The 60,948-nt window shown below is 43.9% G+C and overlaps 4 protein-coding genes and 1 pseudogene across 4 annotated transcripts; all 5 read left to right on the forward strand.

Annotated features, from left to right (window-relative positions):
- Positions 1-2,002: 2,002 nt before the first annotated feature.
- Positions 2,003-4,357, forward strand: LOC135553301 (zona pellucida sperm-binding protein 3-like). The gene is made up of 7 exons (XM_064985467.1): positions 2,003-2,200; positions 2,277-2,392; positions 2,477-2,580; positions 3,256-3,433; positions 3,720-3,837; positions 3,950-4,035; positions 4,153-4,357. Exons 1-7 carry the CDS (start codon positions 2,030-2,032, stop codon positions 4,355-4,357), a joined length of 978 nt encoding a protein of 325 aa, XP_064841539.1. The 5' UTR covers positions 2,003-2,029.
- Positions 4,358-14,755: 10,398 nt separating this feature from the next.
- On the forward strand, positions 14,756-17,215 carry LOC135553302 (zona pellucida sperm-binding protein 3-like). The gene is made up of 7 exons (XM_064985468.1): positions 14,756-15,058; positions 15,135-15,250; positions 15,335-15,438; positions 16,115-16,292; positions 16,578-16,695; positions 16,808-16,893; positions 17,011-17,215. Exons 1-7 carry the CDS (start codon positions 14,756-14,758, stop codon positions 17,213-17,215), a joined length of 1,110 nt encoding a protein of 369 aa, XP_064841540.1.
- Positions 17,216-24,599: 7,384 nt separating this feature from the next.
- LOC135553303 (zona pellucida sperm-binding protein 3-like) lies at positions 24,600-27,049 on the forward strand. Its single transcript, XM_064985469.1, has 7 exons — positions 24,600-24,902; positions 24,979-25,094; positions 25,179-25,282; positions 25,958-26,135; positions 26,412-26,529; positions 26,642-26,727; positions 26,845-27,049. Exons 1-7 carry the CDS (start codon positions 24,600-24,602, stop codon positions 27,047-27,049), a joined length of 1,110 nt encoding a protein of 369 aa, XP_064841541.1.
- A 7,835-nt stretch (positions 27,050-34,884) lies between these two features.
- On the forward strand, positions 34,885-37,266 carry LOC135553304 (zona pellucida sperm-binding protein 3-like). Its single transcript, XM_064985470.1, has 7 exons — positions 34,885-35,187; positions 35,264-35,379; positions 35,464-35,567; positions 36,175-36,352; positions 36,629-36,746; positions 36,859-36,944; positions 37,062-37,266. Exons 1-7 carry the CDS (start codon positions 34,885-34,887, stop codon positions 37,264-37,266), a joined length of 1,110 nt encoding a protein of 369 aa, XP_064841542.1.
- A 2,638-nt stretch (positions 37,267-39,904) lies between these two features.
- LOC135553306 (serine incorporator 1-like) lies at positions 39,905-47,403 on the forward strand (annotated as a pseudogene).
- The last annotated feature ends 13,545 nt before the right edge of the window (positions 47,404-60,948 follow it).

A 60,948-nucleotide genomic window follows, 5' to 3' on the forward strand; every position in this document is an offset into this window, starting at 1 on the left:
ACCCTCCAGTCTTCCTCCTCAGGGACAGGCATGTATTCACCATCCAGACAGACCCAAAAGGCTTGTGCCACAGAGGGGACGATGCCTGCCACCGTGGACCATCCAACTCAGAAGCTGAATACTATGGTCCTGTAGGAGTCCCCTGTTGCCAAGAATCTAAAATATAATTCAAAATAATGATCAATATTGTGTATAACTTGAATTCCACCCACATATTATATCTACTCATATAGCTACCTCATTACTGTTTATTATGATTTACTAATTATATTGTACTACTCATCAACCATCATTAACAATGCCTTGAAACAGTACAATTCAGTCTATGACTATATCAATAAACTGTAGTCCAGGCCAACTCTACTCTTAGAAAGAATGGTACTATCTACTTAAAAGGGTTCTCTGGCTGTCCCCATAGGAGATCCCTTTTAGGTTCCAAGTATAACCCTATTGGTTATCCTATGGGGAAAGCAGAAGGACACTTCTGGAACCTTTCTCTCTAAGAGTGTATGTGAGTCCAATAAGAATGTAATGAATGACTGCAACTGTCTTGGACAACAATGGGTCCTGGAGAAGACTAGCCTACCTTCATCAGAGCAGAAGGCACCTTTCTTTTCATTTGGTAACATTGCATAATTAAAAAAGGATTAAAAACCAAATTTGGGAAAAGTTATAGTCCCAATGAACATTCTGGAAAAGTACATCTGATGTCAAATAGGGACTATTAACTAGAGCCCTTTAGCTAGCTAGGTTGCACATAAAAACAGTGTATCAAATATCAATCAATTATGGTATCAAAGGCTTTAAAAATGTACTAGAATATAGCTTACCGGAGACAAATCGCCAGGCGTTCAACTGGGCTAATGGACTCCCGGTAGTTGGTATCCATCCGGGTGATCCTGGCTCCAACCATCTGGAGCAGGTGATCCAACTGGCTTCGGTCCAGACGAAAGTAGCTTCGGAATTCCTGTCCAAACAGTCAAAGCTCTTGAATTAGAAGGTGGAACTCCCCTGCCTGCTTTCGGGACTTTAACCATATCTGGACCAACACAGACCTGCGCTTTCGGCGGGGCTGGTCCCGGCCCAATACCGCGATCAAGACCACCTTCCTCAACATTGGTCTCATTGTTGAAAGAGCCTACTCTGCTATCTTGACTATTTATAATTGCATTTCGCTCCAAAACTGCATTTTGGAGGAAAATTATACGATGGCTATCACAATTCATGTGTGGATGTCATCGAATAAATAATATACTTGGCAAATAAATTATGCAATCAAACGGTTTTTATGTAATCCCACATTTTTACTGAATATGTGTGCAAAAAATAAATCTACATTCATTGTGTCTCTGCAAGGCAAACGCAGCGTTTCATTGGAAATTAATGTAATTCTCGTGTACCAAAATGCAGGAATACTGTTGGTGTGATCCAAGCGTAATGGTCGCTTTTCCCTGCTCAGAAGTTGCATGCATGCATCCAATGGTTGCGTGACATGTCATCAACGGTGTCATCCACTGACAGATTTCTATAACATATGATGTGTTTGCTGATACGTGAAATACCTATCCAGGCTTTGTACGTTCTGGTATGCATCAGCTGGGCAGAGGAACGCGCTGAACATGCATGCAAATAGTTTGACTAATCAGATGCAAAGCCCAATTAGGGCCCAATCTAGCCCAGGTTTGCAGCCTGCAAGGTTGTTAAAAGCTACCTCAGTTTCATCAATTGTAGTATAGCAGAGGCACATTGCCCTCTAATTTACAGGTTCACATTAGTTGTTGGCATGGGACTCATAATGGCAAACACACTCTGGCTATTTCCAAAGCAGTTAGTTCTGTTTTTACTAGTGGAAAACTTAATATCTCCTACTTTTTCACTTACTTACAGCACTGGCACAATGCAACAACTTCCAAGCCGACTGCCACAGTTTGGGGATCGTCTACCTTTTAAACAGCTTCAACTTCCCCAACAAACAGTTTCCAGACCAGTTCGAGTGGAAACGGTCAATGTGAAGTGCCATTCAGACTACATGGAGATAGTTGTGAAGGCTGATCTGTTTAAACTCGGTATTCTTATTGACATGGATGACCTGCGACTTGGAGTTGAACAGGACCAAGAGACCTGCAGGGCTACAGCATCAGCAGCCGGAGATGAATACAGAATATTTGCAGCGCTATCAGACTGTGGAACCAAGCGTTTGGTAATTATGGTGAATGTTTCAGTAGCTGACTTCTTAAAACAACCTCCTGTTTAATTTCTACTTTGTGAATCCACAGATGAACAAAGACTCCATGATCTATACGAACCTCCTCAGATATACACCCAGAGCCACACCAGATGGGGTTATTCGAATGGATGGTGCTGTAATCCCAATTGCTTGTCATTATGAAAGGTGAGTTTAGGTTATACTGTTAAATGATCATGACTACTGGGTCCCTATTGGTTTGCTTGCCAGACTCTGTACTTTCTGTTTCAGGAAGTACAGTTCAGACAGTGCCCCTCTCCAGCCGACCTGGATCCCCTTCAGCGCCACAGTGTCTGCCGAAGACCACCTGCAGTTCTCCTTGAAGCTTATGACAAGTGGGTATATAAATTCTGGGCTGTGTTGAGCAGGGCACAACCTTGTTGAAAGTTCAGATGATTAGGAGACCACTGTGCTCTCCCAGAAGCTTGGATGGTGGAGCACAAATGATCCTTGGACATGCTAAATACAGAATCTCATCAGACATCACTTTAATTATTGACGTTTCTATCTGCAACGTTAAACAATTAGCCTACTAACTATGGACCTGTTTACAAACTCCTCAATGGACCTTTTAACCCATTCATAGATGCTAACTATTAGCGCCTATTGACTATAATATTCTGTCCAGGGTAGTTTAAAGCGCTATTTTATAGGATTAGGTTTCCCACACTGACATTTTCATGTTACTGTGCTTATTAATGTAAACCGTATAGCAATTAGCACAGGTACACCTCTGGCTATCTGTATCTCTGAACACCTGTTAACGGAGAACACATTTGTGGAGTCAGTTGTCGCTGAAATGCTGTCAGCTGCAACTGTTAAAAGGTGTTCAGTAATATCTTTTTCCATTGTGAAATGAGTAGGGTTTTACATTTCTAGACCAGTGACTTGATTCACATTTTGATGAATCCTCTTTTTAGAAGGAACTGACATGTAATGGCCTTGGACTATAAGGAATAATGTAAAGTTCCTTTAGTCAATTGGGATAACCTTCTGTCATTTCTGCCCAGGTGACTGGCTCTATGAGCGGGGTTCTGGAGTCTACTTCCTGGGCGATCCCATCAACATTGAGGCGTCTGTCAGGGTAGCTCACCACTCCAGGCTCAGGGTCTTTGTTAGCAGCTGCGTGGCCACACTGGACCCAGACAATAACTCTTTCCCCAGATACGTCTTCATTGAGCATGATGGGTAAGCAAGAGGGAACTGCCTAAACTAAATCTGCTACCTAGAATGAATATTCTCTGGCTGGCCCGTAGGGAATGATGGAGGCCTTTTGAAGTCAAAAGGCAGTCTTGTCAAGAGCAGTGCCATTGAGGGCTTCCACCATGATGGCACCATTTTAAAGTAGTCAACTGGGTGGGGACTTCTATGGGTTGTAGCCTCAATGCCCATGCTGTCAGACGCTGTAATGGCACAGATCTAAAGATGAGTCTGCTCTATGGGCTGTCCCTGTTTATATATATCTCCCCTACAGGTGCTTGGTGGATTCCCAGCTGCCTGGCTCCAACTCTGGGTTCATGCATAGAACCCAGGATGACAAGCTCCAGTTCCACATTGATGCCTTTAGGTTCTACCAGGAGAACAGGGCAGAGGTGAGGGCAGTACCAGATGTTGTGGAGCATTATGGGTACATAACTTATAGCTGTGATGTAGAAACCCAGTAGCCTACATCTTTGTTTTGCTCATCCTGTTGTGTTTCTACAGCTATACATCATATGCCACCTTATGGCAATCCCTGTCATGGACCATGCAGAGCCTAGCAACAAGGCATGCTCCTTCATTAATGGCAGGTGTGAGATCTGACTTATTTCCTTAGGTCACAGCCCAGTAAGAGTAGCTATCTACTGGAATAACCAATCGGATTTGTTCAAATGTCTTGGTCCATGAGTGTCCTCTACACATTTCAGATGGAGGTCTGCCGACTCAAATGATTTGCAATGTGGCCGTTGTCCAAGCCTGAATAGCCAGAAGGGGGTTGATCACGATCCAGCACGATATCCCCTCAGTCCAAGACAAGGCGGTAGCCAACCTTCGGGCTACCGCATCAAACCTCAAGCCACTGGCGACCATTGGCGGAGTGGGATGAAGTCCAAGAAAGGTGCAGTATCTTAATTCCTCTTTCCTTCTCAAAATGCACTGCAGAAGTGTCCAAGGGGAGGTGTTTTGTACCTTCAATATGGGATTTTACAAAAGACTAAGTAAAAATTGTCTGTACTGCAAATGTGAGAAGGTAACCTTGCCAGTGATTAATGAAAATGTGTTATTTTAGTATGGAACCAGGATGTTACTCTGGGCCCCATAATGGTTACAACCAAACAGAGGACACCTTTATCTCCAACGAGGGAAGGTATCGCTATATATGGCTTCCCTTCTCCAACTGAGGACAGGAGGCCCTTATCACCTGGCAGTCGTTGGAAGAGGGGTAATTTGACTGTCTGAAATTGCATGCCCTTAATCCTTGTAGTGCATCTAGGCAACAGCATTGACTAGGGTCTGGTTTCAATGACATTCTTTAAGGGGGGGGGGGGTCCTTCAAGCAGAACACTCTCCCAACAAATCATGAGGCAGACATGCCAGAACTTTATGCTTTGCAACGCAACTTTGCAGGTAATGCCTTTGCAGTTTTTAGTCAAGGCATTTGACGCAAACTACCCACTCTCAAAATGCAGTCATTAAAAATAACCTCTGCTCAGTCTTGCTAGCTACTATTTTCTATTTTAGTTAACTAGTAACTTAGTTCCTCTGCCTCCCAACAGGATTTCTTGACCATGAGGCGCTGGTCAAAGGTAGTGCACTACAGGGAATAGGGTGCCATTTCAGACACTTGTCTTTTCATATCCATACACTCTAGCAGTTCTGCCAACACTGGCTGTTAAATTAAATAATTTGCCCAAAATGTGGGTGGGCCCCGAGGGTCAGGCCCAACAAGCATGGGTTCGTTAGCTCTGAAATATATATACTGGGTTCATCAGGCAGGAACTGATGTTTGTTTACATGTGATAATTGCATGTAGGTTCTGTGCTAAATGGTCTGTTCTCAGAGCTGGAGCCCACCCCAGACCGTGAGTTGAATCCTACACCTGAGCCCATTGGAGACCTTGGAGAGGACAAGGATCTCTATACAATTGCAACTCATTGAAAGGGTATGTCTGGGATCATGGTACGCTGCATTATGGCAAGCAGGTCAGCTTTTATTGGGATGACTTGGCTCTGCAGTGATCACTCACTGGCACAGCCACAGTCACAGTCAATCTAACCTTAACCATGCCTAACCTTAACAAATGCACTTTAGTCATAATTTACTAACTTAATTTTGACTTTACAGCTGGCACACCTAGCTGGAATCGTTCAATTCTGCCTCCAGGACAAGACTCATCCCAATTAATCTTGACCAGCACACTGCAATTGCCAGTATCACTTGTACATGTCAGATGTGGTTTCATATAGCAGTTATGGCCCTTTCCTATCCACTAACTCTTTTCTGTTGATAGAATGCTGTGGTGGCCCCATTTTGTCTCACTCCTGACGACCCTACAACCAAGTGACCTCGGCACCACAACTGCTCCTGGTGAGGTGAACAATGCTGAAAAGGGGCACTCAAACAGTGAAGGGACTACCACTGTACCACAACACTAAGGAGACATGCTCTCATCAGAACTCCAAAAACAATGAACACAAGAGATGACTGTTAACCTTGAAGAATAAATTATTTGAAGATACCTTGACAATGAATTTCTGTGTTTACTCCAGCATGTAGTGCATAATTGGAAACTGAAACATTACTTTTAAGGGAATGTCCACTTAAGTGTTTCAGAACATGTTCTTTGGGGGTTACGGTGCAGATGGTATTCAGACCACAAATTACATTCCAGCCTTATCTAAAATGATTTCTCCCCTTAATCTACACAATAACCCATGACCAAGCAAATGTAATCACATTTACATAACTTCAGACCCTTTACTTAGTACTTTGTTGCACCTTTGAGTAACGTTAACAGATTGATAATAACAATTGTTTGTTTTGCGTTCAAGTACAAAAATGTGAGTTACTGGATTTCAAATTGATGAATGTTAACTTGCTGAACACTGACAGCTGTAGCCTACTAGTTACAGTATACACGACACTGCGTGTATTAATAGCACATATGAAGAGAATGTTAGGCTGACTTGGGAACCGATCTGTTAATGGAGCCAAATGTCTTACAGTGACGCAACTTTCATAAGTTGTTCAGGAAACCTTAACTAACTTCTGATTTCAGCAATTGTGGAAATTCTCTTGATTCTTTCAAGAGGTGAAATGAGATGTCAGTGGTGTCCACCCCTCTGGCTCCGCCCCTGTTCCCATTCTGCATACCCTTATGCCCCCAGGTTCACACTAACTGCATCTGCGGTAATATTTAGGATGCTGAAGACTATTTTCATAGGGCATAGGCTATACTAAATAATTTGAACATTAATGTGCAGAACTGCAGACAGTGTGGTTTCACAAATTATTTTCTCCGAACATAGCCGGTACTCGGTCCTGTGCCTCTGGTATGTTTATTTCCTAATTCCTACTTGAGTCGAGGTCGGGATTTGAAAGCAACTTGGTATCAAAGAAACCAATATTAATGGTTTGTTTACATTGCAGGTTCGAATAATTAACATGGCAAATTAGTGAATTAACGTGGCAGGTTAGGGAAAGGAATAGGTTTAGCTACAATGCTACAGTTGTCAAAAACTTGTCACCGACAAGACCCATAGACTTCAAATCAAATTTATATAGCCCTTCGTACATCAGCTGATATCTCAAAGTGCTGTACAGAAACCCAGCCTAAAACCTCAAACAGCAAGCAATGCAGGTGTAGAAGCAAAGTGGCTAGGAAAAACTCCCTAGGAAGAAACAGAGAGGAACCAGGCTATGCGGGGTGGCCAGTCCTCTTCTGGCTGTGCCGGGTGGAGGTTATAACAGAACATGACCGGCATGGTCAAATAAGGCAGAACAGTTGAAACTGGAGCAGCAGCACGGCCAGGTGGACTGGGGACAGCAAGGAGTCATCATGTCAGGTAGTCCTGAGGCATGGTCCTCGGGCTCAGGTCCTCCGAAAGAGAGAATTAGAGAGAGCACACTTAAATTCACACAGGACACCGAATAGGACAGGAGAAGTACTCCAGATATAACAAACTGACCCTAGCCCCCCGACACAAACTACTGCAGCATAAATACTGGAGGCTGAGACAGGAGGGGTCAGGTGACACTGGCCTCATCCGAGGACACCCCCGGACAGGGCCAAACAGGAAGGATGTAACCCCACCCACTTTGCCAAAGCACAGCCCCCACACCACTAGAGGGATATCTTCAACCACCAACTTACCATCCTGAGACAAGGCCGAGTGTAGCCCACAAAGATCTCCGCCACGGCACAACCCAAGGGGGGGGTGCCAACCCAGACAGGAAGATCACATCAGTGACTCAACCCACTCAAGTGACGCACCCCTCCTAGGGACGGTATGAAAGAGCGCCAGTAAGCCAGTGACTCAGCCCCTGTAATAGGGTTAGAGGCAGAGAATCCCAGTGGAAAGAGGGGAACCGGCCAGGCAGAGACAGCAAGGGCGGTTCGTTGCTCCAGAGCCTTTCCGTTCACCTTCCCACTCCTGGGCCAGACTACACTCAATCATATGACCCACTGAAGAGATGAGTCTTCAGTAAAGACTTAAAGGTTGAGACCGAGTTTGCGTCTCTTACATGGGTAGGCAGACCGTTCCATAAAAATGGAGCTCTATAGGAGAAAGCACTGCCTCCAGCTGTTTGCTTAGAAATTCTAGGGACAATTAGGAGGCCTGCGTCTTGTGACCGTAGCGTACGTGTAGGTATGTACGGCAGGACCAAATCAGAGAGATAGGTAGGAGCGAGCCCATGTAATGCTTTGTAGGTTAGCAGTAAAACCTTGAAATCAGCCCTTGCCTTGACAGGAAGCCAGTGTAGGGAGGCTAGCACTGGACTAATATGATACAAAAATGTGGTTCTAGTCAGGATTCTAGCAGCCGTATTTAGCACTAACTGAAGTTTATTTAGTGCTTTATCCGGGTAGCCGGAAAGTAGAGCATTGCAGTAGTCTAACCTAGAAGTGACAAAAGCATGGATTCATTTTTATGCATCATTTTTGGACAGAAAGTCTCTGATTTCTGCAATGTTACGTAGATGGAAAAAGCTGTCCTTGAAATGGTCTTGATATGTTCTTCAAAAGAGAGATCAGGGTACAGAGTAACGCCGAGGTCCTTCACAGTTTTATTTGAGACGACTGTACAACCATTAAGATTAATTGTCAGATTCAACAGAAGATCTCTTTGTTTCTTGGGACCTAGAACAAGCATCTCTGTTTTGTCCGAGTTTAAAAGTAGAAAGTTTGCAGCCATCCACTTCCTTATGTCTGAAACACATGCTTCTAGCGAGGGCAATTTTGGGGCTTCACCATGTTTCATTGAAATGTACAGCTGTGTGTCATCCGCATAGCAGTGGAAGTTAACAGTATGTTTTCGAATGACATCCCCAAGAGGTAAAATATATAGTGAAAACAATAGTGGTCCTAAAACGGAACCTTGAGGAACACCGAAATTTACAGTTGATTTATCAGAGGACAAACCATTCACAGAGACAAACTGATATCTTTCCGACAGATAATATCTAAACCAGGCCAGAACTTGTCCGTGGAGACCAATTTGGGTTTCCAATCTCTCCAAAAGAATGTGTTGATCGATGGTATCAAAAGCAGCACTAAGGTCTAGGAGCACGAGGACAGATGCAGAGCCTCGGTCTGATGCCATTAAAAGGTCATTTACCACCTTCACAAGTGCAGTCTCAGTGCTATGATGGGGTCCAAAACCAGACTGAAGCATTTCTATACATTGTTTGTCTTCAGGAAGGCAGTGAGTTGCTGCGCAACAGCCTTTTCGGAAAAAGATTGAGAAGAATGGAAGATTCGATATAGGCCGATAGTTTTTCATATTTTCTGGGTCAAGGTTTGGCTTTTTCAAGAGAGGCTTTATTACTGCCACTTTTCGTGAGTTTGGTACACATCCGGTGGATAGAGAGACATTTATTATGTTCAACATAGGAGGGCCAAGCACAGGAAGCAGCTCTTTCAGTAGTTTAGTTGGAATATGGTCCAGTATGCAGCTTGAAGGTTTAGAGGCCATGATTATTTTCATCATTGTGTCAAGAGATGTAGTACTAAAACACTTGAGCATCTCTCTTGATCCTAGGTCCTGGCAGAGTTGTGCCGACTCAGGACAACTGAGCTTTGAAGGAATACGCAGATTAAAAGAGGAGTCCGTAATTTGCTTTCTAATAATCATGATCTTTTCCTCAAAGAAGTTCATGAATTTATCCCTGCTGAAGTGAAAGCCATCCTCTCTCGGGGAATGCTGCTTTTTAGATAGCTTTGCGACAGTATCAAAAAGGTATTTCGGATTGTTCTTATTTTCCTCAATTAAGTTGGAAAAATAGGATGATCGAGCAGCAGTAAGGGCTCTTCGGTACTGCACGGTACTGTCTTTCCAAGCTAGTCGGAGACTTCCAGTTTGGTGTGGTGAGAAATTCCACCTCTCCAGTAACTCGGCAGCAATGACCCTCCAGTCTTCCTCCTCAGGGACAGGCATGTATTCACCATCCAGAGAGTCCCAAAAGGCTTGTGCCACAGAGGGGACGATGCCTGCCACCGTGGACCATCCAACTCAGAAGCTGAATACTATGGTCCTGTAGGAGTCCCCTGTTGCCAAGAATCTAAAATATAATTCAAAATAATGATCAATATTGTGTATAACTTGAATTCCACCCACATATTATATCTACTCATATAGCTACCTCATTACTGTTTATTATGATTTACTAATTATATTGTACTACTCATCAACCATCATTAACAATGCCTTGAAACAGTACAATTCAGTCTATGACTATATCAATAAACTGTAGTCCAGGCCAACTCTACTCTTAGTACCATTCTTTCTATCTACTTAAAAGGGTTCTCTGGCTGTCCCCATAGGAGATCCCTTTTAGGTTCCAAGTATAACCCTATTGGTTATCCTATGGGGAAAGCAGAAGGACACTCCTGGAACCTTTCTCTCTAAGAGTGTATGTGAGTCCAATAAGAATGTAATGAATGACTGCAACTGTCTTGGACAACAATGGGTCCTGGAGAAGACTAGCCTACCTTCATCAGAGCAGAAGGCACCTTTCTTTTCATTTGGTAACATTGCATAATTAAAAAAGGATTATAAACCAAATTTGGGAAAAGTTATAGTCCCAATGAACATTCTGGAAAAGTACATCTGATGTCAAATAGGGACTATTAACTAGAGCCCTTTAGCTAGCTAGGTTGCACATAAAAACAATGTATCAAATATCAATCAATTATGGTATCAAAGGCTTTAAAAATGTACTAGAATATAGCTTACCGGAGACAAATCGCCAGGCGTTCAACTGGGCTAATGGACTCCCGGTAGTTGGTATCCATCCGGGTGATCCTGGCTCCAACCATCTGGAGCAGGTGATCCAACTGGCTTCGGTCCAGACGAAAGTAGCTTCGGAATTCCTGTCCAAACAGTCGAAGCTCTTGAATTAGACGGTGGAACTCCCCTGCCTGCTTTCGGGACTTTAACCATATCTGGACCAACACAGACCTGCGCTTTCGGCGGGGCTGGTCCCGGCCCAATACCGCGATCAAGACCACCTTCCTCAACATTGGTCTCATTGTTGAAAGAGCCTCCTCTGCTATCTTGACCTTTTTATAATTGCATTTCGCTCCAAAACTGCATTTTGGAGGAAAATTATACGATGGCTATCACAATTCATGTGTGGATGTCATCGAATAAATAATATACTTGGCAAATAAATTAATAAAAAATGTGAAGAAATTATGCAATCAAACTGTTTTTATGTAATCCCACATTTTTACTGAATATGTGTGCAAAAAATAAATCTACATTCATATTTTGCTACTTTCTGTCAAGTCTACACATACAATTTGATGCATACGTTCGATTTGCCACACAGAACACACTGCAACTGCCTCTGCAACGCTGCAAGGCAAATGCAGCAGTCCATTGGAAATGAATGTACTTCTGGTGTACCGAAACGCAATGACACAGTCGGTGTGTTCGAAGCGTTACAACGCCTGGATAGGTATTTTACCTAACAACGAACCACATACATTATAACCAACTGGTGCCAAAACGGCACAGTCGATAACGTGTTAGCCTGTATCAACCATTGGTTGCTATGTTTGAGCGCGACCTCGGCAAATGTGGAACATCACAGATAGCTTCCAACACACCGACTGTGTTTTTGCAAAAAACACTACGCAGCATCATCTGGATATGTATGCAACAAAAATTCAACATTCACCTCCTGTTACCATTTCTGTCAAGCCGTCTATGCATACAGTGTCTCTGCAAGGCAAACGCAGCGTTTCATTGGAAATTAATGTAATTCTCGTGTACCAAAATGCAGGAATACTGTTGGTGTGATCCAAGCGTAATGGTCGCTTTCCCCTGCTCAGAAGTTGCATGCATGCATCCAATGGTTGCGTGACATGTCATCAACGGTGTCATCGACTGACAGATTTCTATAGTCTGCAAGGAGCTGCCAGTCTGCATGGAGCAGCTAGAGCTGCCAGTCTGCAAGGAGCTGCTAGTCTGCATGGAGCAGCCAGAGCTGCCAGTCTGCATGGAGGAGCTAGAGCTGCCAGTATGCAAGGAGCTGCCAGTCAGCATGAAGCAGCCAGAGCCGTCAGTCTGCCAGGATCTGCCAGTCAGCCAGACTCTTCCAGATCTGCCAGTCAGCCAGACTCTTCTAGCTCTGCCAGTCAGCCAGACTCTTCCAGATCTGCCAGTCAGCCAGACTCTTCCAGATCTGCCAGTCAGCCAGACTCTTCCAGATCTGCCAGTCAGCCAGACTCTTCCAGATCTGCCAGTCAGCCAGACTATTCCAGATCTGCCAGTCAGCCAGACTCTTCCAGATCTGCCAGTCAGCCAGACTCTTCCAGATCTGCCAGTCAGCCAGACTCTTCCAGATCTGCCAGTCAACCAGACTCTTCCAGATCTGCCAGTCAACCAGACTCTTCCAGATCCGCCAGTCAGCCAGGATCCGCCAGTCAGCCAGGATCTGCCAGATCTGCTAGTCAGCCAGGATCCGCCAGTCGGCCAGGATCTGCCAGTCAGCCAGGATCCGCCAGTCAGCCAGGATCTGCCAGATCTGCTAGTCAGCCAGGATCTGCCAGTCGGCCAGGATCTGCCAGTCGGCCAGGATCCGCCAGTCGGTCAGGATCCGCCAGTCAACCAGGATCCGTCAGTCAACCAGGATCTGCCGGATTCAACTGCCTGGCTGGGCTTCATCTCAGTACTGGGCTTCTTCTCAGTACTGGGCTTCTTCTCAGTACTGGGCTTCTTCTCAGTACTGGGCTGCCTCTCAGTCCCGAGCTGCCCCTCAGTCCCGAGCTGTCCCTCAGTCCCGAGCTGCTCGTCAGTCCCGAGCTGCCTCAGTTCCGAGCTGCCCCTCAGTCACGAGCTGCTCCTCTGTTATGTAGGGTTCTGTGTGAGGACTATTCGGCCATGGTCGGCGGCGAGGGTGGATCATCCCAGGACGCGAAGGGGAGGAACAATGACATTTATGAAGTGGGGTCCACGTGCGGAGCCGGAACCGCCACCATGGACAGACGCCCACCCGGACCCTCCCTATGGTTTGGAGGTGCGTTCGGGAGTCCGCACCTTAGGGGGGTTCTGTCACGCCTTGGTCTTAGTATTTTGTGTTTTAGTTAATTAGTTAGTCAGGCCAGGGTGTGACATGGGTTTATTGTTTGTTGTATTCTTAGTGGGGTTTTTTAGTTATTGGGATTGTAGTTGATTAGGGGTGTGTGTTACTTAGTTTTGGCTGCCTGAGGCGGTTCTCAATCAGAGTCAGGTGATTCTCGTAGTCTCTGATTGGGAACCGTATTTAGGTAGCCTGGGTTTCGCTTTGTATTTCGTGGGTGATTGTTCCTGTCTCTGTGTTAGTGTTCACCAGTCAGGCTGTAATAGGTTTCACGTTCCGTTTGTTGTTTTTGTATTTATTCGTTATTTCATGTATAGTTCCGTTATTTGTTTCATTAAAAAGTATGAGTAACCAACACGCTGCATTTCGGTCCGACTCTCTTTCGACAAACGAAGAACGTCGTTACAGCACCTTTCTTTTCATTTGGTAACATTGCATAATTAAAAAAGGATTATAAACCAAATTTGGGAAAAGTTATAGTCCCAATGAACATTCTGGAAAAGTACATCTGATGTCAAATAGGGACTATTAACTAGAGCCCTTTAGCTAGCTAGGTTGCACATAAAAACAATGTATCAAATATCAATCAATTATGGTATCAAAGGCTTTAAAAATGTACTAGAATATAGCTTACCGGAGACAAATCGGCAGGCGTTCAACTGGGCTAATGGACTCCCGGTAGTTGGTATCCATCCGGGTGATCCTGGCTCCAACCATCTGGAGCAGGTGATCCAACTGGCTTCGGTCCAGACGAAAGTAGCTTCGGAATTCCTGTCCAAACAGTCGAAGCTCTTGAATTAGACGGTGGAACTCCCCTGCCTGCTTTTGGGACTTTAACCATATCTGGAACAACACAGACCTGCGCTTTCGGCGGGGCTGGTCCCGGCCCAATACCGCGATCAAGACCACCTTCCTCAACGTTGGTCTCATTGTTGAAAGAGCCTACTCTGCTATCTTGACTATTTATAATTGCATTTCGCTCCAAAACTGCATTTTGGAGGAAAATTATACGATGGCTATCACAATTCATGTGTGGATGTCATCGAATAAATAATATACTTGGCAAATAAATTAATAAAAAATGTGAAGAAATTATGCAATTAAACTGTTTTTATGTAATCCCACATTTTTACTGAATATGTGTGCAAAAAATAAATCTACATTCATAGTGTCTCTGCAAGGCAAACGCAGCGTTTCATTGGAAATTAATGTAATTCTCGTGTACCAAAATGCAGGAATACTGTTGGTGTGATCCAAGCGTAATGGTCGCTTTCCCCTGCTCAGAAGTTGCATGCATGCATCCAATGGTTGCGTGACATGTCATCAACGGTGTCATCGACTGACAGATTTCTATAACATATGATGTGTTTGCTGATACGTGAAATACCTACTCAGGCTTTGTACGTTCTGGTATGCATCAGCTGGGCAGAGGAACGCGCTGAACATGCATGCAAATAGTTTGACTAATCAGATGCAAAGCCCAATTAGGGCCCAATCTAGCCCAGGTTTGCAGCCTGCAAGGTTGTTAAAAGCTACCTCAGTTTCATCAATTGTAGTATAGCAGAGGCACATTGCCCTCTAATTTACAGGTTCACATTAGTTGTTGGCATGGGACTCATAATGGCAAACACACTCTGGCTATTTCCAAAGCAGTTAGTTCTGTTTTTACTAGTGGAAAACTTAATATCTCCTACTTTTTCATTTACTTACAGCACTGGCACAATGCAACAACTTCCAAGCCGACTGCCACAGTTTGGGGATCGTCTACCTTTTAAACAGCTTCAACTTCCCCAACAAACAGTTTCCAGACCAGTTCGAGTGGAAACGGTCAATGTGAAGTGCCATTCAGACTACATGGAGATAGTTGTGAAGGCTGATCTGTTTAAACTCGGTATTCTTATTGACATGGATGACCTGCGACTTGGAGTTGAACAGGACCAAGAGACCTGCAGGGCTACAGCATCAGCAGCCGGAGATGAATACAGAATATTTGCAGCGCTATCAGACTGTGGAACCAAGCGTTTGGTAATTATGGTGAATGTTTCAGTAGCTGACTTCTTAAAACAACCTCCTGTTTAATTTCTACTTTGTGAATCCACAGATGAACAAAGACTCCATGATCTATACGAACCTCCTCAGATATACACCCAGAGCCACACCAGATGGGGTTATTCGAATGGATGGTGCTGTAATCCCAATTTCTTGTCATTATGAAAGGTGAGTTTAGGTTATACTGTTAAATGATCATGACTACTGTGTCCCTATTGGTTTGCTTGCCAGACTCTGTACTTTCTGTTTCAGGAAGTACAGTTCAGACAGTGCCCCTCTCCAGCCGACCTGGATCCCCTTCAGCGCCACAGTGTCTGCCGAAGACAACCTGCAGTTCTCCTTGAAGCTTATGACAAGTGGGTATATAAATTCTGGGCTGTGTTGAGCAGGGCACAACCTTGTTGAAAGTTCAGATGATTAGGAGACCATTGTGCTCTCCCAGAAGCTTGGATGGTGGAGCACAAATGATCCTTGGACATGCTAAATACAGAATCTCATCAGACATCACTTTAATTATTGACGTTTCTATCTGCAACGTTAAACAATTAGCCTACTAACTATGGACCTGTTTACAAACTCCTCAATGGACCTTTTAACCCATTCATAGATGCTAACTATTAGCGCCTATTGACTATAATATTCTGTCCAGGGTAGTTTAAAGCGCTATTTTATAGGATTAGGTTTCCCACACTGACATTTTCATGTTACTGTGCTTATTAATGTAAACCGTATAGCAATTAGCACAGGTACACCTCTGGCTATCTGTATCTCTGAACACCTGTTAACGGAGAACACATTTGTGGAGTCAGTTGTCGCTGAAATGCTGTCAGCTGCAACTGTTAAAAGGTGTTCAGTAATATCTTTTTTCCATTGTGAAATGAGTAGGGTTTTACATTTCTAGACCAGTGACTTGATTCACATTTTGATGAATCCTCTTTTTAGAAGGAACTGACATGTAATGGCCTTGGACTATAAGGAATAATGTAAAGTTCCTTTAGTCAATTGGGATAACCTTCTGTCATTTCTGCCCAGGTGACTGGCTCTATGAGCGGGGTTCTGGAGTCTACTTCCTGGGCGATCCCATCAACATTGAGGCGTCTGTCAGGGTAGCTCACCACTCCAGGCTCAGGGTCTTTGTTAGCAGCTGCGTGGCCACACTGGACCCAGACAATAACTCTTTCCCCAGATACGTCTTCATTGAGCATGATGGGTAAGCAAGAGGAACTGCCTAAACTAAATCTGCTACCTAGAATGAATATTCTCTGGCTGGCCCGTAGGGAATGATGGAGGCCTTTTGAAGTCAAAAGGCAGTCTTGTCAAGAGCAGTGCCATTGAGGGCTTCCACCATGATGGCACCATTTTAAAGTAGTCAACTGGGTGGGGACTTCTATGGGTTGTAGCCTCAATGCCCATGCTGTCAGACGCTGTAATGGCACAGATCTAAAGATGAGTCTGCTCTATGGGCTGTCCCTGTTTATATATATCTCCCCTACAGGTGCTTGGTGGATTCCCAGCTGCCTGGCTCCAACTCTGGGTTCATGCATAGAACCCAGGATGACAAGCTCCAGTTCCACATTGATGCCTTTAGGTTCTACCAGGAGAACAGGGCAGAGGTGAGGGCAGTACCAGATGTTGTGGAGCATTATGGGTACATAACTTATAGCTGTGATGTAGAAACCCAGTAGCCTACATCTTTGTTTTGCTCATCCTGTTGTGTTTCTACAGCTATACATCATATGCCACCTTATGGCAATCCCTGTCATGGACCATGCAGAGCCTAGCAACAAGGCATGCTCCTTCATTAATGGCAGGTGTGAGATCTGACTTATTTCCTTAGGTCACAGCCCAGTAAGAGTAGCTATCTACTGGAATAACCAATCGGATTTGTTCAAATGTCTTGGTCCATGAGTGTCCTCTACACATTTCAGATGGAGGTCTGCCGACTCAAATGATTTGCAATGTGGCCGTTGTCCAAGCCTGAATAGCCAGAAGGGGGTTGATCACGATCCAGCACGATATCCCCTCAGTCCAAGACAAGGCGGTAGCCAACCTTCGGGCTACCGCATCAAACCTCAAGCCACTGGCGACCATTGGCGGAGTGGGATGAAGTCCAAGAAAGGTGCAGTATCTTAATTCCTCTTTCCTTCTCAAAATGCACTGCAGAAGTGTCCAAGGGGAGGTGTTTTGTACCTTCAATATGGGATTTTACAAAAGACTAAGTAAAAATTGTCTGTACTGCAAATGTGAGAAGGTAACCTTGCCAGTGATTAATGAAAATGTGTTATTTTAGTATGGAACCAGGATGTTACTCTGGGCCCCATAATGGTTACAACCAAACAGAGGACACCTTTATCTCCAACGAGGGAAGGTATCGCTATATATGGCTTCCCTTCTCCAACTGAGGACAGGAGGCCCTTATCACCTGGCAGTCGTTGGAAGAGGGGTAATTTGACTGTCTGAAATTGCATGCCCTTAATCCTTGTAGTGCATCTAGGCAACAGCATTGACTAGGGTCTGGTTTCAATGACATTCTTTAAGGGGGGTCCTTCAAGCAGAACACTCTCCCAACAAATCATGAGGCAGACATGCCAGAACTTTATGCTTTGCAACGCAACTTTGCAGGTAATGCCTTTGCAGTTTTTAGTCAAGGCATTTGACGCAAACTACCCACTCTCAAAATGCAGTCATTAAAAATAACCTCTGCTCAGTCTTGCTAGCTACTATTTTCTATTTTAGTTAACTAGTAACTTAGTTCCTCTGCCTCCCAACAGGATTTCTTGACCATGAGGCGCTGGTCAAAGGTAGTGCACTACAGGGAATAGGGTGCCATTTCAGACACTTGTCTTTTCATATCCATACACTCTAGCAGTTCTGCCAACACTGGCTGTTAAATTAAATAATTTGCCCAAAATGTGGGTGGGCCCCGAGGGTCAGGCCCAACAAGCATGGGTTCGTTAGCTCTGAAATATATATACTGGGTTCATCAGGCAGGAACTGATGTTTGTTTACATGTGATAATTGCATGTAGGTTCTGTGCTAAATGGTCTGTTCTCAGAGCTGGAGCCCACCCCAGACCGTGAGTTGAATCCTACACCTGAGCCCATTGGAGACCTTGGAGAGGACAAGGATCTCTATACAATTGCAACTCATTGAAAGGGTATGTCTGGGATCATGGTACGCTGCATTATGGCAAGCAGGTCAGCTTTTATTGGGATGACTTGGCTCTGCAGTGATCACTCACTGGCACAGCCACAGTCACAGTCAATCTAACCTTAACCATGCCTAACCTTAACAAATGCACTTTAGTCATAATTTACTAACTTAATTTTGACTTTACAGCTGGCACACCTAGCTGGAATCGTTCAATTCTGCCTCCAGGACAAGACTCATCCCAATTAATCTTGACCAGCACACTGCAATTGCCAGTATCACTTGTACATGTCAGATGTGGTTTCATATAGCAGTTATGGCCCTTTCCTATCCACTAACTCTTTTCTGTTGATAGAATGCTGTGGTGGCCCCATTTTGTCTCACTCCTGACGACCCTACAACCAAGTGACCTCGGCACCACAACTGCTCCTGGTGAGGTGAACAATGCTGAAAAGGGGCACTCAAACAGTGAAGGGACTACCACTGTACCACAACACTAAGGAGACATGCTCTCATCAGAACTCCAAAAACAATGAACACAAGAGATGACTGTTAACCTTGAAGAATAAATTATTTGAAGATACCTTGACAATGAATTTCTGTGTTTACTCCAGCATGTAGTGCATAATTGGAAACTGAAACATTACTTTTAAGGGAATGTCCACTTAAGTGTTTCAGAACATGTTCTTTGGGGGTTACGGTGCAGATGGTATTCAGACCACAAATTACATTCCAGCCTTATCTAAAATGATTTCTCCCCTTAATCTACACAATAACCCATGACCAAGCAAATGTAATCACATTTACATAACTTCAGACCCTTTACTTAGTACTTTGTTGCACCTTTGAGTAACGTTAACAGATTGATAATAACAATTGTTTGTTTTGCGTTCAAGTACAAAAATGTGAGTTACTGGATTTCAAATTGATGAATGTTAACTTGCTGAACACTGACAGCTGTAGCCTACTAGTTACAGTATACACGACACTGCGTGTATTAATAGCACATATGAAGAGAATGTTAGGCTGACTTGGGAACCGATCTGTTAATGGAGCCAAATGTCTTACAGTGACGCAACTTTCATAAGTTGTTCAGGAAACCTTAACTAACTTCTGATTTCAGCAATTGTGGAAATTCTCTTGATTCTTTCAAGAGGTGAAATGAGATGTCAGTGGTGTCCACCCCTCTGGCTCCGCCCCTGTTCCCATTCTGCATACCCTTATGCCCCCAGGTTCACACTAACTGCATCTGCGGTAATATTTAGGATGCTGAAGACTATTTTCATAGGGCATAGGCTATACTAAATAATTTGAACATTAATGTGCAGAACTGCAGACAGTGTGGTTTCACAAATTATTTTCTCCGAACATAGCCGGTACTCGGTCCTGTGCCTCTGGTATGTTTATTTCCTAATTCCTACTTGCGTCGAGGTCGGGATTTGAAAGCAACTTGGTATCAAAGAAACCAATATTAATGGTTTGTTTACATTGCAGGTTCGAATAATTAACATGGCAAATTAGTGAATTAACGTGGCAGGTTAGGGAAAGGAATAGGTTTAGCTACAATGCTACAGTTGTCAAAAACTTGTCACAGACAAGACCCATAGACTTCAAATCAAATTTATATAGCCCTTCGTACATCAGCTGATATCTCAAAGTGCTGTACAGAAACCCAGCCTAAAACCTCAAACAGCAAGCAATGCAGGTGTAGAAGCAAAGTGGCTAGGAAAAACTCCCTAGGAAGAAACATTTAGGAACCAGGCTATGCGGGGTGGCCAGTCCTCTTCTGGCTGTGCCGGGTGGAGGTTATAACAGAACATGACCGGCATGGTCAAATAAGGCAGAACAGTTGAAACTGGAGCAGCAGCACGGCCAGGTGGACTGGGGACAGCAAGGAGTCATCATGTCAGGTAGTCCTGAGGCATGGTCCTCGGGCTCAGGTCCTCCGAAAGAGAGAATTAGAGAGAGCACACTTAAATTCACACAGGACACCGAATAGGACAGGAGAAGTACTCCAGATATAACAAACTGACCCTAGCCCCCGACACAAACTACTGCAGCATAAATACTGGAGGCTGAGACAGGAGGGTCAGGTGACACTGTGGCCCCATCCGAGGACACCCCCGGACAGGGCCAAACAGGAAGGATATAACCCCACCCACTTTGCCAAAGCACAGCCCCCACACCACTAGAGGGATATCTTCAACCACCAACTTACCATCCTGAGACAAGGCCGAGTATAGCCCGCAAAGATCTCCGCCACGGCACAACCCAAGAGGGGGGTGCCAACCCAGACAGAAAGATCACATCAGTGACTCAACCCACTCAAGTGACGCACCCCTCCTAGGGACGGTATGAAAGAGCGCCAGTAAGCCAGTGACTCAGCCCCTGTAATAGGGTTAGAGGCAGAGAATCCCAGTGGAAAGAGGGGAACCGGCCAGGCAGAGACAGCAAGGGCGGTTCGTTGCTCCAGAGCCTTTCCGTTCACCTTCCCACTCCTGGGCCAGACTACACTCAATCATATGACCCACTGAAGAGATGAGTCTTCAGTAAAGACTTAAAGGTTGAGACCGAGTTTGCGTCTCTTACATGGGTAGGCAGACCATTCCATAAAAATGGAGCTCTATAGGAGAAAGCACTGCCTCCAGCTGTTTGCTTAGAAATTCTAGGGACAATTAGGAGGCCTGCGTCTTGTGACCGTAGCGTACGTGTAGGTATGTACGGCAGGACCAAATCAGAGAGATAGGTAGGAGCAAGCCCATGTAATGCTTTGTAGGTTAGCAGTAAAACCTTGAAATCAGCCCTTGCCTTGACAGGAAGCCAGTGTAGGGAGGCTAGCACTGGACTAATATGATACAAAAATGTGGTTCTAGTCAGGATTCTAGCAGCCGTATTTAGCACTAACTGAAGTTTATTTAGTGCTTTATCCGGGTAGCCGGAAAGTAGAGCATTGCAGTAGTCTAACCTAGAAGTGACAAAAGCATGGATTCATTTTTATGCATCATTTTTGGACAGAAAGTCTCTGATTTCTGCAATGTTACGTAGATGGAAAAAAGCTGTCCTTGAAATGGTCTTGATATGTTCTTCAAAAGAGAGATCAGGGTACAGAGTAACGCCGAGGTCCTTCACAGTTTTATTTGAGACGACTGTACAACCATTAAGATTAATTGTCAGATTCAACAGAAGATCTCTTTGTTTCTTGGGACCTAGAACAAGCATCTCTGTTTTGTCCGAGTTTAAAAGTAGAACGTTTGCAGCCATCCACTTCCTTATGTCTGAAACACATGCTTCTAGCGAGGGCAATTTTGGGGCTTCACCATGTTTCATTGAAATGTACAGCTGTGTGTCATCCGCATAGCAGTGGAAGTTAACATTATGTTTTCGAATGACATCCCCAAGAGGTCAAATATATAGTGAAAACAATAGTGGTCCTAAAACAGAACCTTGAGGAACACCGAAATTTACAGTTGATTTGTCAGAGGACAAACCATTCACAGAGACAAACTGATATCTTTCCGACAGATAATATCTAAACCAGGCCAGAACTTGTCCGTGGAGACCAATTTGGGTTTCCAATCTCTCCAAAAGAATGTGTTGATCGATGGTATCAAAAGCAGCACTAAGGTCTAGGAGCACGAGGACAGATGCAGAGCCTCGGTCTGATGCCATTTAAAGGTAATTTACCACCTTCACAAGTGCAGTATCAGTGCTATGATGGGGTCCAAAACCAGACTGAAGCATTTCTATACATTGTTTGTCTTCAGGAAGGCAGTGAGTTGCTGCGCAACAGCCTTTTCGGAAAAAAATTGAGAAGAATGGAAGATTCGATATAGGCCGATAGTTTTTCATATTTTCTGGGTCAAGGTTTGGCTTTTTCAAGAGAGGCATTATTACTGCCACTTTTTGTGAGTTTGGTACACATCCGGTGGATAGAGAGACATTTATTATGTTCAACATAGGAGGTCCAAGCACAGGAAGCAGCTCTTTCAGTAGTTTAGTTGGAATAGGGTCCAGTATGCAGCTTGAAGGTTTAGAGGCCATGATTATTTTCATCATTGTGTCGAGATATAGTACTAAAACACTTGAGCATCTCTCTTGATCCTAGGTCCTGGCAGAGTTGTGCAGACTCAGGACAACTGAGCTTTGAAGGAATACGCAGATTAAAAGAGGAGTCCGTAATTTGCTTTCTAATAATCATGATCTTTTCCTCAAAGAAGTTCATGAATTTATCCCTGCTGAAGTGAAAGCCATCCTCTCTTGGGGAATGCTGCTTTTTAGATACATTTTTGATACTGTCGCAAAGCTATTTCGGATTGTTCTTATTTTCCTCAATTAAGTTGGAAAAATAGGATGATAGAGCAGCAGTAAGGGCTCTTCGGTACTGCACGCTACTGTCTTTCCAAGCTAGTCGGAAGACTTCCAGTTTGGTGTGGTGTGAAATTCCACCTCTCCAGTAACTCGGCAGCAATGACCCTCCAGTCTTCCTCCTCAGGGACAGGCATGTATTCACCATCCAGACAGACCCAAAGGCTTGTGCCACAGAGGGGACGATGCCTGCCACCGTGGACCATCCAACTCAGAAGCTGAATACTATGGTCCTGTAGGAGTCCCCCTGTTGCCAAGAATCTAAAATATAATTCAAAATAATGATCAATATTGTGTATAACTTGAATTCCACCCACATATTATATCTACTCATATAGCTACCTCATTACTGTTTATTATGATTTACTAATTATATTGTACTACTCATCAACCATCATTAACAATGCCTTGAAACAGTACAATTCAGTCTATGACTATATCAATAAACTGTAGTCCAGGCCAACTCTACTCTTAGAAAGAATGGTACTATCTACTTAAAAGGGTTCTCTGGCTGTCCCCATAGGAGATCCCTTTTAGGTTCCAAGTATAACCCTATTGGTTATCCTATGGGGAAAGCAGAAGGACACTTCTGGAACCTTTCTCTCTAAGAGTGTATGTGAGTCCAATAAGAATGTAATGAATGACTGCAACTGTCTTGGACAACAATGGGTCCTGGAGAAGACTAGCCTACCTTCATCAGAGCAGAAGGCACCTTTCTTTTCATTTGGTAACATTGCATAATTAAAAAAGGATTAAAAACCAAATTTGGGAAAAGTTATAGTCCCAATGAACATTCTGGAAAAGTACATCTGATGTCAAATAGGGACTATTAACTAGAGCCCTTTAGCTAGCTAGGTTGCACATAAAAACAGTGTATCAAATATCAATCAATTATGGTATCAAAGGCTTTAAAAATGTACTAGAATATAGCTTACCGGAGACAAATCGCCAGGCGTTCAACTGGGCTAATGGACTCCCGGTAGTTGGTATCCATCCGGGTGATCCTGGCTCCAACCATCTGGAGCAGGTGATCCAACTGGCTTCGGTCCAGACGAAAGTAGCTTCGGAATTCCTGTCCAAACAGTCAAAGCTCTTGAATTAGAAGGTGGAACTCCCCTGCCTGCTTTCGGGACTTTAACCATATCTGGACCAACACAGACCTGCGCTTTCGGCGGGGCTGGTCCCGGCCCAATACCGCGATCAAGACCACCTTCCTCAACATTGGTCTCATTGTTGAAAGAGCCTACTCTGCTATCTTGACTATTTATAATTGCATTTCGCTCCAAAACTGCATTTTGGAGGAAAATTATACGATGGCTATCACAATTCATGTGTGGATGTCATCGAATAAATAATATACTTGGCAAATAAATTATGCAATCAAACTGTTTTTATGTAATCCCACATTTTTACTGAATATGTGTGCAAAAAATAAATCTACATTCATTGTGTCTCTGCAAGGCAAACGCAGCGTTTCATTGGAAATTAATGTAATTCTCGTGTACCAAAATGCAGGAATACTGTTGGTGTGATCCAAGCGTAATGGTCGCTTTTCCCTGCTCAGAAGTTGCATGCATGCATCCAATGGTTGCGTGACATGTCATCAACGGTGTCATCCACTGACAGATTTCTATAACATATGATGTGTTTGCTGATACGTGAAATACCTATCCAGGCTTTGTACGTTCTGGTATGCATCAGCTGGGCAGAGGAACGCGCTGAACATGCATGCAAATAGTTTGACTAATCAGATGCAAAGCCCAATTAGGGCCCAATCTAGCCCAGGTTTGCAGCCTGCAAGGTTGTTAAAAGCTACCTCAGTTTCATCAATTGTAGTATAGCAGAGGCACATTGCCCTCTAATTTACAGGTTCACATTAGTTGTTGGCATGGGACTCATAATGGCAAACACACTCTGGCTATTTCCAAAGCAGTTAGTTCTGTTTTTACTAGTGGAAAACTTAATATCTCCTACTTTTTCACTTACTTACAGCACTGGCACAATGCAACAACTTCCAAGCCGACTGCCACAGTTTGGGGATCGTCTACCTTTTAAACAGCTTCAACTTCCCCAACAAACAGTTTCCAGACCAGTTCGAGTGGAAACGGTCAATGTGAAGTGCCATTCAGACTACATGGAGATAGTTGTGAAGGCTGATCTGTTTAAACTCGGTATTCTTATTGACATGGATGACCTGCGACTTGGAGTTGAACAGGACCAAGAGACCTGCAGGGCTACAGCATCAGCAGCCGGAGATGAATACAGAATATTTGCAGCGCTATCAGACTGTGGAACCAAGCGTTTGGTAATTATGGTGAATGTTTCAGTAGCTGACTTCTTAAAACAACCTCCTGTTTAATTTCTACTTTGTGAATCCACAGATGAACAAAGACTCCATGATCTATACGAACCTCCTCAGATATACACCCAGAGCCACACCAGATGGGGTTATTCGAATGGATGGTGCTGTAATCCCAATTGCTTGTCATTATGAAAGGTGAGTTTAGGTTATACTGTTAAATGATCATGACTACTGGGTCCCTATTGGTTTGCTTGCCAGACTCTGTACTTTCTGTTTCAGGAAGTACAGTTCAGACAGTGCCCCTCTCCAGCCGACCTGGATCCCCTTCAGCGCCACAGTGTCTGCCGAAGACCACCTGCAGTTCTCCTTGAAGCTTATGACAAGTGGGTATATAAATTCTGGGCTGTGTTGAGCAGGGCACAACCTTGTTGAAAGTTCAGATGATTAGGAGACCACTGTGCTCTCCCAGAAGCTTGGATGGTGGAGCACAAATGATCCTTGGACATGCTAAATACAGAATCTCATCAGACATCACTTTAATTATTGACGTTTCTATCTGCAACGTTAAACAATTAGCCTACTAACTATGGACCTGTTTACAAACTCCTCAATGGACCTTTTAACCCATTCATAGATGCTAACTATTAGCGCCTATTGACTATAATATTCTGTCCAGGGTAGTTTAAAGCGCTATTTTATAGGATTAGGTTTCCCACACTGACATTTTCATGTTACTGTGCTTATTAATGTAAACCGTATAGCAATTAGCACAGGTACACCTCTGGCTATCTGTATCTCTGAACACCTGTTAACGGAGAACACATTTGTGGAGTCAGTTGTCGCTGAAATGCTGTCAGCTGCAACTGTTAAAAGGTGTTCAGTAATATCTTTTTCCATTGTGAAATGAGTAGGGTTTTACATTTCTAGACCAGTGACTTGATTCACATTTTGATGAATCCTCTTTTTAGAAGGAACTGACATGTAATGGCCTTGGACTATAAGGAATAATGTAAAGTTCCTTTAGTCAATTGGGATAACCTTCTGTCATTTCTGCCCAGGTGACTGGCTCTATGAGCGGGGTTCTGGAGTCTACTTCCTGGGCGATCCCATCAACATTGAGGCGTCTGTCAGGGTAGCTCACCACTCCAGGCTCAGGGTCTTTGTTAGCAGCTGCGTGGCCACACTGGACCCAGACAATAACTCTTTCCCCAGATACGTCTTCATTGAGCATGATGGGTAAGCAAGAGGGAACTGCCTAAACTAAATCTGCTACCTAGAATGAATATTCTCTGGCTGGCCCGTAGGGAATGATGGAGGCCTTTTGAAGTCAAAAGGCAGTCTTGTCAAGAGCAGTGCCATTGAGGGCTTCCACCATGATGGCACCATTTTAAAGTAGTCAACTGGGTGGGGACTTCTATGGGTTGTAGCCTCAATGCCCATGCTGTAATGGCACAGATCTAAAGATGAGTCTGCTCTATGGGCTGTCCCTGTTTATATATATCTCCCCTACAGGTGCTTGGTGGATTCCCAGCTGCCTGGCTCCAACTCTGGGTTCATGCATAGAACCCAGGATGACAAGCTCCAGTTCCACATTGATGCCTTTAGGTTCTACCAGGAGAACAGGGCAGAGGTGAGGGCAGTACCAGATGTTGTGGAGCATTATGGGTACATAACTTATAGCTGTGATGTAGAAACCCAGTAGCCTACATCTTTGTTTTGCTCATCCTGTTGTGTTTCTACAGCTATACATCATATGCCACCTTATGGCAATCCCTGTCATGGACCATGCAGAGCCTAGCAACAAGGCATGCTCCTTCATTAATGGCAGGTGTGAGATCTGACTTATTTCCTTAGGTCACAGCCCAGTAAGAGTAGCTATCTACTGGAATAACCAATCGGATTTGTTCAAATGTCTTGGTCCATGAGTGTCCTCTACACATTTCAGATGGAGGTCTGCCGACTCAAATGATTTGCAATGTGGCCGTTGTCCAAGCCTGAATAGCCAGAAGGGGGTTGATCACGATCCAGCACGATATCCCCTCAGTCCAAGACAAGGCGGTAGCCAACCTTCGGGCTACCGCATCAAACCTCAAGCCACTGGCGACCATTGGCGGAGTGGGATGAAGTCCAAGAAAGGTGCAGTATCTTAATTCCTCTTTCCTTCTCAAAATGCACTGCAGAAGTGTCCAAGGGGAGGTGTTTTGTACCTTCAATATGGGATTTTACAAAAGACTAAGTAAAAATTGTCTGTACTGCAAATGTGAGAAGGTAACCTTGCCAGTGATTAATGAAAATGTGTTATTTTAGTATGGAACCAGGATGTTACTCTGGGCCCCATAATGGTTACAACCAAACAGAGGACACCTTTATCTCCAACGAGGGAAGGTATCGCTATATATGGCTTCCCTTCTCCAACTGAGGACAGGAGGCCCTTATCACCTGGCAGTCGTTGGAAGAGGGGTAATTTGACTGTCTGAAATTGCATGCCCTTAATCCTTGTAGTGCATCTAGGCAACAGCATTGACTAGGGTCTGGTTTCAATGACATTCTTTAAGGGGGGGTCCTTCAAGCAGAACACTCTCCCAACAAATCATGAGGCAGACATGCCAGAACTTTATGCTTTGCAACGCAACTTTGCAGGTAATGCCTTTGCAGTTTTTAGTCAAGGCATTTGACGCAAACTACCCACTCTCAAAATGCAGTCATTAAAAATAACCTCTGCTCAGTCTTGCTAGCTACTATTTTCTATTTTAGTTAACTAGTAACTTAGTTCCTCTGCCTCCCAACAGGATTTCTTGACCATGAGGCGCTGGTCAAAGGTAGTGCACTACAGGGAATAGGGTGCCATTTCAGACACTTGTCTTTTCATATCCATACACTCTAGCAGTTCTGCCAACACTGGCTGTTAAATTAAATAATTTGCCCAAAATGTGGGTGGGCCCCGAGGGTCAGGCCCAACAAGCATGGGTTCGTTAGCTCTGAAATATATATACTGGGTTCATCAGGCAGGAACTGATGTTTGTTTACATGTGATAATTGCATGTAGGTTCTGTGCTAAATGGTCTGTTCTCAGAGCTGGAGCCCACCCCAGACCGTGAGTTGAATCCTACACCTGAGCCCATTGGAGACCTTGGAGAGGACAAGGATCTCTATACAATTGCAACTCATTGAAAGGGTATGTCTGGGATCATGGTACGCTGCATTATGGCAAGCAGGTCAGCTTTTATTGGGATGACTTGGCTCTGCAGTGATCACTCACTGGCACAGCCACAGTCACAGTCAATCTAACCTTAACCATGCCTAACCTTAACAAATGCACTTTAGTCATAATTTACTAACTTAATTTTGACTTTACAGCTGGCACACCTAGCTGGAATCGTTCAATTCTGCCTCCAGGACAAGACTCATCCCAATTAATCTTGACCAGCACACTGCAATTGCCAGTATCACTTGTACATGTCAGATGTGGTTTCATATAGCAGTTATGGCCCTTTCCTATCCACTAACTCTTTTCTGTTGATAGAATGCTGTGGTGGCCCCATTTTGTCTCACTCCTGACGACCCTACAACCAAGTGACCTCGGCACCACAACTGCTCCTGGTGAGGTGAACAATGCTGAAAAGGGGCACTCAAACAGTGAAGGGACTACCACTGTACCACAACACTAAGGAGACATGCTCTCATCAGAACTCCAAAAACAATGAACACAAGAGATGACTGTTAACCTTGAAGAATAAATTATTTGAAGATACCTTGACAATGAATTTCTGTGTTTACTCCAGCATGTAGTGCATAATTGGAAACTGAAACATTACTTTTAAGGGAATGTCCACTTAAGTGTTTCAGAACATGTTCTTTGGGGGTTACGGTGCAGATGGTATTCAGACCACAAATTACATTCCAGCCTTATCTAAAATGATTTCTCCCCTTAATCTACACAATAACCCATGACCAAGCAAATGTAATCACATTTACATAACTTCAGACCCTTTACTTAGTACTTTGTTGCACCTTTGAGTAACGTTAACAGATTGATAATAACAATTGTTTGTTTTGCGTTCAAGTACAAAAATGTGAGTTACTGGATTTCAAATTGATGAATGTTAACTTGCTGAACACTGACAGCTGTAGCCTACTAGTTACAGTATACACGACACTGCGTGTATTAATAGCACATATGAAGAGAATGTTAGGCTGACTTGGGAACCGATCTGTTAATGGAGCCAAATGTCTTACAGTGACGCAACTTTCATAAGTTGTTCAGGAAACCTTAACTAACTTCTGATTTCAGCAATTGTGGAAATTCTCTTGATTCTTTCAAGAGGTGAAATGAGATGTCAGTGGTGTCCACCCCTCTGGCTCCGCCCCTGTTCCCATTCTGCCCCCAGGTTCACACCAACTGCATCTGCGGTAATATTTAGGATGCTGAAGACTTTTCATAGGGCATAGGCTATACTAAATAATTTGAACATTAATGTGCAGAACTGCAGACAGTGTGGTTTCACAAATTATTTTCTCCGAACATAGCCGGTACTCGGTCCTGTGCCTCTGGTATGTTTATTTCCTAATTCCTACTTGCGTCGAGGTCGGGATTTGAAAGCAACTTGGTATCAAAGAAACCAATATTAATGGTTTGTTTACATTGCAGGTTCGAATAATTAACATGGTGAATTAACGTGGCAGGTTAGGGAAAGGAATAGGTTTAGCTACAATGCTACAGTTGTCAAAAACTTGTCACCGACAAGACCCATAGACTTCAAATCAAATTTATATAGCCCTTCGTACATCAGCTGATATCTCAGTGCTGTACAGAAACCCAGCCTAAAACCTCAAACAGCAAGCAATGCAGGTGTAGAAGCAAAGTGGCTAGGAAAAACTCCCTAGGAAGAAACAGAGAGGAACCAGGCTATGTGGGGTGGCCAGTCCTCTTCTGGCTGTGCCGGGTGGAGGTTATAACAGAACATGACCAGCATGGTTAAATAAGGCAGAACAGTTGAAACTGGAGCAGCAGCACGGCCAGGTGGACTGGGGACAGCAAGGAGTCATCATGTCAGGTAGTCCTGAGGCATGGTCCTCGGGCTCAGGTCCTCCGAAAGAGAGAATTAGAGAGAGCACACTTAAATTCACACAGGACACCGAATAGGACAGGAGAAGTACTCCAGATATAACAAACTGACCCTAGCCCCCCGACACAAACTACTGCAGCATAAATACTGGAGGCTGAGACAGGAGGGGTCAGGTGACACTGTGGCCCCATCCGAGGACACCCCCGGACAGGGCCAAACAGGAAGGATATAACCCCACCCACTTTGCCAAAGCACAGCCCCCACACCACTAGAGGGATATCTTCAACCACCAACTTACCATCCTGAGACAAGGCCGAGTATAGCCCGCAAAGATCTCCGCCACGGCACAACCCAAGAGGGGGGTGCCAACCTAGACAGGAAGATCACATCAGTGACTCAACCCACTCAAGTGACGCACCCCTCCTAGGGACGGTATGAAAGAGCGCCAGTAAGCCAGTGACTCAGCCCCTGTAATAGGGTTAGAGGCAGAGAATCCCAGTGGAAAGAGGGGAACCGGCCAGGCAGAGACAGCAAGGGCGGTTCGTTGCTCCAGAGCCTTTCCGTTCACCTTCCCACTCCTGGGCCAGACTACACTCAATCATATGACCCACTGAAGAGATGAGTCTTCAGTAAAGACTTAAAGGTTGAGACCGAGTTTGCGTCTCTTACATGGGTAGGCAGACCGTTCCATAAAAATGGAGCTCTATAGGAGAAAGCACTGCCTCCAGCTGTTTGCTTAGAAATTCTAGGGACAATTAGGAGGCCTGCGTCTTGTGACCGTAGCGTACGTGTAGGTATGTACGGCAGGACCAAATCAGAGAGATAGGTAGGAGCGAGCCCATGTAATGCTTTGTAGGTTAGCAGTAAAACCTTGAAATCAGCCCTTGCCTTGACAGGAAGCCAGTGTAGGGAGGCTAGCACTGGACTAATATGATACAAAAATGTGGTTCTAGTCAGGATTCTAGCAGCCGTATTTAGCACTAACTGAAGTTTATTTAGTGCTTTATCCGGGTAGCCGGAAAGTAGAGCATTGCAGTAGTCTAACCTAGAAGTGACAAAAGCATGGATTCATTTTTATGCATCATTTTTGGACAGAAAGTCTCTGATTTCTGCAATGTTACGTAGATGGAAAAAAGCTGTCCTTGAAATGGTCTTGATATGTTCTTCAAAAGAGAGATCAGGGTACAGAGTAACGCCGAGGTCCTTCACAGTTTTATTTGAGACGACTGTACAACCATTAAGATTAATTGTCAGATTCAACAGAAGATCTCTTTGTTTCTTGGGACCTAGAACAAGCATCTCTGTTTTGTCCGAGTTTAAAAGTAGAAAGTTTGCAGCCATCCACTTCCTTATGTCTGAAACACATGCTTCTAGCGAGGGCAATTTTGGGGCTTCACCATGTTTCATTGAAATGTACAGCTGTGTGTCATCCGCATAGCAGTGGAAGTTAACATTATGTTTTCGAATGACATCCCCAAGAGGTAAAATATATAGTGAAAACAATAGTGGTCCTAAAACGGAACCTTGAGGAACACCGAAATTTACAGTTGATTTGTCAGAGGACAAACCATTCACAGAGACAAACTGATATCTTTCCGACAGATAATATCTAAACCAGGCCAGAACTTGTTCGTGGAGACCAATTTGAGTTTCCAATCTCTCCAAAAGAATGTGTTGATCGATGGTATCAAAAGCAGCACTAAGGTCTAGGAGCACGAGGACAGATGCAGAGCCTCGGTCTGATGCCATTAAAAGGTCATTTACCACCTTCACAAGTGCAGTCTCAGTGCTATGATGGGGTCCAAAACCAGACTGAAGCATTTCTATACATTGTTTGTCTTCAGGAAGGCAGTGAGTTGCTGCGCAACAGCCTTTTCGGAAATAAATTGAGAAGAATGGAAGATTCGATATAGGCCGATAGTTTTTCATATTTTCTGGGTCAAGGTTTGGCTTTTTCAAGAGAGGCTTTATTACTGCCACTTTTCGTGAGTTTGGTACACATCCGGTGGATAGAGAGACATTTATTATGTTCAACATAGGAGGGCCAAGCACAGGAAGCAGCTCTTTCAGTAGTTTAGTTGGAATATGGTCCAGTATGCAGCTTGAAGGTTTAGAGGCCATGATTATTTTCATCATTGTGTCAAGAGATGTAGTACTAAAACACTTGAGCATCTCTCTTGATCCTAGGTCCTGGCAGAGTTGTGCCGACTCAGGACAACTGAGCTTTGAAGGAATACGAAGATTAAAAGAGGAGTCTGTAATTTGCTTTCTAATAATCATGATCTTTTCCTCAAAGAAGTTCATGAATTTATCCCTGCTGAAGTGAAAGCCATCCTCTCTCGGGGAATGCTGCTTTTTAGATAGCTTTGCGACAGTATCAAAAAGCTATTTCGGATTGTTCTTATTTTCCTCAATTAAGTTGGAAAAATAGGATGATCGAGCAGCAGTAAGGGCTCTTCGGTACTGCACGGTACTGTCTTTCCAAGCTAGTCGGAAGACTTCCAGTTTGGTGTGGTGTGAAATTCCACCTCTCCAGTAACTCGGCAGCAATGACCCTCCAGTCTTCCTCCTCAGGGACAGGCATGTATTCACCATCCAGACAGACCCAAAAGGCTTGTGCCACAGAGGGGACGATGCCTGCCACCGTGGACCATCCAACTCAGAAGCTGAATACTATGGTCCTGTAGGAGTCCCCTGTTGCCAAGAATCTAAAATATAATTCAAAATAATGATCAATATTGTGTATAACTTGAATTCCACCCACATATTATATCTACTCATATAGCTACCTCATTACAGTTTATTATGATTTACTAATTATATTGTACTACTCATCAACCATCATTAACAATGCCTTGAAACAGTACAATTCAGTCTATGACTATATCAATAAACTGTAGTCCAGGCCAACTCTACTCTTAGAAAGAATGGTACTATCTACTTAAAAGGGTTCTCTGGCTGTCCCCATAGGAGATCCCTTTTAGGTTCCAAGTATAACCCTATTGGTTATCCTATGGGGAAAGCAGAAGGACACTTCTGGAACCTTTCTCTCTAAGAGTGTATGTGAGTCCAATAAGAATGTAATGAATGACTGCAACTGTCTTGGACAACAATGGGTCCTGGAGAAGACTAGCCTACCTTCATCAGAGCAGAAGGCACCTTTCTTTTCATTTGGTAACATTGCATAATTAAAAAAGGATTATAAACCAAATTTGGGAAAAGTTATAGTCCCAATGAACATTCTGGAAAAGTACATCTGATGTCAAATAGGGACTATTAACTAGAGCCCTTTAGCTAGCTAGGTTGCACATAAAAACAATGTATCAAATATCAATCAATTATGGTATCAAAGGCTTTAAAAATGTACTAGAATATAGCTTACCGGAGACAAATCGCCAGGCGTTCAACTGGGCTAATGGACTCCCGGTAGTTGGTATCCATCCGGGTGATCCTGGCTCCAACCATCTGGAGCAGGTGATCCAACTGGCTTCGGTCCAGACGAAAGTAGCTTCGGAATTCCTGTCCAAACAGTCGAAGCTCTTGAATTAGACGGTGGAACTCCCCTGCCTGCTTTCGGGACTTTAACCATATCTGGACCAACACAGACCTGCGCTTTCGGCGGGGCTGGTCCCGGCCCAATACCGCGATCAAGACCACCTTCCTCAACGTTGGTCTCATTGTTGAAAGAGCCTACTCTGCTATCTTGACTATTTATAATTGCATTTCGCTCCAAAACTGCATTTTGGAGGAAAATTATACAATGGCTATCACAATTCATGTGTGGATGTCATCGAATAAATAATATACTTGGCAAATAAATTAATAAAAAATGTGAAGAAATTATGCAATCAAACTGTTTTTATGTAATCCCACATTTTTACTGAATATGTGTGCAAAAAATAAATCTACATTCATATTTTGCTACTTTCTGTCAAGTCTACACATACAATTTGATGCATACGTTCGATTTGCCACACAGAACGCACTGCAACTGCCTCTGCAACGCTAAGGCAAATGCAGCAGTCCATTGGAAATGAATGTACTTCTGGTGTACCGAAACGCAATGACACAGTCGGTGTGTTCGAAGCGTTACAGCGCCTGGATAGGTATTTTACCTAACAACGAACCACATACATTATAACCAACTGGTGCCAAAACGGCACAGTCGATAACGTGTTAGCCTGTATCAACCATTGGTTGCTATGTTTGAGCGCGACCTCGGCAAATGTGGAACATCACAGAAGCTTCCAACACACCGACTGTGTTTTTGCAAAAAACACTACGCAGCATCATCTGGATATGTATGCAACAAAAATTCAACATTCACCTCCTGTTACCATTTCTGTCAAGCCGTCTATGCATACAGTGTCTCTGCAAGGCAAACGCAGCATTTCATTGGAAATTAATGTAATTCTCGTGTACCAAAATGCAGGAATACTGTTGGTGTGATCCAAGCGTAATGGTCGCTTTCCCCTGCTCAGAAGTTGCATGCATGCATCCAATGTTTGCGTGACATGTCATCAACGGTGTCATCGACTGACAGATTTCTATAACATATGATGTGTTTGCTGATACGTGAAATACCTACTCAGGCTTTGTACGTTCTGGTATGCATCAGCTGGGCAGAGGAACGCGCTGAACATGCATGCAAATAGTTTGACTAATCAGATGCAAAGCCCAATTAGGGCCCAATCTAGCCCAGGTTTGCAGCCTGCAAGGTTGTTAAAAGCTACCTCAGTTTCATCAATTGTAGTATAGCAGAGGCACATTGCCCTCTAATTTACAGGTTCACATTAGTTGTTGGCATGGGACTCATAATGGCAAACACACTCTGGCTATTTCCAAAGCAGTTAGTTCTGTTTTTACTAGTGGGAAACTTAATATCTCCTACTTTTTCACTTACTTACAGCACTGGCACAATGCAACAACTTCCAAGCCGACTGCCACAGTTTGGGGATCGTCTACCTTTTAAACAGCTTCAACTTCCCCAACAAACAGTTTCCAGACCAGTTCGAGTGGAAACGGTCAATGTGAAGTGCCATTCAGACTACATGGAGATAGTTGTGAAGGCTGATCTGTTTAAACTCGGTATTCTTATTGACATGGATGACCTGCGACTTGGAGTTGAACAGGACCAAGAGACCTGCAGGGCTACAGCATCAGCAGCCGGAGATGAATACAGAATATTTGCAGCGCTATCAGACTGTGGAACCAAGCGTTTGGTAATTATGGTGAATGTTTCAGTAGCTGACTTCTTAAAACAACCTCCTGTTTAATTTCTACTTTGTGAATCCACAGATGAACAAAGACTCCATGATCTATACGAACCTCCTCAGATATACACCCAGAGCCACACCAGATGGGGTTATTCGAATGGATGGTGCTGTAATCCCAATTGCTTGTCATTATGAAAGGTGAGTTTAGGTTATACTGTTAAATGATCATGACTACTGTGTCCCTATTGGTTTGCTTGCCAGACTCTGTACTTTCTGTTTCAGGAAGTACAGTTCAGACAGTGCCCCTCTCCAGCCGACCTGGATCCCCTTCAGCGCCACAGTGTCTGCCGAAGACAACCTGCAGTTTTCCTTGAAGCTTATGACAAGTGGGTATATACATTCTGGGCTGTGTTGAGCAGGGCACAACCTTGTTGAAAGTTCAGATGATTAGGAGACCATTGTGCTCTCCCAGAAGCTTGGATGGTGGAGCACAAATGATCCTTGGACATGCTAAATATAGAATCTCATCAGACATCACTTTAATTATTGACGTTTCTATCTGCAACGTTAAACAATTAGCCTACTAACTATGGACCTGTTTACAAACTCCTCAATGGAACTTTTAACCCATTCATAGATGCTAACTATTAGCGCCTATTGACTATAATATTCTGTCCAGGGTAGTTTAAAGCGCTATTTTATAGGATTAGGTTTCCCACACTGACATTTTCATGTTACTGTGCTTATTAATGTAAACCGTATAGCAATTAGCACAGGTACACCTCTGGCTATCTGTATCTCTGAACACCTGTTAACGGAGAACGCATTTGTGGAGTCAGTTGTCGCTGAAATGCATTTCTAGACCAGTGACTTGATTCACATTTTGATGAATCCTCTTTTTAGAAGGAACTGACATGTAATGGCCTTGGACTATAAGGAATAATGTAAAGTTCCTTTAGTCAATTGGGATAACCTTCTGTCATTTCTGCCCAGGTGACTGGCTCTATGAGCGGGGTTCTGGAGTCTACTTCCTGGGCGATCCCATCAACATTGAGGCGTCTGTCAGGGTAGCTCACCACTCCAGGCTCAGGGTCTTTGTTAGCAGCTGCGTGGCCACACTGGACCCAGACAATAACTCTTTCCCCAGATACGTCTTCATTGAGCATGATGGGTAAGCAAGAGGGAACTGCCTAAACTAAATCTGCTACCTAGAATGAATATTCTCTGGCTGGCCCGTAGGGAATGATGGAGGCCTTTTGAAGTCAAAAGGCAGTCTTGTCAAGAGCAGTGCCATTGAGGGCTTCCACCATGATGGCACCATTTTAAAGTAGTCAACTGGGTGGGGACTTCTATGGGTTGTAGCCTCAATGCCCATGCTGTAATGGCACAGATCTAAAGATGAGTCTGCTCTATGGGCTGTCCCTGTTTATATATATCTCCCCTACAGGTGCTTGGTGGATTCCCAGCTGCCTGGCTCCAACTCTGGGTTCATGCATAGAACCCAGGATGACAAGCTCCAGTTCCACATTGATGCCTTTAGGTTCTACCAGGAGAACAGGGCAGAGGTGAGGGCAGTACCAGATGTTGTGGAGCATTATGGGTACATAACTTATAGCTGTGATGTAGGCTACTGGGTTTCTACATCTTTGTTTTGCTCATCCTGTTGTGTTTCTACAGCTATACATCATATGCCACCTTATGGCAATCCCTGTCATGGACCATGCAGAGCCTAGCAACAAGGCATGCTCCTTCACTAATGGCAGGTGTGAGATCTGACTTATTTCCTTAGGTCACAGCCCAGTAAGAGTAGCTATCTACTGGAATAACCAATCGGATTTGTTCAAATGTCTTGGTCCATGAGTGTCTTCTACACATTTCAGATGGAGGTCTGCCGACTCAAATGATTTGCAATGTGGCCGTTGTCCAAGCCTGAATAGCCAGAAGGGGGTTGATCACGATCCAGCACGATATCCCCTCAGTCCAAGACAAGGCGGTAGCCAACCTCGTGGCTACCGCATCAATCCTCAAGCCACTGGCGACCATTGGCGGAGTGGGATGAAGTCCAAGAAAGGTGCAGTATCTTAATTCCTCTTTCCTTCTCAAAATGCACTGCAGAAGTGTCCAAGGGGAGGTGTTTTGTACCTTCAATATGGGATTTTACAAAAGACTAAGTAAAAATTGTCTGTACTGCAAATGTGAGAAGGTAACCTTGCCAGTGATTAATGAAAATGTGTTATTTTAGTATGGAACCAGGATGTTACTCTGGGCCCCATAATGGTTACAACCAAACAGAGGACACCTTTATCTCCAACGACGAGGAAGGTATCGCTATATATGGCTTCCCTTCTCCAACTGAGGACAGGAGGCCCTTATCACCTGGCAGTCGTTGGAAGAGGGGTAATTTGACTGTCTGAAATTGCATGCCCTTAATCCTTGTAGTGCATCTAGGCAACAGCATTGACTAGGGTCTGGTTTCAATGACATTCTTTAAGGGGGGGGGGGTCCTTCAAGCAGAACACTCTCCCAACAAATCATGAGGCAGACATGCCAGAACTTTATGCTATGCAACGCAACTTTGCAGGTAATGCCTTTGCAGTTTTTAGTCAAGGCATTTGACGCAAACTACCCACTCTCAAAATGCAGTCATTAAAAATAACCTCTGCTCAGTCTTGCTAGCTACTATTTTCTATTTTAGTTAACTAGTAACTTAGTTCCTCTGCCTCCCAACAGGATTTCTTGACCATGAGGCGCTGGTCAAAGGTAGTGCACTACAGGGAATAGGGTGCCATTTCAGACACTTGTCTTTTCATATCCATACACTCTAGCAGTTCTGCCAACACTGGCTGTTAAATTAAATAATTTGCCCAAAATGTGGGTGGGCCCCGAGGGTCAGGCCCAACAAGCATGGGTTCGTTAGCTCTGAAATATATATATACTGGGTTCATCAGGCAGGAACTGATGTTTGTTTACATGTGATAATTGCATGTAGGTTCTGTGCTAAATGGTCTGTTCTCAGAGCTGGAGCCCACCCCAGACCGTGAGTTGAATCCTACACCTGAGCCCATTGGAGACCTTGGAGAGGACAAGGATCTCTATACAATTGCAACTCATTGAAAGGGTATGTCTGGGATCATGGTACGCTGCATTATGGCAAGCAGGTCAGCTTTTATTGGGATGACTTGGCTCTGCAGTGATCACTCACTGGCACAGCCACAATCAATCTAACCTTAACCATGCCTAACCTTAACAAATGCACTTTAGTCATAATTTACTAACTTAATTTTGACTTTACAGCTGGCACACCTAGCTGGAATCGTTCAATTCTGCCTCCAGGACAAGACTCATCCCAATTAATCTTGACCAGCACACTGCAATTGCCAGTATCACTTGTACATGTCAGATGTGGTTTCATATAGCAGTTATGGCCCTTTCCTATCCACTAACTCTTTTCTGTTGATAGAATGCTGTGGTGGCCCCATTTTGTCTCACTCCTGACGACCCTACAACCAAGTGACCTCGGCACCACAACTGCTCCTGGTGAGGTGAACAATGCTGAAAAGGGGCACTCAAACAGTGAAGGGACTACCACTGTACCACAACACTAAGGAGACATGCTCTCATCAGAACTCCAAAAACAATGAACACAAGAGATGACTGTTAACCTTGAAGAATAAATTATTTGAAGATACCTTGACAATGAACTTCTGTGTTTACTCCAGCATGTAGTGCATAATTGGAAACTGAAACATTACTTTTAAGGGAATGTCCACTTAAGTGTTTCAGAACATGTTCTTTGGGGGTTACGGTGCAGATGGTATTCAGACCACAAATTACATTCCAGCCTTATCTAAAATGATTTCTCCCCTCAATCTACACAATAACCCATGACCAAGCAAATGTAATCACATTTACATAACTTCAGACCCTTTACCTAGTACTTGGTTGCACCTTGTGTAGCAATTACTGCTTTAGTTGTCTTGAATGCTACAAGCTTGGCACACCTAAAAAAAGAATCCTTTTTTAGGGACCCTGGAAGAGTGGGGCAACATCTCTGAGCAAACCTACTGCAGTCTGAGGAGCTGCACTGCAGTACTTTATGCAGCTGGTGGCCACACCATGTAATGACTTCTGATTTTTGACCCCCTCCCCCCTGTTCAGGGATATTTCCATATCTGTTAATCACGTGACTAACTTGTTCAGTTTGTCTGAATTTGTTAATATTGACATGTTTAAGTTTGCTAAAAATAAACAGTTGACAGGATGCTTTTCTAGTGTATATTTCGAGATTTCACTTCTCTGCAGATCCTCAAGCGCTCAGGTGGGATGGGCAGTGTCACTGCATAGATGTTTGCTTGCTCTTTTTCAATTCATCAGTCCCGATTCCTCCCATCCTTGGTTCTTCTCAAAGCACATCTGAAAGGGATCTTGGATCTCCACCGACGCATATTTGAGGAGGTGGTAGTTAGAGGGAAGACCTGGAATCATGTAAAACTATAGGTTGAGAAAGGGCACATCAGGCAGGGGGCTGTGTTCGTTGCTGTACTCTAACCGTATGACTGGCAGCCCTTGTCATTGTAACTGGCCTGACTACCTTCAGTTGTCTGGGCTCGTTTGGCTGGGAAACACTATGGTTGCCTTAACAATAACTGGCTGTCGCACACAGTACTTTTGTTGTGCACACACACCATGCATGCGTTTGCTTCATTAGCTCATCTGCCCCCTCATGCCTTCTCCCTCTGGTATACCAAAAACGACTAGTCTGTGCAGTCCTATTTCTTATCCCCTCTCTCCCTCACCTCCCTCCTCCTGGCAGCAGTCAGGATGCTGTCCCTCCACCTACAACTCCACTGTGTCCCGGCTGGCCTTCTCCTTCCTGCTGCTGCTGGGGACCTTGGTCTCTGTCATCATGATCCTACCTGGCATGGAGACTCGGCTCAGGAAGGTACCACCACACAACCCTGGTCTTAGTTGCTTGATGAGTAGAGTTGCCAGAGACCTATATATTTGTGTTAGCTCCCTGAACTAATTCCAAGACTTTAGCTCAGCGGGTTAACAGGATTGTGGTTCGCAGGAGACCCTAATTCGAACCCAGTTGGTCACACAAGCTGGTGAAGATGGCCCAGTGGTTGAAAAATGTTTTGATGCTGTCGTCAATGAACATTGTTGGTTCTATTCCTACTGTTTCTTTACTGATCTATCAGATACCTGGGTTCTGTGTGGGTGGAACCTCCATACCCATGCCAGGCATGGAGAACAAGGTGAACTGTGATGTCATCGTGGACTACAAGTCTGTGTATCGCATGTGCTTTGCCATGGTCTGCTTCTTTTCCCTGTTCTCCATCATGAAACGCGTTCGCAGCAGCAAGGACCCCCGAGCCTCCCTACAGAACAGGTATGTGGCTGACCTTTTTATAGTAGTGGATGGTGATCTTCAGGGACACAATGTTGCCCTCTGCTGGCCAGGCCAGGGCAGTGCCACATTCTCCATACTCTTATTTGTTTATAGGTGAGAATTGTCTGTTAATTGAATGATTAGAATATTCCGCCCTGAAACATATAATTGTATGGAATTGATTAGTATGTATAAAATCATAATCAATAAATGTGTTGTCCTAGTCAGAATTAGGGTAAAAAATATGTCTTTATGGTATTTTAAACACAGACTGTCTGAGCTTGGTGCCGACCTGACTAGAGATTTGGGAGAGAACGGGGAGTACGTCTCAAGGACAATGTCACTAATCTCTGTCGGCTGGGTAGTGAGACAGACAGTGTGTGCGTAGCAGGACATGTTTGTGTGGGTGTGAGAAGTCAGTATAAAATGAGTTTTGTATTCTTGACTTTAGAACGTTCCCGTGAATAAACCTTTTTGACTATTTTAGTTGGGCCTCCATCTCTTTCATTCGACCAGGATCTTACACATTCTGGTCTGCAGACTGAGAGTAATATAATTAAATTGGGTTATGTACCTTGAGAACATAATTCTCCTATCATTTACATACTAGCATAAAATATTAGGGCTAGGACAAAACCAGTATCCCAATACTCGTTAGTGTCATGGCAAGGAAACAAAACATGAAGCAGTTTTAACTTTAGGAAAAAAGCACTAATGTTGGAAACAACCACATGTTGTCATCCAGAGTCACATTTATTTACTTTCCAAATTTTCTTGGAAAATTTTACACTATTTTACATACAGAAGGTTTTTTAAAGGATGATACTGCCCAAAATAATGACCAGTCTATTTTTTATGGCGCACAGACACGGGACCTGTTTTTGTATGAGGTGGTTTTATTGAATGAATGCTTGTGGCTTTGTCCTCTCAGATTCTGGTTCTTCAAGTTCCTCGTACTAGTGGGGATAACTGTAGGAGCCTTCTTCATTCCAGGCGGGACATTCAACACAGGTATACACCAGTACTACGATATTACATATTTTCTTCACCCTGAAAAAGGCACAATGATGCTGCAACATTGGTTGTTTTTTACCCAATAAATTACTGGGAGATTATTCATATGGAGTGTGCAACTCTCCATTGTTTTTATAGCTTACAGTTTATTCACCGTTAATGAAATCAAATGTCTTTATATAGCCCTTCGTACATCAGCTGATATCTCAAAGTGCTGTACAGAAACTCAGCCTAAAACCCCAAACAGCAAGCAATGCAGGTGTAGAAGCACGGTGGCTAGGAAAAACTCCCTAGAAAGGCCAAAACCTAGGAAGAAACCTAGAGAGGAACCAGGCTATGTGGGGTGGCCAGTCCTCTTCTCGTTGTGCCTTGTGGAGATTATAACAGAACATGGCCAAGATGTTCAAATGTTCATAAATGACCAGCATGGTCCAATAATAAGGCAGAACAGTTGAAACTGGAGCAGCAGCACGACCAGGTGGACTGGGGACAGCAAGGAGTCATCATGCCAGGTAGTCCTGACGCATGGTCCTAGGGCTCAGGTCCTCAGAGAGAGAGAGAATTAGAGAGGGCATGCTTAAATTCACACAGGACACCAGATAAGACAGGAGAAGTACTCCAGATATAACAAACTGACCCTAGCCCCCCGACACAAACTGCTGCAGCATAAATACTGGAGGCTGAGACAGGAGGCGTCAGGAGACACTGTGGCCCCATCCGATGATACCCCCGGACAGGGCAAACGGGAAGAATATAACCCCACCCACTTTGTCAAAGCACAGCCCCCACACCACTAGAGGGATATCGTCAACCACCAACTTACCATCCTGAGACAAGGCCGAGTATAGCCCACAAAGATCTCCGCCACGGCACAACCCAGGGGGGGGGGGGCGCCAACCCAGATCTCCGCCACAAAGATCTCCGCCACGGCACAACCCAAGGGGGGGGTGCCAAAGCCAAGATCAGCACCTCTACATTAAATCATTATCTGGGTGGGCGCCAGCTCATGTTTTTTATTGAAATATTTTCCTCTAAACCCCAATAACCAGTGGCGATTTTTAACATTCAAATCTTGGTGGGGAAAATTATATCACCAAAGCTCAAATGCATCGAAACCAGTACACAACACTGGCTACACATTGAATGTGTAACAGTATTGCTTCCGTCCCTCTCCTTGTCCCTACCTGGGCTGGAACCAGGGACCCTCTGCACACATCGACAACAGCCACTCTCGAAGCATCGTTACCCATCGCTCCACAAAAGTCCGGACCTTGCAGAGCAAGGGGGATAACTACTTCATGGTCTCAGAGCGAGTGACGTCACCGATTGAAACGCTATTAGCGCGGATAGGAATTTTGAGCCACACACAAACGCTATAACATTTGGTTTAGGTTTTTTTTTACGGCTACTTCCCATATCTTTAGGTCATATTGCACGGAAGGACACGGTAGTGAGTAAACTAGCTAGTAATTGGTCTGCAATATCGCGACTCCGACTGCCTGTTACAAATGGTGCCCGGTTAACGATATACGAAGTTATAACACTATTCCCTTGCTTCATCTATTGCACCTTCACAGTTCCATCAAAGGTGTTTAAATGAACCCTTCTTGTACATGTGGTTCCATGGGTATTAGTCTGCCATCAGACATCAACAATAAGACATGTAGCCTATAGGGTATTATAGCTAACCTACCTCAAAAGTAATGTTAGCCACTGTTTCATGATCCACCACCAGCCACTCCATTTGAATCTTCTTTTCCAGCTTGCTTTATTTTAATGGATGGACATATTTTAAAGTGTAGCTGGCTAATGGGCACAGACATTTTCTCTACATTTTTTTCGTAATGTCAAGTTTCAAAATCATTTGCTAGGAGATAGCGAAGGTAGTCGACATGTTTCAGCTAGCTAAGCTCCCTAGCTTGAAGACGTGGTAAACAACTAGCTAGCTATGAAGTTGACACATCAGTTCAATCAAAGTTACCGGGCATAGGACTGTGGCCAATGACCATGAGCCTTCTTGGGGGGGCACGGCTACTGTAAATCAATGGAGCACCAATTAGGGGCTTTTGTTGGCTCGCTCAGCAGGTGCTGCGGTGACGCACCCTCAGCGCAACCAGAGAAGATTAACGACGCCTGCGCTCTGTACTTTCTGTCTGCCCCTCCACCACAGTTGACACCAAGCTCCCTTACTCAACAAAGATGTACCAAAACAACAATGGAATGGGAAAGCGACCAAATCAAAGTTTATTTGTCACATGCGCCAAATACAGCCGGTGTAGACCAGGCAGTGATGCAACCACTCAGGATGCTCTCGATGTTGCAGCTGTCGAACCTTTTGAGGATCTGAAAACCATTGCCAAATCTTTAGTTTCCTGTGTTGTGTTTGTTGTGCCCTCTTCACAACTGTCTTGGTGTGTTTGGACCATTCTAGTTTGTTGGTGACTTGGACACCAAGGAAATTGAAGCTCTCAACCTGCTCCACTACAGCCTCGTCGATAGAAATGTGGGTCTCTGACCTCCTCCCTATAGGCTGTCTCAACGTTGTCGGTGATCAGGCCTAACGTTGTTGACGTCAGCAAACTTAATGATGGTTTTGGATTCGTGCCTTGCCATGCAGTCGTGGGTGAACAGGGAGTACAGGAGGGGACTGAGCACGCACCCCTGAGGGGCTCCAGTGTTGAGGATCAGCGTGCAGATGTGTTGCTACCTACCCTCACCACCTTGGGACGGCCCGTCAGGAAGTCCAGGATCCAGTTGCAGAAGGAGGTGTTTAGTCCCAGGCTCCTTAGCTTAGTGATGAGCTTTGAGGGCACTATGGTGTTGAACGCTGAGCTGTAGTCAATGAATAGCATTCTCACATGGGTGTTCCTTTTGTCCAGGTGGGAAAGAGCAGTGTGGAGTGCAATAGAGATTGCATCATCTGTTTGGGCGGTATGCAAATTGGAGTGGGTCTAGTGTTTCTGAGATAATGGTGCTGTGAGCCATTACCAGCCTTTCAAATCACTTCATGGCTACGGACTTAAGTGCTACGGGTCTTTAGTCATTTCGGGCAGGTTTCCTTCATGTTCTTGGGCACAGGGACTATGGTGGTCTGCTTGAAACATGTGGTATTACAGACTCAATCAGGGACATGTTGAAAATATCAGTGAAGACACCTGCCAGCTGGTCAGCACATATGCTTTCTTAGATCAAGCAATTTGTTTCATACTATTAAAATGTGTGCTAACTGATATTGTTGTGACATTAAATAACAGAATGGCCCACGTGATGCATTGCCACTGCCAATAACTTGTAGTCAATTAAACACACCTTGCACATTTTGCCTTTTAACAAACTCTCCTTGTGTGTTCAAGTGTGGTTCTACTTTGGCATGGTGGGTTCCTTCTTCATCATCATCCAACTGATCCTGCTCGTGGACTTTGCTCACACCTGGTACCAGTCCTGGCTGGAGAACACTGAGGGAAATGGCAAGTGCTGGTTCTCAGGTACTGATCGCTAATACAGTCTGATTTAAAACGTTGTAGTCTAACTCATTTATTCGGTCTTTTCTGGAATTAAACTGAAATTTCCTGAAGAAAATAGGAATTTCAGTGTAATTTAATGAATTGACCCTTATCCTGGTTTTCTCCTAGTGGTAATGGAAAGATGTTTCCTAACATCTGTAATGGGATGTATTCTTCTGTTTCCCCACAGCTCTCCTTCATGGTGCTGCACTATGTCCTGGCCTTCTCTGCTGTGGTGGTGTTCTATGTCTATTACACCACGGGAGGCGACTGCACTGAACACAAGGTCTTCATCAGCCTCAACTTCATCTTCTGCATCATCGTCTCCATCGTTGCCATCCTGCCCAAAGTTCAGGTGAGTTTTCAGTCTCGCAAGAAAGATTGATACCAGCACACTGTTGAAAGTTCCTGCAGTTTTGAGTGTAGTGTTTCTTTGCAGGCTGTTTCAGTCTTGTTCCTCTTTCTTTGAAATGCCTACACATCCTGAAGTTCATTCAGGGGTGACAATATTAGCAATGTTTGCAATTTTGAAGATCATCAAAATGTTAAACAATGACACGGTGAACTATTTGTTCATGTGAATGTTGTTGAACAAAAGTTAGACACTGATGTTTTGTGTTAATTTATGTATTGTCCCCCAGGAGGCCCAGCCCAGGTCAGGCCTGCTCCAAGCGTCCTTCATCTCCCTCTACACCATGTATGTCACATGGTCCGCCATGACCAACAACCCCAGTAAGTCTCGTCATGACCCTGCCGATGCCCCTGTTCAGTCATTGGTTAAGAGTCATGGTTCAGGTCATGCATTAAAGATGGCCTGATGTAACTATGACTCACGTAGCTGCATACTGACTCATGGAAATCACTTGATGGGAAGTCTGGAACAACAAATGTATACGTGACAAAGCATATTTTACCCAAAAGATGATCAGTGATCACGTCATCCAACATGAGAAGAGTTGCAGCCAAGAATCACAAGAGAAGTAAATCAAATAGATGTGACTAGGTCATAATTAAAAGCTGATCATTTGTAGTTTTCTTTATGTTAAAAGCATACCATTTAGTCTTTTCAATGGCCTTCATCAGAACGACAATATTATACCTCTTTCCCTACAGACTGCAAGTGTAACCCCAGCCTGCTGAGTCTGGTACACAACACCTCCACCCCTACACCTGCCCCAGGGCAAGGGGTCCAGTGGTGGGCATCATAGGACTGGTCATCTTCCTCTTCTGCACTCTCTATGCCAGGTATAAAGTTGCAACCTAGAGTAGGGTTCACGCCAATCCTGAGGACCCACAGGACCGGGCACTTTTTGTAGCAGACCAGAGACAAATCAAAATGTTATTGGTCACGTATACATGTTTAGCAGATGTTATTGTGGGTGTAGTGAAATGCTTGTGTTTCTAGCTCCAACAGTGCAGTAATATCTAACGATTTCACAACAATACTCGCATCTAAAGGAATTAAGAATATATAAATATTTGGATGAGTAATGTTGGACCGGCATAGACTAAAATACAGTAGAATAGACACCTGATTGAAGTACTGGGCTAGAGTAAATGTGCAAGCCTGTGGGTCCTCAGGACTGGATTTGAGGCACTGTTTCAGAGCTATGTTTCAAATTAAATCCTGACTATTTGAGCCTGTCCACATCATCACTTCCCTTTTTTTCTGGTGGGTTTCCTGCTCTTTCCCTCCTCCCCTGCAGCATCTGTTCAACTAACAACACCCAGGTGAACAGGTTGATGCAGACAGAGGAGGACCAGGGTCTGGCTGCAGACGACCACGAGGCGGCCACGGGGGAGGCCGGGGTCACATGGGCCGCGGACAATGAGGAAGAGGGGGTCACCTACTCTTACGCCTTCTTCCACTTCAGCCTGTGCCTGGCCTCCCTCTACATCATGATGACACTCACCAACTGGTACCAGTAAGTAGCTCTGTTTTCTTAGATTATGTCTGAGGGGATAGAGGAGTAGGGATGTGTACAGGTGTAACGGAGGTGATTGATGTTGTCTAGACCTTGCGTCAGCTCCCCAAGCTAATGCCTGGGCTTTAGGTCAGCAGGATAAAAGTACTCCGAAGACCCAATTTTCCATCCATCGCACATGGTCTACTATGCATTTTTCTGATGGTAAACAAAATGTGATTGATTGGATTGGTCCTGATGTCTCCGCAGACCTGACACAGAATACCAGGCCATGCAGAGCTGTTTGCCAGCTGTGTGGGTGAAGATTGGCTCTCGCTGGATAGGCCTGGCTTTCTACCTCTGGACCCTGGTAGCTCCTCTCATCCTCTCTAACTGAGACTTCAACTAAAGATATACATTCCATCCAGGGCTATGTTCCCAAGTAGGAAGAGGGTGGGTGTCTTTTCAGATTTGCTGAGGGACTTAACTGTTTGACATGTTTTGATTTATTCTATTTGTAATGTTTTTTTGAGTTGTACTGCTTGAAGGAAGGGACCATTGTCATGTCTTATTTTTACTTCAGGCTGGTCTCATTGACTAGACGTAATGTAAAAGAAAATCAGGGACACTTAAATTAGTATATGTTATGTTTGGTATTGTTACTTAATTTGCTAATTTGCAACTACTTAGCATGCTAGCTAACCTTAACACCAACCTTAATCCTTAAGGGTCGAAGCCTGCGGAGGGGTTCTATTAAGCTGACATATGGATTTTTTAAAAAGATTTTCATACCGAGGATAATTTATCGACTTGAATATTAGGACCCCTTTAGGTATTATATATCACACGCACATTATTTGATGAAACATTGAATTGGGCCTTAGTGCTAATAGCTCATAGAAATGGATTGAATAACAGATTCATAAGGTAGTAATAAATTAATAGGAAGTTTTTTTTTTTGTTAAGTGTCTGTCCTATGTCTGAGAGACATAAGCCCAGAAAAGGGGAAAAAAAAATATATATATATATATATATATATATAAAGATGCAGAAATTGTACTGCCATTTTCTGGTTGCTAAAATACGAAAATACGAATAGTTCGCCTAATTTCAGTTTGTGACAACAAGCAAGTATAGTGTAGCGAATCATTGTACTATCTAAACCACTGTGAAATATATTTTTCATAACCAAAAATATTGTATTTGACGCTGGTGTCCAAAACCGCAGGTAAGACGCAAAAACAAAACTTAAGAACAGGAAGCATAGAACAGGTTTACTGCTTCTTAGACTAGCTTTAAATGAGTTTCAGATCTATAACACACATTTCTATGTGAATTTGGTCGGGTCGCCCAAAAAATGACATTGCAGCATTAACCAAAAATGTTTTGGCACTGAACCATTGCCATATGATTATTATTTTTTAAATGTACTGGTTCCCGGGCTACTTTCAGATGAGGCTTGTAAGCACACTCGAGCAAAACAAACGACGTGTACGAGAGTCACCTTTCCATCAAGGAGTCATATTAGTGTGTAGTCCAAACAGTTTGGACGCTACAGACACAAGTTGGCAGTACCAACTTCAGACGAGTCTCGTGAGGCTTGTTGGGGTCGTGTTCATGAGATTCCTCTTCACATAGTGGTCATATTAGTTTTGTAGGCCACGCTGTTCAGATGCTACTGACGTTTTCGTGAGAAGGCCCATTTTCAGGGTGTCTCATGGTCTGACAAACACGCTGTACCTCAGCTACCTTCCATCGCAGATGTGGAAGGCTGTCATTCACGGATGCGGTGGATGCAGCCCGTGCAAAACAATGTATTTCTCTAGCACTCGGGGATCCCGAGTCTAAGGCACTGCATCTCAGTGCTAGATGTGTCACTACAGACACCCTGGTTTGAATCCAGGCTGTATCACAACCGGCCGTGATTGGGAGTCCCATAGGGTGGCGCACAATTGGCCTAGTGTCATCCGGGTTTGGCCGGTGTATGCCGTCATTGTAAATGAGAATTTGTTCTTAACTGACTTGGTTAGTTAAATAAATATACAGACTGGTTTTGAAGGGGACTTATTATTATTATTATTATGCTAATTAGATTTCAGAGGGGTTGTTGACATCGACCCCTAGCCTAGCTAAGATTATCCCTAGCTAACATTAGCATTAGCCAACTAGTAAGTCAACAAATTGTGCACAGACACATTAATACATACTATACCAATCGTAACGTATGATACTAATTTGAGTGTTCTGGAGATTAAGTTACTGTTCAGTCTATCCCCGATTCCAGGTTTAATTTGCATTTAACCATACATTTAGCCATACATTTAGCCATTGCTTTTAAAATATCTTCTGGTCACCGACTCTACTGAAATGACTTCATAAATCCTCAAATCATATGAACATGATCGATATGTTAAACCAGCCAAGTAAACTCCACTCAGGTGTTAATGTTTTACTTGTTCCACCTGTTTGCATACATTTAGATCCTCTCTCTCCACAATATACCTTGCTCAGTCCATCCACGACATGTTTGGCAGGGTGCCATTGCTACAAATGACCATAATCTTGTACACAACATCCGAGACTATGTTCATCTAATGCACTTTCCCCTTGTTTTTAGTTGATTTGTTTTATACATTTTCAGCGTGTCTTTGATTACAATGTACATATACATTTTTTGTTATAGCTAAGATTTGTAAAAGTGTCTTTTAAACCTATAGATTTGCTACACAATACCTATTCAGTCAGACCATAGACTGGCTTTGAATTCTAATTTGTATATGGTTTGTCATATATCTGTCAAGGTATCTCTAGTGCCTCATTGTCATGAGGAAATGTAAGACATCTGATCATCTCTGAAATGTCTTCCAGTGTTCTATTGTGAGATTGTTATTTTAAGAGTTCATGGGGTCCTGAAGGTGGGACTATTGCCCCTCAAATGACTGTATATTGCTGCTAGGTTTTATTTGAGATGAGTAGTTCTACGTACCTCTTCTTTTGTCTCTGCCATTCTGCCTCAAAGTGAAACATGTTAGCTCAATTCATAGGACAGCCAATGCCTACTACTAGTTAAATAGCTTTGTCCATGTCACAGCTGCAGCAAGCTTGTAATCAAGTGCTTTATTCTGTTCAACACTAGTGTTACTTCATTTTATCAGCAGGATATTCCGGCACCTGAGAAGTTGAGGAAACAGACCAAAGACATGTCATCAAATGATGTCATCAGTCTGAGCCAACAGGGATTCCAGAACCTCCCATTCCCTCTGGCTTCATTCATCACCCTGATCACATGACCATGATCACACTCCAACAGGATTATTCTTATTTCCTTGTGAGGCAGGATTACCCATGCAGCCACACCACACTCTCTCGGCAAAGGGAATGCGATTTCCCCTTCACAAGATTGGCATGAGGAGGGGGTTGAACACAATACCAACACTATATTCATTGAGGAACAAATGGGATTGGCTGGGGTAGAGAAGGAGCACAGAGAGATGGGTCTGTGGTTATTCCATGAATTCAGCCTCAAATCAAATCACTGCAATCAGACCGTTTGAGTTTAAGCAAAGCAGAATTGCGCCCGGACACATACCGAAGTAATGTACACGTAGTGGAAAATAAAGTGAGTGCCGTGCCATATTAATTTCAGCTGACTGCTTTATGGTAGTCAATGTTAGTTGAATTAACATGCTTTCATTCAATCACTTTGAGATCCTTCCTCATGCTCTTTTACAGAAAATAATCTACTGTATATATCGGAGTATTTTTCAATCCTGTACACTAGTAGTTCTGATCTTGGTGAGTGGGTGACCTTGTTAGTGTGATTACCCTGGGTCTCTGTGACAGACCGTTCGATAGTGGTGGAGTCCCCCTCACAGCAGGCATTTAGACCTAGTCTACATAATGCTGTTATATAATGGCCTGGTTGGGGGAACCCATTACGCTATGACTCTGTCTGGGGCCTCCACTGTGGTGCGGTAGAGGAAAGAATCCGGAAAAGATTGGTTGCATTAGCTGGTTAGGATCATGCTCACACTGGAGATGAGGACTGCCACTGTGCATCTGGATATATCTGTAGGTTGAGGTGAACACACAGGTAGAGGGAAAATGTATGTTCTAGAGCAGAGCTCTCCAATCCTGCTTCTGGAGAGCTACCTTTCTGTCGGTTTTCACTCCAACCATGTTCCTGGAGAGCTACCGTCCTGTAGGTCCTCTCTCCAACCCTAATCTAGCACACCTGATTCTAATTATTAGCAGGTTGATAAACTGAATCAGGTTAGTTACAACTGGCATTGGAGCAAAAACCTACAGGAGGGTAGCTCTCCAGGAACAGGGTTGGAGTGAAAACCTACAGGAGGGTAGCTCTCCAAGAACAGGGTTGGAGTGAAACCCTACAGGAGAGTAGCTCTCCAAGAACAGGGTTGGAGTGAAACCCTACAGGAGAGTAGCTCTCCAAGAACAGGGTTGGAGTGAAACCCTACAGGAGAGTAGCTCTCCAAGAACAGGGTTGGAGTGAAAACCTACAGGAGGGTAGCTCTCCAAGAACAGGGTTGGAGTGAAAACCTACAGGAGGGTAGCTTTCCAGGAGCAGGGTTGGAGACTCCTGTTCTGGAGAGCTACGGGCCTTGCAGGGTTTTTTTTTATCCTGAAAAACTCCCCAGTCCTTAACAATTACAAGCATACCCATAACATGATGCAGCCACCACTATTCATAACACTTTGTATTGAGGACAAATAGTTAATTGCTTTGCAGTATTACTTTAGTGCCTTGTTGCAAACAGGATCTATGTTTTGGAATATTGTTATTCTCTACAGGTTCACTCTGTCAATTTGGTTAGTATTGTGGAGTAACTACAATGTTGTTGATCCATTCTTACTTATCTCCTATCTTAGGCTCTGTAACTGTTTTAGTCACCATTGGCCTCATGGTGAAATCCCTGAGCGGTTTCCTTCCTCTCTGGCATTTGAGTTAGGAAGAACGCCTGTGTCTTTGTAATGACTGGGTGTATTGATACCCCATCCAAAGTGTCATTAATTACTTCACCATACTCAAAGGGATATTCAATTATTCTTTGCAAGGCATTGGGAATCTTCCCTGATCGTTGTGGCTGAATCTATGTTTGAAATTCACTTTTGAATGAGGGAACATACAGAAAATGTTATGTGTGGGGTACAGAGATGATGTTAAACACTATTATTGCACTTATGCAACTTATTATGGGACTTGTTAAGCACATTTTGGCTTGCCATAACAAAGGGGTTGAATACTTATTGACTCAAGACATTTCAGCTTTTCATTTGTAAAAAAATTGAAAAACATGATTCCACTTTGACATGATGATGTATTGTGTGTAGGCCAGTGACAAAAATATCTAAATGTAATCAATTTTCAATTCAGGCTGTAACACAATACTTGCTGAAGGCACTGTAAGATAATATGTTTGGTTTGGGTTTATATATTTGATTTAGACAATGCAATAATATTGAACCTCTTCACAGTCTGATGTATGCTCATCTAATTAGGGGTTCAAGCATCAAAGCTGTGAGAAACCCTAATGTATTTGTTGGCAGTCATATTACATAGTCATTATTTATTGAATTAAGCTACAGAAAAGTCATTACACAACTGTATTACATTGTCTATTGTGTTACACTGTTACACAGTCATTTTAGGTATTATCAACAGTAAAAAAAAAACTCAAACATTTAACTGCAGCATACTGTAAATGATGGTGCATTGTGGGGAATTGCTGCATTTCAATTGGTCCTGTAATTCCACCTCACAGAATAGAGTATGGTACTGTAATCTTTGGAGCGCCCAAAACCTTCACCACTAGTGGGTGCATGGTATTTGTTGTTTCCGGCTCATTAACATATTTTGAAGCTTGCACTGTAAGAGGATATTTGTTGCAGTCGTGAATGAGAATGCTGTATCAATTTAACTCCTATGTGGTTATAGTGCCCCGTGAATTTAAAATCTATAGGGGACACATTGGAGAGGCAGCAACTCTTAAACCTTAAATGGATGAGTATTTTGCCATGTCCTTGTGGTCACTGCCAATTTTGAAGCCTTTAAGACCTCTAGTGCAAGTGATATAAAACATTTATTAATATGCTGTAATGTTTAAACACTTTACCAACCAGCCAAACTGCTTGCACCAATTCCTTGTAATTCTAGGGAAATACTGTGAAATATAAACCCTCCCCTCAATAAATATAATTCATTCATCCATTCAATCTGAGGAAGTTAGAATGAAACTTTTTTACAGTATATTGTACTGTGTGTCATTACACAGTACTTGCTTTCATACCACATTTATATTACAATAGCTATAGGCCCTACTGTAATCTGAAATACATCATTTTACTTGCCACAGCGCTGCCTCTAAATAACTGTCAAATTCATGGCAACCCTTTACAGTGTACTATTATCATTTATCCATTGTCCCAGTCCCCCACCAGGATTTGGTCAAACTGAGATATCAAATATAAAACATCATAGCCTTACATTTAGTTTTTAGTAGGCCTAATACCATAATAGAGCCTTTGCAGAGCAACAAAAGGCATAGGCCTGTGGTCTCCATTGTAGTGACTACAGTATGCCACTGAGTTGTTAAAGTGGGCGGGGTATTTCTCTGGAACTGCGTGGATCGAAGCAGCATGTTCTGTCGCGAGGACCAGCTGTGTGTGTGTGTGTGTGTGTGTGTGTGTGTGTGTGTGTGGGACACTGGCGCGCGCTACTGTGTGAAATCGCAGCATCAGTTTGAAAAGGGATAAGGAGGACCCTCCATCCCTATCCCGCCACCGCCAGAAGAAAAATAACACTTCTCAACCTGGGGTAGTCCGTTTACATGGTAGGCTAGATTATGAAAAAGTCTGCTCTGTTGCGGAATAACCTACATGGCTCAAACAGTGCAGCAATGTTGACAGCTATTCACATTTTAGCATCTGGCATTATTACCATCATTTAGCATACCGGTATGCCCCTGGCTGATATGAGGGGTGGTGATATGTGGCGGAGACACGGCAACGGCACTGCAACGAAGTGAAGTTCAGCGGCTCTGCAGGTACAGTAATGCTGGGGACAGTGTATCATTGTTTGGAACATTCAGGAGCTCGGTAGCGACTGAGTAACTGTTCTTCACACGAGATGACGACAGGTTATTGTGCATTCTCGCGCTTTGCAGATCGCGTGCATAAAACCTATCCAACAAAACGGCGACCTTTGGGAAATGTGTTATGTTTTTGTGTGTGAAGGCAGTATGAGGCAGCATGCCTTGTGCTGCTCAAGGGTTGTGTGCATGTGTAGCCTATACCGGCTGCCTCTATTCTGTACAGTTTTGGGACAGTTCCAAGACTGGGGTTGTCATTGTTCAAGTGAAATGGGTAGACAAGGTAGAAGGAAGAGCGAAACCAGTGGTTCAGCTTGCCACACAGTCGCTAGGCTACATTATGCTGATAGGCAACGGAACAACATACCATCAGAAGGCCATGTGTTTCTATTAGCCATAACTGTACAGTAGCCTAAACTATTGATTCATCACGGATATAATTTATGAATAACAAAACGCTCTCGTTGTGTTTTTATTTTCAAGACATCTTGATAAAAGACTATGCCATTACTTTACAACACGCGACCGGACGGCCATGTGTTGTTATCTTTTTACCAGACATTATTTTACAGTAGCCTAGGCTATTGACTCACCATGGAAATGTATCAATAACTAAACGCTCACGTTGTGTTGTAATTGTTAAGACATCTTGATAAAAGATTATGCCACTACTTTTTCGAATTATTTTGTCGTTCGATTCGGTCTTGCCAACGTGCATCAGATGTTGCCAACGTGCATCACACTGATGGGATTCGCTCTCTCGGGAATGTCAGAACCCACAATCCCACATCAGCATCCGTGGGACAGGGATGCCTCCTTTTCCCCTCCAATCTTCGAAAGCGAGAATAGTTAAATTCCTTTACAACATAAAATGGAGGTCACATAATGTATGCCTATTTCATATCCATTTTAGAATAGCTGTAAATATAGTGGTCATTCTGCCCTATGAATTGACATATTCTGTGAATGGAATTCCATGTGACTTGACGACGGTAGAGAGCATCCCATACAGTCCGCGGGATTGTCAGCCCCACGCGAAATCATATCATTATCAATAAATATTAGTCTAGAAAATCACAACTGCTCGGCTCAGATTAGGCTCGTGTGGGTTTAATATTATGTCACTGCGGTGGTAGAATATTTAGCTATAATATTGGACATATTGAAGCAATGCATTGTGAATAGTCTATATCTATACAGTCTCCTAACATTCTATATCTATCCAGTATTCACTGTGCCTGTCTGTCTGCACAGATCCGGAACCTGTTCTTTGAGGTGCATTGCATCCTTTCCCCGTCCACTGATATTAGCCTGAAATCAGATTTTACTCAGAAAATGACAATGATAAGAATTAGATCGCCAGGGACTATATTTGACTCTGGCAGCGTTGGTTCCTCTGAATGAACGGTGTCGTAACGCTGCCGCATCGCAGTCAGTGACAATGTTGTGGACGACGCTGCGTCCATCCATGCGCCTCGGTGACGCTTTCTCCATTATCATCTAGCACGCACTTAGCCGCCTTCTCTGTGTTGCAAGTACCTCTTGGTGAAATACGGACACATTATGTTGTCATGCGATGCATTAGTTAATAATAGTACGCCATAAGAAGAATTACCCATGTGACAGTTGGAGTCCATCAACAGCTCAAGAGTGCTTCGATTTTCGATACCACGTGCTCTTTATATAGTATTAACTGTCATCTTGCGAGTTATCAAGAAGGTTGGAATGTCGTAAAGACATAGGGCATCTCAGGCCAAGCTGTTGAAATGTCGGTTTTAGACACATAAGGAATTTATTTTGCTTAGTTGAATTTATAGAGAGAACAAGACATATGTAGGCCTCATCATGGTGTATTTTCTTAATTTGCAAATATGATTTTCAAAATTATAGGCCTTGGACAAGAAATGCTTCCCATTGATCCAATCTCAACACCAAAAGCTTGATTATTTTATCCAAGCTGCATTTTCAACTAGCATTTTTGACTAGTTAGTTTAGCTTTTACTGAATTAAACTCAACTTGGCATTTAAAGTTGACGCTTAGAGCCAGGGATCTGGTGCCCTCAAAATGATCAGTCCTGACATCCCATTGCACATAATTCAGTGCTGGGTTATTGGGTGTCAGTTTGGCATGCAAAGAGAGGAGAGGGCACACTGTCTCACTCCCTAGCTGTGGAGAGGTGGGATGTTTGGCATTATTCTGACAGATTGTGTGTGTGTGACTGCATAGAGAGGAAATCTCCCCCGTGGATTCATGGAGAGCCCAGTGGCAGCATTATGATTTATTTCCTCCAAGGCGTCCCTCCTCCTTAGTCTTGAACATATGACCGCAGGAATAGGCTTGTGTGTGTGTGTGTGATCATACAGTTGTGTGTTCTGATGGTCAATGTTGATTATATGCCGTTGCATAAACCCCCACTCCGACCCAGTTACGGGTGATGATGATGATGAAGAGGGTCACAAGGCTGCTGCTGTATTATTCTTTTCCTTGAGGATGATGTCATATTTGGGTTGAATATTTTGTGACCTCGTATTCAACTAGCCTCTAACAACACTAGTAGACGTCTGGCCCAGATTCTATTTATGTGGTAGAATAGAAATGCCCCTCTCTCTCAGCTGTGGGGGTGACTGTGGAGAGGAGAGACCAAGGACATCAGGACAATCACTCTAGGTGCTATTGAGGAAAAACACATCCAGTACAAAATGACCTTAATGCCTCAGGGATGGATGTAAAGCAATAACAACATGAACATTCATGCAGGTGCAACACCTTTATATAATACTTTAATAGCCACTGAGGTAGCACCAAGTTGAACTTTCCACTGTGAACTATAGTGTTTAGCCAATGCAGGAGCATAATGCTGTGATTGTGACATTGATAGGCCCAGGGCCCAAATGGAGCTTACCGTGCTTGCCATTAGGGTCAGAATGGGGCACGGTTTATTCTTGGTACTGAACATGAGCACACTTTGAGGACCAACACAGGCTCACAATCCATTCCGGCTCGAGTCAGAACACATACCGTGCCTTCGGAAAGTATTCAGACCCCTTGACTTTTTCCACATTTTGTTACGTTACAGCCTTATTCTATTATTGATTAAATAGTTTTTTTTCCCCCTCATCAATCTACACATAATACACCATAATGACAAAGCAAAAACTGTTTTTTAGACATTTTTGCAAATTTTTATATGTGTATGTACGTATATATGTAAAAAAAAAAAAAAAAAAAAAAAGGAAATATCACATTTACATAAGTATTCAGACCCTTTACTCAGTACTTTGGCAGCGATTACAGCATCAAGGATCTCTCTTGTACTCCGGTCATCTTTGCCTCGATCCTGACTAGTCTCCCAGTCCCTGCCGCTGAAAAACATCCCCACAGCATGATGCTGCCACCACCATGATTCACCTTAGGGATGGTGCCAGGTTTCCTCCAGATGTGACACTTGACATTCAGGCCATTCATGTGCCTTTTACTGAGGAGTGGCTTCTGTCTGGCCACTCCACCATAAAGGCCTGATTGATGGGGTCCTGAAAGTGTGTGTGTTTTGTGAGTGTGGGTCTGTTCAGGCAAGATTAGTCTAGCCTGGTGAGGACAACATTGATATTCATCCTACACTTGCTTCTGGAAGTCCTGTCAGCTTCCTTATCCCTTAGGTGTCAGTAACTAGTGTGGGTGTGTGGTGTCACTCATCAAGCCAACTGATTATTTTATTTTACCCTTATTTTATCAGGTATGTTGACTGAGAACACGTTGTCATTTACAGCAACAACATGGGGAATTGTTACAGGGGAGAGGAGGGGGATGAATGAGCCAATTGGAAGCTAGGGATGATTAGGTAGCCATGATGGTATGAGGGCCAGATTGGGAATTTAGCTAGGACACCGGGGTCAACACCCCTATTCTTACTATAAGTGCCATGAGTTCTTGAGTGACCACAGAGAGTCAGGACACCTGTTTAACATCCCAGCCGAAAGACGGCAACTAACACAGGGCAATGTCCCCAATCACTGCCCTGGGGAATTGGGATATTTCTTTAGACCAGAGGAAAGAGTGCCTCCTACTGGCCCTCCAACACCACTTCCAGCAGCATCTGGTCTCCCATCCAGGGAACAAGCAAGCCAGCAGTGGGATGCAGGTTGGAACTTGGGAGGTGAATGAGGGGTACCATTCTCTGTAGTGTCAGCCTCTCTCTCTCTCTCTCTCTCTCTCTCTCTCTCTCTCTCTCTCTCTCTCTCTCTCTCTCTCTCTCTCTTGTGCTCTGTCTGTCTGTCTGTCTGTCTGTCTGTCTGTCTGTCTGTCTGTCTGTCTGTCTGTCTGTCTCTCACACGCACACACACACACACACACACGCACACACACACACACACACACACACACACACACACACACACACACACACACACACACACACACACACACACACACACACACACACACACACACACACACACACACACACACACACACACACACACACACACACACACACACACACACACACAATCCTTAGTCCTAGACATAAGAGTACACAGTAGCAGCACGTTGACAAATCCTTCATCTAGAGAGCTCAGTGCATTGGGCCTACTTAATGCTGATAATCATCTCCAGGAAACGACTTTCAGTTCAGTCCACCATTGATCTATATGATCCAGTAGGATACATTATGTCCAGAACTCATTACTCTACGAGCTTGGACATCCGATTGGAACAACTGTTTGTTTCCATTTGACAGTATCTTGAAATTCCTTCCCACTGTCCTAACCAACCAGCACACTCACACACTCCACTGCTATCGAAAACAAAACAGTCACGAGGAAATCGTGAGTTCTATAAATATGTGTGATGGAGAGAGAGAAAGACAGAGTATTGTTACTGTATCAATGTTATTCTCTTAAACTAGTGACAATTTGTAGACACTGACATCTCTACTATGCCAGTTATTGAAGCAGACAGAAGCTACAGTGAGGTTGAGGAGGACCTGTTCTGAGAGGGGATTTGTCTTGTCTTGGCCATTCATCAGGAGGACTTCCCTGGGTCACCACGGTGACAGCGGAAATGTTCAAATAGCTCTATGTGAACATACTTCCTCCCTGTTGGCACCGGCTTACAAGACCTTTGGAGTGGAAATGACCTCCTCCCCTTTTCTCTATATCATCCTCATTAATGAAAGGGCACACTCGCTTATGTGTGTGTGTTTTTGCTCGCCCACGCATGTGTGTACATAAAAATGTATAGACAGTTTGTATTTGTGTGTGCGTTCATGTGAACACACCACACCGTATGCTCATGTGTTTACAGTATGTATGGGAATGAGCTCACATGTTGACTGGGTGCTGTGTTTGGCCCGGAGCCCGACCCCAACCCATAGCCCAGTCCTGTCAGGGGTTGGATGGTGCTGTGTGACCATGGTGGGGAGCATATGGACAAAGCCTGCTTTCGCAGTGAGGTGGAAGGCCCTCTCTCTGCCCAGCCTGCATCATCACCAAGGTGAAGAGGTTGGCTGGTTCTGTGTGATCCTGCAGGGCATTTTATTTCTCTCTCTCTCTCTCTCTCTCTCTCTCTCTCTCTCTCTCTCTCTCAGTGAGGTGCAGGACCAGGCTCTCTCTGCTCTCCCTTTGTCCTGTGGAGAGAGCAGCCTGTCAGGCCAGAAGGCCATCAGCTGTAGGGCTCATTCACATGTCACCTACATGGACACACACACAGACACTGCTTACATAGTGGAAGAAGGTCATGGGTTCTCTGGGTTGGCTACCAAGGCCAGCAGATTGGTCAGCAGCTTTGTGGAGGATTGTTTTTTGATCATTTTTCTTATATCAAGTGTTAAAATGTTCAAGTGTCAAGCGTAGCTGTCCCCCTCTAAGTTGAACAGCGTTTATCGATATCAGTTGCAGGCTTCACCGACAGATGTCAAAATATTGTCCTTAGTGCTTCCCTGCCCACAGTATCACTGCCTTTGTCTTCCTCTCTCTCTGTCTCTCTCTCTCTCCCCCTTCTCTTACCCCCCTTCAATTTCTCTTTCTCTCTCTACTTCCTGCTCCTCTGTGATTGCTATAGATTCCTGGACAGGGGCTTGTTGGCAGATTGCCCCAGCTCAGCCAGTGTTTTGTTTTTTTGTTGGTGAAATAAGAGAACATATGGGCTACCCCCTCTCCCCTCTCTTCCTCTTCCCCTCTCTTCCTCTTCCTCTCTCTCTCTCTCTCTCTCCCTCTCTCTCTCCCTCTATCTTTCTTTCTGCATTACATCACCTTGATATGGGAGACGATTGGTTTGGCATTACTGCTCTGTGAGATCAAAGGGACCAGGATAAAGCACTGGATTTGAAAGTGTGTTATTGGAACTCAGTTCAACCAGAATGTGCTCATGTCACAGCTGGTTTGGTGAACTGCACTCTTGTGATGAGTAACCTGGCCAGATACTTAAAGACTTGTGTTTCTCGTTGAACTAATGCCCACACTTTAGCTCAGCGGGTTAAAAACATAGTCTTGTGGCATGCTGGAGAACCGGTATCGAAACCCTGGTGGGTCACACTCGTAAATCACGCAGTCAAAAGGATCTGTGTCAACGTGTACTTGATACAGAGAAATAGAGGGAGCCAGCCTGGCTGGCTTTGCGTGGCAGGCTTTGTCTTCCCAACAGTTTACTGCTGTACATCCTGCTGAACCCCTCAGCCAGCTAAGTGCACCACCTCTACTGTCTTTGGATCAATCCCTGTGTGTGTGTTTTAGTGACGTTGAGTTACATCATATAACGCTGCTTCCCACCGACGAAGGCCAGAGCAGACGGCCTGCTAAGCCTTTCTGCATGACTGTTGTTATCAACACTACGCAATCAGCCTCCTGAC

The sequence above is a fragment of the Oncorhynchus masou genome, chromosome 13 (genome assembly GCF_036934945.1).
Source record: "Oncorhynchus masou masou isolate Uvic2021 chromosome 13, UVic_Omas_1.1, whole genome shotgun sequence".
NCBI lineage: Eukaryota > Metazoa > Chordata > Actinopteri > Salmoniformes > Salmonidae > Oncorhynchus > Oncorhynchus masou.

Coding starts and splice junctions, on each gene's coding strand:
- LOC135553301 (XM_064985467.1), top strand. CDS start 2,030: ATGGAGATAGTTGTGAAGGCTGATCTGTTTAAACTCGGTATTCTTATT. Junction 2,201..2,276: donor ACTGTGGAACCAAGCGTTTG/GTAATTATGGTG, acceptor GTGAATCCACAG/ATGAACAAAGACTCCATGAT. Junction 2,581..3,255: donor CTCCTTGAAGCTTATGACAA/GTGGGTATATAA, acceptor ATTTCTGCCCAG/GTGACTGGCTCTATGAGCGG.
- LOC135553302 (XM_064985468.1), top strand. CDS start 14,756: ATGCAACAACTTCCAAGCCGACTGCCACAGTTTGGGGATCGTCTACCT. Junction 15,251..15,334: donor ATTTCTTGTCATTATGAAAG/GTGAGTTTAGGT, acceptor TTTCTGTTTCAG/GAAGTACAGTTCAGACAGTG. Junction 16,696..16,807: donor ACCAGGAGAACAGGGCAGAG/GTGAGGGCAGTA, acceptor GTGTTTCTACAG/CTATACATCATATGCCACCT.
- LOC135553303 (XM_064985469.1), top strand. CDS start 24,600: ATGCAACAACTTCCAAGCCGACTGCCACAGTTTGGGGATCGTCTACCT. Junction 26,136..26,411: donor GTCTTCATTGAGCATGATGG/GTAAGCAAGAGG, acceptor TCTCCCCTACAG/GTGCTTGGTGGATTCCCAGC. Junction 26,530..26,641: donor ACCAGGAGAACAGGGCAGAG/GTGAGGGCAGTA, acceptor GTGTTTCTACAG/CTATACATCATATGCCACCT.
- LOC135553304 (XM_064985470.1), top strand. CDS start 34,885: ATGCAACAACTTCCAAGCCGACTGCCACAGTTTGGGGATCGTCTACCT. Junction 35,568..36,174: donor TTCCTTGAAGCTTATGACAA/GTGGGTATATAC, acceptor ATTTCTGCCCAG/GTGACTGGCTCTATGAGCGG. Junction 36,945..37,061: donor TGCTCCTTCACTAATGGCAG/GTGTGAGATCTG, acceptor TACACATTTCAG/ATGGAGGTCTGCCGACTCAA.